Source organism: Triplophysa dalaica, chromosome 23 (assembly GCF_015846415.1).
Source record: "Triplophysa dalaica isolate WHDGS20190420 chromosome 23, ASM1584641v1, whole genome shotgun sequence".
Classification (NCBI taxonomy): domain Eukaryota; kingdom Metazoa; phylum Chordata; class Actinopteri; order Cypriniformes; family Nemacheilidae; genus Triplophysa; species Triplophysa dalaica.
The window spans coordinates 12936-84384 of record NC_079564.1 but is presented as its reverse complement, the minus strand read 5'-3'; the positions used below and the strand labels follow the sequence as shown (position 1 = coordinate 84384).

At 38.2% G+C, this 71449-nt stretch overlaps 5 protein-coding genes across 13 annotated transcripts in view; 4 read left to right on the top strand and 1 right to left on the bottom strand.

Annotated features, from left to right (window-relative positions):
* gnptg (N-acetylglucosamine-1-phosphate transferase subunit gamma) overlaps positions 1-446 on the top strand; it is a 3267-nt gene extending 2821 nt beyond the window's left edge. Inside the window, exon 10 of the mRNA XM_056739058.1 lies at positions 194-446. Coding sequence (XP_056595036.1) covers positions 194-285 — 92 coding nt within the window. The 3' untranslated portion in view covers positions 286-446. The remainder of the gene's footprint in view (positions 1-193) is intronic.
* A 1982-nt stretch (positions 447-2428) lies between these two features.
* On the top strand, positions 2429-7891 carry sbk1 (SH3 domain binding kinase 1). 4 transcript variants are annotated; one of them, XM_056738430.1, is made up of 7 exons: positions 2429-2548; positions 2869-3018; positions 4252-4326; positions 4743-4927; positions 5169-5371; positions 5452-6233; positions 6447-7891. In XM_056738430.1, the coding sequence occupies exons 2-6, from the start codon at positions 2978-2980 to the stop codon at positions 6223-6225; spliced, it is 1278 nt and encodes a 425-aa protein (XP_056594408.1). In that variant the 5' UTR covers positions 2429-2548; positions 2869-2977; the 3' UTR covers positions 6226-6233; positions 6447-7891. The 4 variants fall into 4 exon arrangements, with proteins under 4 accessions (XP_056594408.1, XP_056594409.1, XP_056594407.1 ...); XM_056738431.1 differs by lacking the exon at positions 2429-2548 and having other exon boundaries at positions 2717-3018; positions 6966-7891; XM_056738429.1 differs by lacking the exon at positions 2429-2548 and having other exon boundaries at positions 2717-3018.
* Positions 7892-8639: 748 nt separating this feature from the next.
* On the top strand, positions 8640-10067 carry LOC130413214 (uncharacterized). The gene is made up of 4 exons (XM_056738256.1): positions 8640-8725; positions 8788-8868; positions 9041-9323; positions 9408-10067. Exons 1-4 carry the CDS (start codon positions 8640-8642, stop codon positions 10065-10067), a joined length of 1110 nt encoding a protein of 369 aa, XP_056594234.1.
* A 7321-nt stretch (positions 10068-17388) lies between these two features.
* LOC130413708 (uncharacterized) lies at positions 17389-31431 on the bottom strand. 5 transcript variants are annotated; one of them, XM_056739108.1, is made up of 17 exons: positions 31210-31431; positions 30158-30265; positions 28829-28968; positions 28495-28709; positions 28359-28418; positions 27887-27946; positions 27514-27573; positions 27129-27188; positions 26757-26816; positions 26173-26232; positions 25802-25861; positions 25431-25490; positions 24914-24968; positions 24528-24593; positions 24264-24371; positions 19378-19452; positions 17389-17993 (listed from the first exon to the last, which is right to left on the bottom strand). In XM_056739108.1, the coding sequence occupies exons 4-17, from the start codon at positions 28621-28623 to the stop codon at positions 17752-17754; spliced, it is 1155 nt and encodes a 384-aa protein (XP_056595086.1). In that variant the 5' UTR covers positions 28624-28709; positions 28829-28968; positions 30158-30265; positions 31210-31431; the 3' UTR covers positions 17389-17751. The 5 variants fall into 5 exon arrangements, with proteins under 5 accessions (XP_056595086.1, XP_056595085.1, XP_056595089.1 ...); XM_056739107.1 differs by lacking the exon at positions 31210-31431 and having other exon boundaries at positions 30158-31188; XM_056739111.1 differs by lacking the exon at positions 31210-31431 and having other exon boundaries at positions 28495-28581; positions 30158-31188.
* A 12612-nt stretch (positions 31432-44043) lies between these two features.
* si:ch211-183d21.1 (uncharacterized) lies at positions 44044-54652 on the top strand. 2 transcript variants are annotated; one of them, XM_056738879.1, is made up of 13 exons: positions 44044-44223; positions 46063-46935; positions 47299-47479; positions 47552-47691; positions 49911-50161; positions 50335-50637; positions 50711-50990; positions 51253-51370; positions 51463-51626; positions 52776-52850; positions 52971-53117; positions 53202-53295; positions 53471-54652. In XM_056738879.1, exons 2-13 carry the CDS (start codon positions 46095-46097, stop codon positions 53532-53534), a joined length of 2658 nt encoding a protein of 885 aa, XP_056594857.1. In that variant the 5' UTR covers positions 44044-44223; positions 46063-46094; the 3' UTR covers positions 53535-54652. The 2 variants fall into 2 exon arrangements, with proteins under 2 accessions (XP_056594857.1, XP_056594856.1); XM_056738878.1 differs by having other exon boundaries at positions 44045-44223; positions 53199-53295.
* Positions 54653-71449: the final 16797 nt, after the last annotated feature.

The window sequence follows — 71449 nt, the reverse complement described above, 5'->3', positions numbered from 1 at the left end:
TAATGAAAGTCAGGTCTTAGTGGTATGGGTTAGGATTTTTTTACATGTTTTCTATTTTTCTTTGGAATAAATGTAGAACAAAAAAGGGGATTTTTAAAAACAAATCTAAAAGAACAGAGTTTGCCATCGGTGTAAACATTGTGTGACACTCACAACAGTCAAAGGATTGTTGTAAACTGTACTTCTCTTTCAGAAGGTGCACAGGACCAGGGTAATCCGGCCCTCTTACTGGTCCAGGACCAGCACCTCCGCGGTGACACCGGCTTCATCGCCGACCTGCTCTGAGATCCAGAATGTCATGCAGCATTCCTGGAAACCAAATTCCCAGAGATCACATCAGACTAAAGAAACAAATACTGTGAGATGATGAGATTTCTTTTGTTTTTAGGTTGATTCAGTCATATTGTTTTGTGGAAAATAAAGGTTTTAAAACTAGACAATTTACATTCATTTATTGTGAAGTCTATATTTTTGGAAACGTGTCTCCTATGGCAGTTAAATGAGACATAAGTTTCTGTGCTGGTCCTGGAAAAACGGCTCAGTGTCACCTTAGATCCAGTCAAGGGCGTCTCCAAGAATTAAATATACATCCTTAGAGATTTGTGCTACATTAAGGTGCTTGGAAACATTTTGTTACCACAATTACCAAACCTAGACCATATTTGAACAGAAACATGTGTTTTCAGAAACCAGTGCTGTTTTAAAAAAGTTCCTACAACTATGTTGGTTACATTCATAAACATCAAAGCGTTTGATGCACAAGCAGAACTAGGAAATATATTTGATTACATCAGTCATAAATGGAGTGTCTGAATACAGATCCAGTAACATCCAGCAGACATGATTTGAAAAAATCTTGGCGAACCAGCAGATGGTAGCATCTTAAACATTTTATTCCCCTTTTTTATTCAGCTATGAATAAGCAAACCAAATATCCCTGTTCTGCCCAGACCGAGCAGTCAGATTAGATTAGATCATCCAGTAAAGCATGTAGGCAGCAGTCAATAAGTCATAATAACTCACAATGTGCTCTGTGCAGAGACGCCTTGTTAGGAGCTGAAATAAGCGGAGGTGGATGAAAATGACCAGGCCATGAGAAACCAAATCCAATTATGCTAAAACAATCCAGACCATCGGGGTCTGTTTTCTGGAGAATGTATTTGCATGAAGTATGTGTTTTCATGTCATGTGTATCTCTGTGGGGCATTTGTGATCGCTGAGAGAGAAGGGGTGACCTCATTTCAAATCTCAACGGAAGACCATTTCTGCCTGCCGGGCGTCCGCTGTCAATGACGCACTGGAGATATTTATATCACACTTTTATACGTTAGATTATCAGTACCTTAGTAAATAGAAGACTACTTTGAATTAGTTTTCTACCGCAAAACCTGTTTATATGTCCCTGTTTAAGTTGAGTAAATGAGGAGAAACGTCCAAAGATGAGAGAGACAGAAAGGTCAATGTCAACGCTGTCATCACCTACAAAGAGTTTTGGCAGCTGTGATGAACTTCAGCATCTGTCACTCAAACCTAGGTAATGAAGCCTTTCCACTCATTAAATCAAAAGGAAAAACAACAATGACATTCAGCGTGGTATCTGTGAAGTTCACACAATATTCTTATATTCATTTGGGAACAGAAGGTGGTTTCTTCAGGAGGACATACACGAGATCGAAAGAGTTACAGTCAGAGCAATTATTGACAATTGATTTGTTCCAAAACCCAGCGAGCATCTACAGAGCAGCACTTGACAGCATCACGGGAGATGTCAAATAAAGAATTATTCCACAGTTCATGCTGATGTGTAGAGCATGTTGTGTTCTAATCAAATAAATATTTTTATGCCCAATAAAATTTGTATAAAAGTTTGCAGCAGTATTTCGCTCTAGTTTTTCCATAGTGTCTCTGGAAATAAGATGTTGACCTGGATGAAATAAAAAGAAAGGATCTTATAGAAACTGAAAGATGATATTTTGAAACTTTCAGTGCAGGATACAAAATAATTCCCCTGCTTTGTTCTTAAATTGAAGTGTTACACTAGAATTTAAATATATATATATATAAATTAAGCCAATTAAAAACGATTAAGTTTAGTTGTAAACTATAAGTATCAACGAATTATTTGATATTTTATAAAGTATTAAATGTGTAATTTTTCTAATTACCAGCAATGAGAAACTATTGAGAATCATCAAAATGATAAATCCCAATTCAAACTAAATCTTTATGATGCTACAACAAAATTAAATGTTGTTCGTTAAAAATATATAATTTAAATTTGTATTTTGGGGTTCTACGATTTAGCCAAACATCATGAGCCCAGGGTTACTCGAACACTGCGCGCGCACACATATTGTCATTCTCTGAACCCATTCAACCTAATATATTATTGGATGCTCTTGGCATTAGGTTTGTGCGATCACATGTACGAAGGAATGAGAAAATGGGTTTGGATAAGCGCATCCCATAAAGGAACATTAAAAGCTGCGCGACAGAGGCGACGGACGGGCACCAGCATCCGAACATCCAGGAGAGCAAACACAACGAAGTAGGTCACACACACACACACCTACACACACACACACACACACACAATCCCTCTCACTGACACACACACACACACACACACACACAATCACTCTCTCTCTCACTGACACACACACACACACACACACACCACCGTACATCACCGATGACTGAACATACACAACAGACTCTCAGCGCGCGCTTAGAGTGCAGCATCCTTCAGAAGACCAACGCAAACCACATAAACACCTTTTATTGACACGAATGCTGGATAGTACAGGAAAGCTGAATATGTATATGTTTTGTTTGAGAGAGCATTGATCCAGATATCTCTCATTCCAGAGTCTTCATGAAAGTCATTCTTTGTTATAAAGAACCACGCGTTTTTACGACCTCAATGGACGAGGAATGAATTCGTAGTCACTCCGGTGTGAATCAGAGGAGCGTTTGGATGCAGGAACATGAGGGCACGAGACCGCAGGACACCAGCAGGTGAGTTCAAGAGCATCCTTGAGTCTTTTTCTCTTTATTCATCCAGGTCATATCACTGTGAAACTGAAGCCGGAGAACGGCATTGATTCCTTTTGTTTAAAGATCTGAACAGAATTAACACCTGAACACCTTTTGTCTTTTCTTTTTCACTGTTGGCATCACTTCATATATATAATTTTACTGGTGTTTTTGCTGACGTTTTGACGTTGTAAATTAGATTAAAATCAAATTTCTTTCTACAGACCAGTAGTTTACAATAGTTTTGTATTTGTTACAAGGAGAAACGAAAAATTATGGATTAATAATCATACTGTATACCCAATAATACATTTACATTTAGGCATTTGGCAGACGCTTTTATCCAAAGCGACTTACATTGCATTATCCTATACATTTTACATAGGCATTTGCAATCCCCTGGGCTAGAACCCACTACCTTGTTAACGCAATGCTCTTACCACTGAGCTACAGGAAAGCTATATTAAATACTATAGCATACATACTATACTATTTACTATAGTGCACAAAATCTATTCTATATATTATTTTTAACCTTCATGAAATGCCTGTATTCTGCAGTATTAAAAAATACAAATTTGCCAAAATACTTCAGTATTCTACAGTATTTTACATTTATATCAAAACATGAAATGAAAACATTGGCAGCTCTCAAATGAAAACTATAAAGATCAGTGAAAAATTCATTTAATTGGATTATTATAAATACATTGCACTTCAAAATGATTTTACAGGTAGTGATTTTTTCCATATTGTTCAAAGTGCTTGTATGAGGAAATGTGGCGATTACATGGTTTTCAAGATTTAATTTAAATTCAATTTCACAATGTAAAGACTTAAGTCTGCATGTTTGTAAGTGTTACTAAGGACTGTTGTGTCAGAGGTCAGAGGTCACCTTGTCATCTTGACCTCAACCTGTGCTTACTTTGGGTCATTGAGGTAGAGATTGAACAAGGATAACCACAATGGTTATCACAGGAGGTTGCTCAAAAATGTAAGAAAAGAAGCCGATTTTTATATTAAGATTTTTTTAAACAATGTACTCTAACATTGGAGCTACTGTAACCAAGGACAGAAAGATTCAAGATTTTTTTTCCTAAATCAGAAAAAAACTGACCATGATGTACTTGGGTTTCTGTGAGGTCACTTTAACGCAGGCTAATGTGAGACAGCCACTGTTGTTGTTCTCAGTGTATCACGGCTGGTTGGTTACAGGAGGATCTTGTTGCTAGACGATGCGCTGCGTGCTATCTCCATGAATGAAGCTGATAACTTGACGTCTCGTTCTAGGTCAGTGGTTTCTTCCCATGAGCTTTTCTAGACATCCCAACTGTGACTTAGCAAGTGCCCTTTACTGTTGTTTACTGAAATATTTCTGAAGGTTTGACTGCTTCATCCGAGAACATCAACAATGTGAATCAGAGCAGAGAAATGCAAAAAAAAGAAAAACAATGCAAACATTTGGAACGCTTTTATCGCTTGTTACCAAGAAGTTGTAGCTTTATATCTCAGGAGATTTGATGGAGTTCTCAGCTGTTTCTCAGAAAATTAATGTAGACGTTAAAGGTAAAATAATCTGGATTTGGTTAAATTGAATGAGAAATGTCTTCATAGCGAAATATTGAAGGGTTGAGCAATATTTTCCCTTGCTCTCCATTTACTCTCATTGATATCGAGGAGAAATAATGCATTTGCATTTCTTTTAGTGCCCAGGTCGGGGTCCCCCCAGAGGGGCGGGGCAGCAGTACAGGCAGGGCCCCGGTCGAGGACATGCAGGCACTGTCAATCACTTCTCTCTCTGCCTTGGAGGTAGAGCAACAGTTCGAGCTGATTGGTCCTTTGGGGAAGGGCACATACGGCAAAGTTGACCTGGTTGTGCACAGAAAACAGGGTGAGTTCGCATGAATGTGATATGGCACCAAGTTTACACAAAGCTAACTTAGAATCTGTGTGCTGCTGCTGTATATTAAAGTCCTATGAAGTTGAACGATAGCTTTTGTAGTAAAGAACAGGCCAAAAACTGTGTAATTTACGCTTCAGCTAAATACAAATAATAAAGTAAATGATATGTTAGTACTATATTGGAAATGTTTACGCACACTTCTCATATCATTTGTTTTTATGGGTTTCAGGCACTAAACTGGCCCTGAAGTACGTGAATAAAAACAAAACAAAGTTGCGCAGTTTCCTGCGTGAATACAGTCTTATGGCTGCTCTGGGCTGCAGCCCATTTATCATCAAGGTTCTGAACGTTGTGTTCGAGACCGAGGAGAGCTACGTGTTTGGCCAGGAATATGCGCCTGCAGGAGACCTGTTTGACATCATCCCACCTCAGGTATGACAACATCACTATGACATCATCAACACATAATTCAACTCGTGATGTGAAAACAGTGATTCTCCATCCCATCTCAGGCCGGTTTGCCAGAAGATATGGTGAAGCGGTGTGTTCAACAGCTGGGTTTGGCTCTGGACTTCATGCACAGCAAGAGTCTGGTCCATCGTGATGTAAAGCCAGAAAACGTCCTCCTCTTCGATCGAGAGTGCCGACGTGTGAAATTGGCCGATTTGGGAATGACGCGCCGGACAGGCAGCCGAATCAAGCGAATCAGTGGCACGATCCCCTATACCGCCGCCGAGGTGTGCCAGGCCTCCGTATCAGAGGGAATTATAGTGGCAACCCCGCAGGACGTCTGGGCCTTCGGAGTTTTGTTGTTTTGCATGCTTACAGGAAACTTTCCTTGGGAAGCCGCGTTGCCTAGTGACGCATTTTTTTCCGAGTTCCAGCGCTGGCAGAGAGGGGCGTGTCCTCCCGGTGCTGTACCGTCACAATGGCGGCGTTTTTCTGATGATGCATTACGCATGTTCAACCGGCTGTTAGCGGTGGAGCCTGAGTGTCGCTGTGGCGTTAAAGAGGTGTTCTACTTTCTAAAATACCACCTGCTGAATCATCACTGCCGCAGATCTTCCTGTAGGGCGTCTAGGGGAGGTTCCAGCCGTTGCTCCGCCCACAGACACACAGAGCCTTCTCCTCCTTCGGGCAGTTTCTGTCTACGCCCCACCCCCCTCAAACGTAGCATCCTGTCCGAGCCTCATTCTTCCCGAGAGGAATCCTCCAAAAGCCCGTCTCCAAATCGCCAAGACAAGAATAAAGTGATGTTGACCACGCCTATTGAAATTTGCGTATGAAGCCACAGGTAAATACATCTCATAATATACATTTTCAAAGGAAGAAGGTCGCAATATTACATTTAAACTTGAAAGAGGATGAAAACATGATCCATATTTCACGATTAGAGTCCAGCCTGATCTCATTTATAACTATTATTTAAGGTGGCAAATTGGTATGTGTTTGTACGATTTAAATCATACAGATTATTAAATAAAATGCAATACTTTTAACCCAACAGGTGTGAAGCAGAACATACAAACGCAGTCATGAGACCATCCAAATTCCTACGAATGAGCCGCCTTGTAAAAGACTTATGAATTGCAACAGATCTATATCAAAAACATTACATGAGAACTTTGTTAAGGATGTGTTAAAATACAAACAGTACTCATGGAACTGTCGCTTTAAAAATGAACCTCAAAGTTTTCAAGGCAGAGTTCATTCAAATCATGAAAATCTGCCGACGTCGATGTGGTTTCAACCAAGTAGGGAAATATTGCAGAATGCTCTTGACCAGACTATCAAGGACAAGGCCTGTATTCCCGGTCCTCCAAAGCCATATGGTGTGAGAAATGCAAAGAGCTTTTAATGCCAATGTTTATTCTGGCATCCTAGGGTTTTGGTGTGGCTGTCAGATCATTCTGGAAATGTCTTATTTTCTTCAGCATTTCTTGCTTTGTGTTTCAGAGAAAAATCATTTGAGTTTGGACCATTGAATCTCCATCTTGGGATAAAATGTGTCGTTCTCCTTTTTCAGGTTTTTGAAGGATCTCACTTTTCTACAGAGCTCTGAACTGAAAATCTTTTCTGTAGGAGACAAAGAATCTTTGATTTGACTTTTAAACCAGCCTATTATCACATGTGTGCACCAAAAGGAAACAAGATATATTTTATACTGGATTTGTATGTTTTACTAAACCATGCAGAACTACATGCCTGATGACAGCCACTGACTAGTGGTCAAAGAGACGGAGGATTAGGTCTGTTTCCAAAGCTTCCTTTATTGTACATGTCCAGTTTTTGAAGAGCAAGAATGCAGCCTCCTTTAGATGACAGGGATTTTATTATGTGTTTGTACTTGTTGTGTGTGTATTTCAAAGAGATTTTTGAAGAAACGAGGTTCATTTTCGTGGGGTGTCTCGAGCGACACCAGTTTCTGTGTTCTCATTGAATGGGTCAGTTAGGTAAAAGAAGCCTCATGGGCTTTTCAAGAACATCTGCTCCACAGAACATTGTGACATTACTTTGTCAGCTAGTGCTTATTTGTAGCGAATTTTATATCAGAGAAAAAGAATGATGAACTAACTTCTAAAGAAACTCTGTTTAGTCTCACTTTAAAGTTGACATAGGATGTGTTTTAGATATTGAGTTAGATGCTGGAGAACACTTACAATGTTTGAGGATAGTTGTATTGCAAAAAAGCATAAGCACCTTTCTCATCATCAACACATTGAAAAGACTAAACGAAAACAAAAATGTACGAATGTAAACTGTGACTTGTAAGCTATAGGAGAAGTCATGTTTAATATAATAGTTTATAGTCCATCAGTATCCAATTCAAAAGGAACTAAAGGTGCTTTTAAAAATGAATAAATAAATATGAAACTGGATGTTGTGTAGCTGGTGTACAGGTTGTCATACAGTAGATTGTTCTGATTGATAAGCAGCTGATTAAACTGTTTAAACGAACAGCAAAATGTCTCTTCATGTTTTTAGTGACTACTTCTCTGTAAAGATGAAGAAATGATTTCTCCAGATTCATGTTGGTATTAAATCGTTGCTAGACATCATAATTGTTATGAACTCATAAGGGCTTCCCGATGGATCGAGCTCCCATGGTTCTGACTGGTCACATTCACATAGTTATTCTAGCCCAGTCATTTATAACATACCCTCCCAATGTCAGAACTGGATCAGATGTGATTTATCAAGTGTTCTTCTCGAGTGGTTTAAGAGGAAAATGTTACTGCATGTGGAGTGTTTCATTTGAGTAGTTTAGACTCATAAAGTTGTTAGACTACATTACAGTTTTTCTCATTTGCTAAGACACGCTCAGTGAAACTGGGATCCAATTGATCTTCATCATCACATTCTTAGCACAGCAGAAGTCTTCTCTTTCAAATGCCTTAACACTTTTTCATTTGTTTCACACATTTTTCACACCCTTTGTCAAAACAGTCACCACAGATCTCATTGAAAGATCCCAAACTCCACTTGATTCACTGTGTTGAACAAAAGGAAAACATCTATTCACAGCTGATAGAAGTTACTTGCATAATTATGAATCTCCAATGCACCTGTGTGAAACTTGTTTTCACAACTCTTCAATCATCAATCAATCCTCATCCCTCTACAAAAGATGCCACCTCTGTATTGTTATTTGCAAGCATGGATCAAAGAGGCCATAGGCACGGAAGGAGAGTAAGAGGCCATGGCAGAGGGGCCCGAGGAAGAGGAGCTTGTGTGCGTGGTGGAGGAGCTGCAGCAGCAGCAGCAAGAGGACAAAATCGAGCTCAAGTTTCAAATGAAATTCGGGCAACAATTATTGACCATGTCATCAATCATGGCTTGTCCTTTAGAGAGGCTGGACAAAGGGTCCAGCCCATTCTGAGTCGGAGCACTGTGGCATCTATTGTCAGGCTTTTTCGGAATGAGAACAGGTAATTCACAGTGTTACTGTAATGTATACCAGTGTGTATTTCAGCTGTACTGCATTGCCCTGTTAGCAGAACAAACCGTGTCTACAGTAATGCAGATGTTTTATCCATCCCATTTATGTGAATGTCATACAGTAAAGTCAATTTTGACATGCTTTTTGCTTTTACTTTATAGAATCCACACATTACCACACACTGGTGGCAGAGGAAGGATATTTGATATTGAACAGGAGTCTGCCATTGTAGATATGGTAGTGGCAAACAAAGCAATCAGACTGCGTGAAATCCAGGCAGCAGTAATTGCAGATCAGGGAGCGTTTAGAAATATAAACAGTGTGAGTTTGGCAACTATAGATCGAGTCCTTAAACGAAACCATGTCAGAATGAAGGAGCTGTACAGAGTTCCATTTGAAGGAAACTCTGACATCGTAAAGGAGGCACGATTCCAGTATGTGCAGGTACAGATTTTTTATTGTAATACCTTCTTACATAGTTACATGCGACTGGAATAATTTGCTTTATGAATTTGCTCTTTTTCTTAGAGAATAATGGAGTTTGAAGCTGAAGGGGCACATCACAAATACATTTTTGTGGATGAAGCCGGCTTCAACCTCTGTAAAGTGAGACGACGCGGGAGGAACATCATTGGGGAGAGGGCCACTGTCACAGTGCCAGGTCAGAGGGGTGCCAATATCACCATGTGTGCTGCCATCTCCAATGATGGGGTCCTTTGCCACATGCCAACTATTGGCCCATACAATACAGAACGCCTCATCACATTTCTTGATGCATTGAAAGACATATTGATTCCACCCGAAGAGAGAGGGCTGTTGAGGCCTGGCATGAGTCTGTATGTCATAATTTGGGACAATGTTGCTTTCCACCACTCTCGCCTTGTGAATGAATGGTTTGCAGCACAGCCTCGTATCATGATGCAATTCCTCCCTGCATACTCGCCTTTTCTGAACCCAATCGAGGAGTTCTTCTCTGCTTGGAGGTGGAAGGTGTATGATCACCGGCCATATGAGCAGATGCCCCTCCTGGAGGCAAAGAATGCTGGTTGCCTGGCAGTGGGTGCAGAGGACTGCCAGGGATGGATATGCCACGCAAGGAGGTATTTCCCTCGGTGCATTGCAAGGGAAAACATTCAATGCGATGTTGATGAGAACCTGTGGCATAATCGTCAAGAACGAATGGACTAAATGTGAAAGATAAAATTTATATATATATTTTTTTTTAAAAGATATTTCCACCCATAAGTTTCCTTTGGTAGCTTTTTTTTTTCCATTTGAGTTTGTGAAGTATCATATGTCATATTGATGGCTGTATTTTGTTGTCCATCGTGTAATGATTGATTGAAAGAATAAATACATTTGACCACAAGTTGTGGTGTTTGATGGAAATATTTGCTTCTGTTGCATGTTTTGTGAGTGTTCGAGCATTTTGCTAACAAAATGAGTCATTTTGGCCATTGAGCTTCAGTTTTATCTTGTGTGTTTACTGTTTTGAAAATGTGATGTCAGAGTGGGCAAATGTGTTTAAGCAATCGAGAAAAACTGTAAATAAATGTAGATGGTAGAGGTGAAACAAACTGGATTTGGATCAATTTGAGGAGAAATGTGAAAGTTCTGAACTCCGAGACATTATTGAGATCACTTCTGAAACTTTGGGTTATTTCTGACTCTTTACTCAAAAGAAATATCTGAGACACAGACACAAGTTTCCATTTAATCTCACTGATGTCCAAGAGAAATAATTGAGACAAAGAGATCTCATCTTCTCATTTTTCTTATGGTGTTTAGAAATTATTTAGGAAATGCAGATTTACCTCCATTATCTCTTACTTTTATCTGGTTCTGTTACTCCGAATCAACCATACTGATATTAATAAATATCTGTCAAAAACGTAAGTACAGATTTTTTCAATCTATTCAACATTTTGTGGTTTGTTGGTTACAGTGGGCTCATGTAAATATTTACAGTATTGTAGAGTCAATATTTAGTCAATATTTACTTTGTTCCATCCACTAAAGTCAGAATTCTCTAATCTATGTTTGTTTACAGTTTATATGCCATCTGGAATGAAGCAGTTGAGTAAAAACCAACAAAGCCATTTTGTTTAGTGTAGTCACAAGAAAATAAAGGTTCCTTCGTCAGCTTGTATTGTTCCGTAAAGAAGATCAACAGAAAGTTCCATGTTTTCTGAAAATCTTCACCATCACCAGGCTGCAAAACAGTATAAAATAAATATTTCTTGACTAGAGGTTCTTTGGGGACCCAAAAAATGGTTCTTCTATAAAATCACTGCAAAGAATCTTCTAAAGGATTTTTATTTAAGAATGTTCTGTTTTAGCTCGATCGATAGAATCATTCATCATTAACTTTTGTGTCTAGACGTGTGTGTGTCTTTATCCCTGTAGATATGGTTCTATCATGCATGCATGGTGAGATGAAATTCAAAAGGCGTTTTCATCTGTGATTTGTGATGATAGTCAGACATCATTACAGAAGTGAGATCTACTGATGTCTGCCGCAGACGCTCTTTCTTTGCCTTCTTGCCTTCTTACTTAACTCATCTTTTTATCCCACTTGTCTTCTGGTATGATACTGGTTATCTGAAGGTCATTAATCTGGGTCTCTCTCGCTCCCACATAAAACTCTAATGAGTTGTTTCAGAGAGCAAATGAATAAATGCACAATTAGGCTGCAGGGAGTTTTCCTGGATAACTGAGTAGACGCTAGCAGCCAAAGAGTGTTGTTTAATCCGTGTGTGTGCGCGTGTGTGTTTAATGTGGCTAATGCTCGTGAGCTCATTGAGTTGTGGTGATAAGAATTGCTCGGATTCAGTCACAAGGGAGTTCAAGAGAAGAAAGAATGAAAGAATGAACAGAAAGAGGACAAATGCAGATAAGGGCAAAAGGACCTCGCTCCGAATCCCACAAATATCCCAGAGTAATGAAACGCATACAAATGAGGACTCAGACTGCAGCAGGGACCTGTTTTATCTCTCTGGGGAATTTAGTGAGAACAATCACCATGTACTTTTGTCCTCTTAAAACACTTTGTCCTATACAAACGCTTTCATCTTTGTCAGATGTACAAGCTGGTCAGGAGACACTCTTAAAAATCAAATGCGCTTAAAAGATGTTTTTACAGTGATGCTATTAAGAACCATCCAGTCAAAGGTTCTTTAAGGAACAGTCTCTTTCAAACTTTTTGGCAAAAGAAAGGTTCTTCAGGTGTGAAAGGTTCTTTATGGAACCAAAAGATTCTTCTATGTCATCAAACCTTGATACCACCTTGTGAACCTTGTGAAGCACCTTTATTAGAGTCTAGATCAGCATATGTGGCTCATAAACATGTCCTATGTTATAAAATAACGCTGCATCTCCATGTTGCAAAATTTGACTGATTCTAAATGGGAGTAGTTATTTTTACGGCAGTCGATACACTGTTATAAACCGGTAAGAATTGTTTGTTTTTTCCCTAACCTTTTAGGAATTGAATGGCGGATAATTCACTTTTCATCCCGACACAGACAAACAAAGATTCATTATCCAGCTCAATTATCCAGCTCATGAGTTTCACTCGTGTTGTATTCTCTCCAGACCGAAGCTGATGCACGGACACACGGGACTGATTGTGAAAAGGTTGTCTGTTTATCTCAGTTTTGTTTCTCAAGACAACATTAAGTATCAGTTATAGGTTGTTTGATATTGGATCTCAAGATTAGAGTCAAACAAAAAACATTAGAGCTTCATACACATGGAATCCTGCAATGTTGTGCTTAGGCCTACTGTAATTCAGGCCTATTTTTATCTAAATTCTTAATTTTGCTTAGTAAAGAGATATAATGATGAAAAATAAAGAAGGTTTCATTTCAGTTTTTAAGGTTGATAAAACTTAACTGATGTTTTATAAGTGATCACATATTTTTTAATCCTAGAACATCTCTCTGACGTTGCTTTGTCATAACCCAAGAGGTCTTAAAGTCAAAGTTCACCCCCCCAAAAAAATGTGTCATCATTTACTCACCCTTTTGTCATTTCAAACATGTCTGACTTTCTTCTTCTGCAGAACACGAAAGAAGATTTTTTTGAATAATGATATTCACTGGACCTCCTTCACTTGCATTGGTTTTGTGACGGTACAATAGAAGTGAATGGGGTCCAATGCTGTTCAGTTACCGGCTTTCTTCAAAATATCTTCTTTTGTGTTCTGCAGAAGAAAGAAAGTCATAAAGGTTTGAAAGAGGGAGAGTACACAATGACAGAAATTTAATTTTTGGGTGAACTATTATGCAATAAGGGTAAACAGCTATGAAATTAAGATGGATAGCACTTCATTTGGTTTTGAGAAAAAGTGCATAAATGTGTGAAAAAAATTATTTCACTTGTGTGTGTTTTTTTTGTTGTTGACAAATCTGAGCATGAAATACTAGAGGAGGAAGTTGATTAATACCTGTTCTTTTCTTTTAAAAATATGAGCAAGTTAAGATAAACACTGTCTATGGGTAAAACTATTGTGATATTAAAGGATCTCATTTGGGATTTTATTTTTCTACTGAAAGTTAAATGACAAGATCTATCATATATCAGGGAATTCTTTGTAGATTATAATGTAAATAGCATAGTAAATATTATAAATATTGTAATCACAGTATAAGGAAGTGTTTCTTTTTAAGAGCGGGTTGTCTAATAAAATCACTGTATATCTTTGTGTCACTACAGTACTTTTTGACAGTTGGGTGTGAGAGCTTGATTTTCTAATGTTCACACAAAAGCACATGTGTGACTGTAACCACACACACGCGTGCACACGCACACACACACACACACACACACACACACACACACACACACACACACACACACACACACACACACACACACACACATACAGGCATATGTGGTTTATGAGGTCAATTGACTTTTTGGTGGTTTACAGGGACATACCTTTCCCTCCATCCAATCAAGGTAAAAAACATGTCAAAAAATTTTATTTGATCTACAGAAGACTAACACCATTTCAAAAACAATCATTTACTTTCAGAACATACTTATATTATGTATGTGACATTTCACAGGTTTATGGGAACGTGTCAAATTGTGGTTTACAGGGACAACAGGGTTTATGAGGTCTCTATTAAAGCAATAAGCACCAAGAAAGCAGTGTGTTACAGTGCATTTAAAAACAGCTAAGGGGGTTGTTAGGTTAATCTCTAAGTTGAAAAATTCACTCTATACACACTCCTTCAAGGAACTTATTGGTAATATAAAATTGTTAGTTCATATGTTTAGCAAGGCTTCATTAAATACAATCCGGCTCCATTCCACCAAAGAAACTCCCAGCGTTTTGCTGCTTTCATACAGCATGTTCCTAATTAAAAATTAACTTATGTCTCAACTGCTTCATTCAATGTGAATATGCAAGTACTTTGACTATGTAATACAGTCATCACTTATAAATTGTGTTTTTTACAACAGCTTCCTACGTGACTCAATCAAAATCAAGGACCAGAACTGACTGGTTTTTTAAACATACCAAAAATATTACTGTGCAAGTCTGGGACACATTAGTCTCCAAAAAGCTTAAATAACTTGGGGACCTAAGAAAGCTACCTGCAAAGCTGTAGTACTGCGAGACATTTTAAGCACATGTTTGGATGCTTTTAAAAACAATGCTATATATCACAGTTATTTATCAATTAAATAAATCAAATCCAATCAAATCAATATTTAATGAGTTAACCATTTTGTGTTTGAAGCTATATTTGTCCTAACATTGCCAGAATTCTTCAGGACTTGGCCCCTTTCAGTTTTACCCCTTTTCTTCATGTAATAAGACATATGACTCCCTGTACATGGAAACATCTCACTGGATTATTTTCAAGTAATGGCAAAAGGAATGTTGAGAAATGTACACTGATATTTCCGAGTGACACAATAGAAAATATGTAAACAACTGGATTAAAAACACTAAATTGATTTTGTACAACTGACTTCTTGCTTGACCACTTACTGGATAACATGGACAACAGGGTTTATGAGGTCTCTACATACAACACACAATACTAGCCATTAACTGGTTTACAGGGACACCAGGGTTTATGAGGTCTCTTCATACACAAAACACAGAACTAGCCACTAACTGGTTTACAGGGACACCAGGTTTTATGAGGTCTCTACATACACAAAACACAGAACTAGCCACTAACTGGTTTACAGGGACGTCAGGGTTTATGAGGTCTCTACATACACAAAACACAGAACTAGCCACTAACTGGTTTACAGGGACACCAGGGTTTATGAGGTCTCTACACACACAATACACAGAACTAGCCACTAACTGGTTTACAGGGACGTCAGGGTTTATGAGGTCTCTACACACACAATACACAGAACTGACCACTCGCTGGTTTACAGGGACATCAGGGTTTATGAGGTCTCTACATACAACACACAAAACTAGCCACTAACTGGTTTACAGGGACACCAGGGTTTATGAGGTCTCTTCATACACAAAACACAGAACTAGCCACTAACTGGTTTACAGGGACACCAGGGTTTATGAGGTCTCTACATACACAAAACACAGAACTAGCCACTAACTGGTTTACAGGAACGTCAGGGTTTATGAGGTCTCTACATACACAAAACACAGAACTAGCCACTAACTGGTTTACAGGGACACCAGGGTTTATGAGGTCTCTACATACACAAAACACAGAACTAGCCACTAACTGGTTTACAGGGACATCAGGGTTTATAAGGTCTCTACATACAACCAAATGTATAAAATGTAGACCTTTTTACATACATAAGTGTTTTAAGATACATTAGTACATGGAGTGGTTGATTTTGGAAAGGTGCTAAATTAAGTTTGCTAGCAGTTCAATTATAATCCCACCTTCTATGCGGTAAACCGTCTAAAGCCATGCCTCCTTCAAAAACATGAACACACACAGACTCTAATTGCCATCCATCAAAAAAGTCCAAAGTCCATTAAATTCTTATCGAAGGATGTACATACCTGTCCAAAAGAAAGAGATCAGAGCCGTGTTCCGGAGCCCTCTCAATCCTGTAAAAACTTTAAAGATTTTAATTCTAGATTTTCCTCTTTCATGATCCAGATCTTTTTGCACTGCTTTTTTAAAAACTGACATTTGTTTAGTACATTTACTTGTCGGTTCGCAAGGGAAGTTTGGTTGTTACAGCTTGTCCATCATTCTCCCTTCATTGAGACAGCTGACGTCAGCAAGCTGATCACGTATGTTGTCTACGTGAACAGGATGCGACGAGTGATGCAAAATAAGCAGGATGAAAATGTACACATGACCAGTGGGTGAACGTTATTTGGTCCTACGACTTTGACCGCTATACATCTTGATAGATATGATAGAGATTTTCAACCAGCACAACAACAACAAAATTCTGGACAGGATCACATATGCTGCCTTTAATAGCGAAGAACATTTTCTATATAATTAGCAATGATAGAATGTTTAGGAGTAGTCAGAATATAACTGGTACTCTGTGTTAAAGGACTCATCAGACGAGCACTTTCAACAAGTTGGTATGATCTATTAGGGTCTTCAACAACATCCATTTTGCTTAAAAACACTCAATGGCTGTGTAAACAAAACCATTCTTGCCTTGTCAAAGACAGCTTTGCTCACAGCAGCCCATTTTGGTGCATGTCTCTTTAAATCATAGTGAGTTACAGCGAACCCCACATTCTTCTGTCCGGCATGTCAACACAACACGTGTAGTACTGCCATGGCAATGATTTGGCTAAATGATATTTCGTGAATTCATCTGCGGTTAGTTTCGTCTTAAACGTCTCAAATAATTCGTCCAGAGACAAAAAAAATCTGTCACAGCAAACAGCGCATCCTAATGTACTGACGTTGTGCGTTTACGCTTACCTAAAATCCAAAGAATGTGCACCTGCAGATCTCACGTGGATTTTAAGAGCTTGTCATTTACAAGTAATAAGGTTACAGACAACGTGAGAGCATTACTAGTTTACTGTGACATATTTTTCAGCCCAAGCACAAATGATTTGAGAAGTTTAAAATTAAACTAACCTGCAGTGTTCGCCCCTGTTCATTAGCAAAACAAACAGCTTGCCGCAGCTAAACACAGACACACATAATGTATTAACATTCATACAGCTAAACTCCAAGTGTCCATCTGCACTTATATACAGTATATTTAACACTGGCTTTAAATGTTCTATTTAACCCATGACTGACTTAGATCCCTTCGCTATCATATGCATATGCTACTGTTATCCTCCAATATATACAGAACATTTAAGTAAATTCAGACTGTTAATAAATATTACTTTCAGCGGCAATTTTGTCTCAGTTCAGTCGTTAAAATGCATGTAGAGCAACAATGCAACTTATTTGCAACCATGACAATCATAAAATGCTCTATAAATAAAATAAAATTGAATATTTGATCAATTAAGTCTTTTGGAAGATGTAGATTAACAGGTTAAGGAAACATTCCATCATCAAATTAGTAGTAATTTATTATAATGTTGCAAGTGTTGAATCTTCAACAACATATTGTCAAATATTGTACATTGACAGGTACAAAACATTGCCTTTCAGGGACAGGAATGAAAAACATAACCCAACTTCATGAAACACCACAAATGTTAAAGTTAAAAAAACATCAACAGAGGTCTATAGTCCCTCAGATTAAACATATAAACTAAAATGATCAACACTACCAGCAGGAGAATAAAACATGTTTTCTTAAAATTTCTATTTTGAAACTAATAAATACATACATTTTTATCAAAAAAATTACAAGTTAAAAGAGTAGAACTAAAATGTGTCAAACAGATTATTAGCCCCTTGGACTACGAACATTAAAATTTCGACTTAATTTTCCACGTGTTTAAAATTTCGCCCTCGGTTCCGTACAAAATCACGTATATTTGGACGGACCGGTTTTGAAGGACCGGATGCTCGCACCTTTTGCAGACCTCACACTCCCTCATTGTTGCCAAGTGAGCTTTGCTGATGTGCATTTTGAAGTGTCTCATCACAGCGTTCACCTCAGGTTTCGTCCATGGTCTCCTTTTGGGCATCCGCCTTCCTCTGCTAGAGACTAGTAACAAACAAGATGATTAACTGCTAGCATTGCTGACTACAAACAGATCATATCTTTATTGATACGGTTTAAAAATCTTAGAAATAAAATGATCAGGTGTGCACGGTGTACACCATGATTATATAACATATGTGCTATAAAAAAAAACTTGAAACTACAGTTGAATTGCAATGTGAGTCACTTTGGATAAAAGTGTCTGCCAAATGCATAAATGTAAACAAGGTTCAAAGCAGGGAATAATACAGGATCAGGATTTTTGCAGCAGATACGAGTAACGATTTTCTGTCATCATGATCGGCCAATACTTACACAGACTCCGATGGTTTAAGCTTTATATAACTGATATAAGATTTCTGCTCACTGTTTGCAGAATAAGTTGTAATTTGATAAATATTTTGATATAATCATATAAGGGCAATTAAAAGTTAAATTCCCCTTTTAAAAACATCCCTTTTTAAATATTGAAGTTCTTATTTTGGCCACATACTTGAATATAGTATAGTACCACTTGATAAAGCATTCCAGGGCACAGCTTTATGGCTGACTAACTGCCCTGATGAAGTAAGGTCTGCTACTTGAGGACTGGATTTTGGTGGCCTAACAAACAAATGAGCAAAGTTTCATCAGATAAGGCTGCTAAATCAACTGCCATAAAGCCTTACATGGCAGGATGGAAGACCTCAGTCTCTTCAAACCCCCTCTAATCTAGCCTTAAATTCAGGCCAGGGTGTTGTCAGTCTATGGCGCTCAATATTGAGAGCATATGCATTCGATTTTTATGTAAATGTGGGGGCAGACACCAGTGTTCTGACTGGCAACCTGGAAGCGCAACTGTGTTTACAAGCAGACAAAAGCTGTATTTATGCAAGTGCTTCATGAACGTGCACCATAGACTGACAAAACAGAGGAGAATATATTGATTAAATTTAGTATTGTGTTTTGTTTTTCACTCAAAGTATTCTCATTACTTCAGAAAAATTCAGTTGAGCCTGAGTGGATGGACTAATTTAACAATGTCTTTAGTACTGTGCTGGACCTTGACAACAACTATAATCATTATGTCTATGAGGAGGCTAGGAAATCTATTTGATGTCACCTGCGAGGTCTTTAGACACGTTGAACGTCATGATAAAAGTCTTTGTTCAATGTTTCTTTCTGTCATGAGCCGGGTTTGATTTTCTTTCACATCATTTCTCTCTTCATTATTGATACTAAGCTCATCTGTTCGCTAGGGCTGTCAGCAATCTTGCGCTACACATCTTGCAGTTTAATTGTAAACTTAATTGTGTATAATTGTGAAGTATACTTTACTTGTATGAAGTAATATTTTGTGCTGTTATCACAAAAATACATTTGTTGCGTTGCAAACATTTTATCATACCATCGTTTTCAGAGATTTGTCTGTCAGCTTTTAGTCCTTCTGATGTGTTTGGACATGGCCTGCTTTCCAAAAGCCCTGTTGACATAGATATGGAAATAATTATTTTAAAATGTATTGCTTGCATATTATGCACTTTTATTCATAAACTATAGGGTAGGACAGTAATTGTAAGTTAAATTGCAACTACACTCCTAGATATATATATAGGTTGACCATCTGAGCCATTACTTCGGACGCGTCCTTGCCAGGATTCGAATGCGTCTTCCGTTAGTGGAATTGTCCATCACATACGTCATCGTGGTTTATTATTTCAGGTTTTATTTTATAAAGGCAGCTGTTTTATTTCAAGGTAAGAATGATTACAATGAACTACAATGATAACACGTCTTAAGTTATGTTAAAACCAGGTATCTCACTAGGTGAGTATAGCAAGTTTAGAGTCTATAATCTTAGATGAGATCAGATGCTGACAGAGTGTTTGGTGACTTTATACGGGTGCTGATGGGTGAGAAGATGAGTGACAGATGATTAAAACTAATGAGTGTTAGCTGGAGGAGGTGTGATAAGAGAGACTGATGTCTCCGTCACAGTGCCACGCCCACAGCCTGTTCCTAGGGGCAGTGCAGTCGCAGTGGTCTGTCGTTGTCAAATTGTGCGGGTTGACTGGGATGCTTGTAGTAGAAGGTGTTGAGAAGAGCGGGATCCTGTATGTTATCACTCAGGGCCCAAGAGCGTTTCACTAGTCTGTAGCCCTCCCAGTCGACCAAATTCTCCACTTTAGAGTACACACCATACCCGGGAAATGAACAGGAGTCCACGATCTGAGACGATGTCCTCGGGATACCAGAGCACTGGTATAGAGGGAGTAGGAGATGATTCCGTTGCTGTGGGAAGGCCTTTGAGACGGACTAGGTGGCATGACATGGAAACCATGACCCAGCCAGCTTGGCTTCTTTGAGGTATCACAAGCTATTGTGTTCTGTGTAGATGATAAACGAATGTTGAGCACCCTCCGGCAAATGCATCCATTCTTTCAATGATAGCTTCATGGCAAACAGTTTAGTTTCTTTTCCACCGGGGTGAATTTATGAGAGCAGAAGGCACATGGATGGAGTACTGGTTGATCTTACTGCCGCTACGATATCACCCCTCCTACCCACGAAGAGGAGGCGTCTACCTCGACGATGATGGTCTGAAATTGATCAGGGTGCCTGAGGAGAACTTTTTCTTCAGATGTTTGAAGGTATCAATGGCCAAGGGAGACCTGGGGCCTCGTTATCAACAGTGTGTAGAAAATGTTCTATATGTTCTTTGTGTCTAAGAACCAAAAAAAAAAGTATTTATCAAACGTGCGTTCACAGTTCTTATAGACGCGTAGCCACTATGGATAAATCCCACATGTTCATAAAGCCCATGGTCTATGTTCACGGTCATTTTCATTCGGAATACCTCCCATAATCAATATATGGTGATGAAACCTAGGTTTGTTTGGGAGGACTTATGTGAGGGGTATGATGACGGAGCTGTAGATCTTGATGAAGTGGCGATAAAAGTTGACGAAGCCCATGAAGCGTAGAAGATCTATGAATGGAGTGGATGTTTGCCAGTTGGGTACAGCTGCCACCTTCCCACCTTGTCCATGGAAATGTCATTTTGGAGATGTTTTAACAGAGTTTGGAGGATTTTTCTGCCTTGAGGTAGAGGTGGTGCTATCAAAGACGTTCAAGGACCTCTGCAACATGGTGCTGGTGATCGTCAGGGTTCAAAGAATAAATCATCTATAAACACAAGTACAGTTGAGTGCAAAAAGCCTCTACCGCTTGCATTAAGCACAGTTGCATAAACCAGTCCATAAGGCATTATAATGTATGCATCATGACCGGTAAGGGTCAAAAAAGCTAATTTCCACTCGTCACCTTTTCTTATCCACACCAGATTGTAGGTGCTGCAGAAGTCAAACTTGGTAAAGATGCACACACCTCTCAACTGTTCGACTCCTGCCAGGATGAGGGGAAGAGGATAGCAAAACGTTGCTGTTATCTTGTTGACTGCTCAATAATCTATACAGGGTCTTAAACCCTATCCTTCTTGGCCACGAAGAAGAAGCAGGTTGAGGCAGCATGTGACAGAGAGGGACAGGTGAATCCCTGAGGCCTTCGGCAAATCACTCCTCTGAGGTTTTCTTAATAGGGATGGAGAGAGCATAAATTTATCCATGGGACACCGGCAAACCCTCCTTGAGGTCTATCGTACAAGGTACCTGGGTGGCCCAAGCAGGATAGATGAAATAGGCTTTAAGATTTAGTATAGAAATAGGTTTTAAGATGGGCACTTCTATCGACTTGAAGTACAATTTGACACAAAAAGGTTGAGTTGGTGTGGATCCTTTTAGGTGTGGATCATGACGATAGATGGAAGTAATACTTTGTAAATGGTTATATGATGTATAAGACTCAACTTGATATGACTAGATTGTGAACGCAGGGCTGGTGAATCCAGGAGTGAAGAGGGTAACTGGCATAGACAAACACATTCAGAGGAAGTAGGAAGACAAGCAAACTGAAGACTTTCAACGAGAGATAATTCAGGTAGATTTAGATTAGATTAGATTCAACTTTATTGTCATTACATATATACAAGTACAGTGTAACGAAATGTAGTAAGTCACTAGGTGAGTATACCTGGTTTAGAGTATGTATTCGTAGACAAGATCAGACACGGTTCCCTTTCTGTCAGTCTCGATGTTGTGTGGAGACTGATGTTAAGAATTTGGAGTGTAGCATAAGGTGTCGGTGGCTGTGTTAGTCTCCAGGGAAGAAAAGATAAAGGGAAGAGAGGATTCGACAGCAGAAGAGAAGGTGCTCGTAGAGAAAGAGAAAAGATTACATCTGAAAGAAACTGGTTGTTGCTGTGATGCATGTGGGAAGGTGTATGTTGATGGAGATGAAAGAAAAGTGGTCAGAGAAGTGCAAAGTTTGATGTTTTCTATTGCAATTTTATCGACAATTACATGACATTTATGCAAAGAGTCAGTTTTTGCAGTGTTGGCCCTTCTTTTTCAGGACCTCTGCAATTCGACTGGGCATGCTCTCAATCAACTTCTGGGCCAAATCCTGACTGATAGCAGCCCATTCTTTCATAATAACTTCTTGGAGTTTGTCAGAATTAGTGGGTTTTTTTTGTCCACCTGCCTCTTGAGGATTGACCACAAGTTCTCAATGGGATTAAGATCTGGGGAGTTTCCAGGCCATGGACCCAAAATTGCAACATTCTGGTCCCCGAGCCACTTAGTTATCACTTTTGCCTTATGGCACGGTGCTCCATCGTGCTGGAAAAATGCATTGTTCTTTACCAAACTGTTGTTGGATGGTTTGAAGAAGTTGCTGTTGGAGGGTGTTTTGGTACCATTCTTTATTCATGGATGTGTTTTTGGGCAGAATTGTGAGAGAGCCCACTGCCTTGGATGAGAAGCAACCCCACACATGAATGGTGTTAGGATGCTTTACTGTTGGCATGACACAGGACTGATGGTAGCGCTCACCTTTTCTTCTCCGGACAAGCCTTTTTCCAGATGCCCCAAACAATCGGAAAGGGGCTTCATCTGAGAATATGACTTTGCCCCAGTCCTCAGCAGTCCATTCACTATACTTTCTGCAGAAGATCAATCTCTCCCCGATGTTTTATTTGGAGAGAAGTGGCTGCTTTGCTGCCCTTCTTGACACCAGGCCATCTTCCAAAAGTCTTCGCCTCACTGTGCGTGCAGATGCGCTCACACCAGCCTGCTGCCATTCCTGAGCAAGCTCTGCACTGGTGGCACTCCGATCCCACAGCTGAATCCTCTTTAGGAGACGATCCTGGCGCTTGCTGGACTTTCTTGGACGCCCTGAAGCCTTCTTTACAAGAATTGAACCTCTTTCCTTGAAGTTCTTGATGAACCTATAAATTGTTGATTTAGGTGCAATCTTAGTAGCCACAATATCCTTGCCTGTGAAGCCATTTTTATGCAACGCAATGATGGCTGCACGCGTTTCTTTGCAGGTCACCATGGTTAACAATGGAAGAACAATGATTACAAGCATCACCCTCCTTTTAACATGTCAAGTCTGCCATTCTAACCCAATCAGCCTGACATAATGATCTCCAGCCTTGTGCTTGTCAACATTCTCACCTGAGTTAACAAGATGATTACTGAAATGATCTCAGCAGGTCCTTTAATGACAGCAATGAAATGCAGTGGAAAGGTTTTTTGGGATTAAGTTAATTTTCATGGCAAAGAAGGACTATGCAATTCATCTGATCACTCTTCATAACATTCTGGAGTATATGCAAATTGCTATTATAGAAACTTAAGCAGCAACTTGTGTGTATGTGTATAAAAATGTGTATAAAGTCCTATGAAAAATGGACTTCTGCTAACGGTTCAGGTTCTTTTCATAAAAAAAATCGGTTTTGGATGGGAACCTGTTCTAGTTTTCAGGCCATTCAGAACATCTACTAGCCAAAACTAAAAAATTGTTGCAAGTCACAAGACATAATTCTCCATGAATTATCTTATAAACATGTACTTGGTTATAATTTCCAAATATAGCTTTCAATTTGAATGTTTTATGGAAAATATTATGAACATTAGCAGGTGCCAGTTTATAAAGTGCACATTTCCTACATTGACCTCCATTTAAAAAAGCATATTTTGTTCTGACATGCGTCAATGGGCTATTGATATTGTACCCTAGAGTGTAGAGAATGGGTTGAAAAGTGCCTTCTCTTCTACAAGAGCTTTGGTGGAGCATTAACCTGTCACAGAAAAGCGGTTTTGCACCACGCCATACCACGTATTGCACAGAAATAAATATATTCATTGAATCACAAGATAATTTTATACCAACCTTTACATTTCAGCCCCCACCACTTCAGTGGGGAAAACGGTCCAGAGCAAACAGAACATTTTTCAAGCGAATTCATCTCCTCTTTGACAAGTTGATGTGCTTTGCAAACTAAAGAAATAAATGCAAATAAAACGATTTTGAAAATTAATTTCATCCAGTTATTAAATTGAACAGAATCAACACTGAACTGAGCTAAGACTATTAGACTTTACAGGGCCGTTGAATGCTTGAATATGAATGGTAGATGGGTCAGTTGATTTTTACCTCTGGCTGTCTCTCTCCTTCTCACTCCAACGTTCTTCTCTTTTCTCTTTCTCTTTCTTCCTCTTTCTTTTAATCAAACATTGTAATTAAAGAGAAATAATTAGATTGTGTTAATAAGTGGTAGGTACACTTACATTAGTTTTATTGGTGTAACACATATAGACCTAGGATAGCATTAACATTTTTGAGTGAACTATTCCTTCAACTATTTGAAGTACTGGCCAATTGAAGGTGAAAGCTTTTGGTGTTCTTTGGCAGATTCATGTATCTGATTAAAAACTAAATAAATTAGGAGAATAGAAAATATGAAAATAAATGAGTCTAAATATGCAAACTATAATTTACTGTGAAAATACTAAATTTCTTACATTAAAAAATTGTCCTACCATCATCACCGCTGCCTGGTCTTGTGGATTCCTGCTGGGATCCAACGGTTATGTCCTGAGTACAAGAAAAAACATGAACAAACCGATGATTATTATTTTGTGTATTTCTTTCAGTTACATTTTAATGCATATTTTTGCTCCAAAGTAAAATAAAATGTAATAAAACAAAACAACTAATCAACAACTAATGACAATTAATCAGCCAGTAATAAAATAGACAAAAATCATCATGAACAATTGTAAATGTAATGAACCAAATCACTCTTCTGAAATCAAATTATGAGAAAACACACAAGTGTTGTAAAGCAACAGTCTACTGCTTAGTAACATACAAAGACATTTTGTGTCCTCATAAACCAAATCATGTCCTCATAACCCATGAGAAAACACAAACAAGTGTTATAAAGCAAAAGTCTACTGCTAAGTACTATTTAGTAGCAATAAGAGAACAATTTAAATAAGAGCAATTTAGTTTGACGCTCATTCGGTTAAAAAAATGACAAAACTATAAACAAACCTCTGTAGGAGACCTGATGTCACATGCAGTCATGGCTGGACCGACAGGCTCATGAAGATGCTGAAAGACAAAAAAAGAGAAAGAAGGAATAATAAGACATTCAGCTGTGGGCTCAAAGCCTTAATAACTCTTCTGAAACCAAATTATGGGAAAATATACAGAGGTGTTATAAAGCAAAAACCTACTGCTAAGTCAAATACAAAGACATTTTGTGTCCTCATAAACCAAATCATGTCCTCATAACCCATGAGAAAACACACACAAGTGTTATAAAGCAATAACCTAGTGCTAAGTCCCATTTAGTAGCAATAAGAGAACTCAATTTAGTTTGACGCTCATTCGGTTAAAAAATGACAAAGCTATAAACAAACCTTTGTAGGAGATGTGATGTCACATGCCCTCATGGCTGGAGCGACAGGCTCATGAAGGTGCTGAAAGAAAAAAAAAGAGAAAGAAGAAATAATGAGACATTCAGCTGTGTAGTCAAAGCCTTAATAACTCTTCTGAAACCAAATTATGAGAAAACAAACACAAGTGTTTAAAAGCAAAAGTCTACTGCTAAGTAACATTCACAGGCATTTGTGTCTTCATGAACCAAATCATATCCTCATAAATTATGAGAAAACACACACAAGTGTTATAAAGCAATAGTCTACTGCTAAGTCCCATTTACTAGCAATAAGATAACTCAATTAAGTTTGATGCTCATTTGGTGCAAAAAATGACAAAACTATAAACAAACCTTTGTAGGAGATGTGATGTCACATACCCTAATGGCTGGAGCGACAGGCTCATTAAGGTGCTGAAAGACAAACAAAGAGAATGAAGTAATAATGAGACATTCAGCTGTGTAGTCAAAGCCTTAATAACTCTTCTGAAACCAAATTATGGGAAAATATACACAGGTGTTATAAAGCAAAAACCTACTGCTAAGTCAAATACAAAGACATTTTGTGTCCTCATAAACCAAATCATGTCCTCATAACCCATGAGAAAACACACACAAGTGTTATAAAGCAATAGTCTACTGCCAACTCGGATGTTAAATAATTTTGTGTCCTCATGAACCAAATCAAATCCTCATAAATTATGGGAAAACACACAACTGTGAAAAAGCAATAGTCTACTGCGAAGTCACATACAAAGACATTTTGTGTTCTCATTAAGTAAATTGTGTCCTCTTAACCCATGAGAATACACACACAAGTGTTATAAAGCAAAAGTCTACTGCTAAGTACTATTTAGTAGCAATAAGAGAACAATTTAAATAAGAGCAATTTAGTTTGACGCTCATTCGGTTAAAAAATGACAAAACTATAAACAAACCTCTGTAGGAGACATGATGTCACATGCCGTCATGGCTGGACCGACAGGCTCATGAAGGTGCTGAAAGACAAACAAAGAGAAAGAAGAAATAATGAGACGTTCAGCTGTATAGTCAAAGCCTTAATAACTCTTCTGAAACCAAATTATGGGAAAATATACACAGGTGTTATAAAGCAAAAACCTACTGCTAAGTCAAATACAAAGACATTTTGTGTCCTCATAAACCAAATCATGTCCTCTTAACCCATGAGAAAACACACACAAGTGTTATAAAGCAATAGTCTACTGCTAAGTCCCATTTACTAGCAATAAGATAACTTAATTAAGTTTGATGCTCATTTGGTGCAAAAAATGACAAAACTATAAACAAACCTTTGTAGGAGATGTGATGTCACATGCCCTCATGGCTGGAGCGACAGGCTCATGAAGGTGCTGAAAGACAAACAAAGAGAATGAAGTAATGATGAGACATTCAGCTGTGTAGTCAAAGCCTTAATAACTCTTCTGAAACCAAATTATGGGAAAATATACACAGGTGTTATAAAGCAAAAACCTACTGCTAAGTCAAATACAAAGACATTTTGTGTCCTCATAAACCAAATCATGTCCTCATAACCCATGAGAAAACACACACAAGTGTTATAAAGCAAAAGTCTACTGCTAAGTACTATTTAGTAGCAATAAGAGAACAATTTAAATAAGAGCAATTTAGTTTGACGCTCATTCGGGTAAAAAAATGACAAAAATAAAAACAAACCTCTGTAGGAGACCTGATGTCACATGCCGTCATGGCTGGACCGACAGGCTCATGAAGGTGCTGAAAGACAAAAAAAAGAGAAAGAAGGAATAATAAGACATTCAGCTGTGTAGTCAAAGCCTTAATAACTCTTCTGAAACCAAATTATGGGAAAATATACACAGGTGTTATAAAGCAAAAACCTACTGCTAAGTCAAATACAAAGACATTTTGTGTCCTCATAAACCAAATCATGTCCTCATAACCCATGAGAAAACACACACAAGTGTTATAAAGCAATAACCTAGTGCTAAGTCCCATTTGATAGCAATAAAAGAACTCAATTTAGTTTGACGCTCATTCGGTTAAAAAAATGACAAAACTATAAACAAACCTCTGTAGGAGACCTGATGTCACATGCAGTCATGGCTGGACCGACAGGCTCATGAAGGTGCTGAAAGACAAACAAAGAGAATGAAGTAATAATAAGACATTCAGCTGTGTAGTCAAAGCCTTAATAACTCTTCTGAAACCAAATTATGAGAAAATATACACAAGTGTTATAAAGCAAAAACCTACTGCTAAGTCAAATACAAAGACATTTTGTGTCCTCATAAACCAAATCATGTCCTCATAACCCATGAGAAAACACACACATGTTAAAAAGCAATAGTCTACTGCCAAGTCACATTTAAAGACATTTTGTGTCCTCATAAACTAAATTGTGTCCTCTTAACCCATCAGAAAACACACACAAGTGTTATAAAGCAAAAGTCTACTGCTAAGTCCTATTTAGTAGCAATAAGAGAACTCAATTTAGTTTGACGCTCATTCGGTTAAAAAAAATGACAAAACTATAAACAAACCTCTGTAGGAGACCTGATGTCACATGCTGTCATGGTTGGAGCAACGGGCTCATGAAGGTGCTGAGAGACAGAAGCAAAGCTGAAGTAATAAGATTATATTAGTAAATTACTTTATTTAAATTAAAATATACTCTACCTTGTAATGTTCCTGTCCATGGCGAGAAAGCCATGGCAAGTTATGTCCTCCATAATCGTATAATATTTCTTCACCTGCATCGATGTCCTTGATTGCAAACAAAAAAAAGATGTGGCTTTCCATCAACATCTAGAATTTTCCTCATTTTTGCATTTGGCTTCTCATCATCGTTAACAAGTCGACCGAGTGAGCCATTATCATAAGAGGCATCAATGCTATAGGGAAAAAACATTGACAACCGAGTGTTAAATTGGTTTCAGAGTAAAGAAATACGTTTAAAAAAATGCATCATGATGCAGAAGTGTTAACATACAGTAAAATTCAGGCTACTTACCAGTAGTTATGCCCTAGGTGGTTAAAAAAGTATGCATATTCATTTAATGTCTTCAAAATCCCCTTTCTCAATTAAAGTTCCTCTGTATTCAAGAATGAAGGAACCTTTTACAATAAGGGTATTTGCAAATACTCCCCGACCTGAATGACAAAAAACAACAGGCAACAGTTAAACATTTTTATTAAAAATATATATTTATTAAAGTATTTTTTTATTTAAAAAAAAAATCTGAAATTATGTTTTAATAATAAATATTTTTATTAACTTATTTATTATTAATTCAAGTAATTTTTATGGTGTGAAATTGAGAATCTCTCTGTTTGATTGTTGTTCAATTATATTCATTCTTATTATTATAGGGCAATAGCACATGTGCCACGATGATTAGACTACGTATAGTCTGTCAGTTCAAATCAGATTTTTGTGCATAATCAGTTTCTAGCTACATTCACATGTGGTTTAAAATCCTTTTCAAATTGCATTTCTGGAAATCAGTTTCAGTCCGAAAAAGATAGATTGAGTTTGAGTTTCTTTTGGCTAACATTACGTTCTTGCTCCACGTGAAACAACACATTTAAACGTAAACATGTCAGATGTCAATGCATATATTGTTGTCGGTCTGCTGGATTACTGAAAAGAGCCCCGTATTCCAGCCTCATACGCTTCAGCAGCAGTTTCATTAGACATAGTAATCCAGCGCATCGGCTACACGTCATGATTTTGTTAGAAAAATGTACATTGTTCAACTCTATACAATGTTTTTCTGACTGATCACCATTCTACGAGAGCGACAAAGCAGTGTGCTGTGGAATCCTTCTCACGGTACTGCGATGTCATACACCGGTCGGTTTGCACAGCCGTGCATAAAGTTTAACTCTACCTTGTCAATATAATGCCATTGTCATAGAAACCAAATCAGATACTGCAAAAAAACGAGTCACTGGATCTGAACAATTGCTGTACACAGTTTGGACAATCAATCATTTAAATTAGATTCCAATCTTCTATGCCCAAAAATCTGATTTGCGGTGACAGTCTGAACTAAGCTTAAGTTCTACAGAAGAGTGCAAACTAACTATAAATGGGGTTGATTTCATTTGCTAACATGAAAAAACTATAATTGTACAATATTCCATAACAATTGTTAATAAATGCTTGTTGTTTCTAATTGTAATTTCATGTATACCTTGAAGTAGCATTTGACCCTGACAGTTAGTGTAACTACATTAAATCCCTGGTGAATGGTCAGGAATATGGACTGAAAAAAAATCTTTAAAAAATATAGTAGAATTTAACTAATCAAGATAAGGTTTACAAAAAAACACTCACCTTTGGTGTATCGCTCTGATATTATGTTTTTGTCTTTCCCCATTTTCACATGGTGTATGGCATCTTTGAGAGGATTTAATCCTCTGCCACGTCTCATCATTCGACTCACTACAAAATACAATGCAAAGTCAATCTTTATAAACAGTATTATATTAATAACATGCTTAAGTTGTTTGTTGTTTGAAATACACTCCCTTTTAAACTCGTAGTTATTGAATGTTGAACTATTTTATCATTACAATTACATAAACCGCTCTACGAAATGTCCTACGTTATAAATCCCATATCAACCAGTTTAATTATAGATGAATAGACACGAAATAGCTTTTCATTATATCACATAAGCGATATATAATTACATAAATCACATTAAACATTTTTCACTCTTGAACTGACCAACGTGTGTGAATCAAGGTCGCTATGGGAGCGAGCAGCATCACGTGTTACAGAACGCATTAACCAGCAGTAACCAGCTAAACCTTCAAGCCGTCCCGTTACGATTATTTTAAATCACGCGACCAAGAGACATTTTGTGGACTTTATGCTTATTCTCTACAGTGTTTTATATTTGAACTTCGATAAATAATTAAATAAAAGTATATCGTATGAGTGTTTAGACGATCTGACATATTAGCAGTTTGCTCCGCACAAGGGGACGACACCACTTTTCCTTACATTTCTGAATAATTACCTTCATCTTTCTTAATAATTACATTCGATATCAACTTACTTTTCTACATCACATTTATGTAACATTAGAAGTTGATTCTAGAAGCTGCGGCATCTGAAGCTGCAGCTTCTCATAGGGCATCAATACACTTTTATATTACATTAAAACAAATCACATTAAATAAATATTTGACATCTGAAATTAACATCGACAAATGGCGCCAGTTGTACATAACTAACTCGAAATACCAACAAGGACAGGAGAAGGTCGATTTAAGTCGATTAAAATAAGAATAAAAATATGACGACACTCTTTTACATCCATTAAGGGGATAAGCCACGAATTTCTAACATGTAAAAATATAAAGATATTAAGGACTTACTTCTCTTCGAAGACTCCGTTGTTCACTCCGGTGCGGCGACTCTTCATTTGGGCAGCCAACGCGCGAACTGCGTAGCTGGTAACTTCCGCCAAACGCTTATGGCGCGAATGTGTGTGTAATTTGGCGCCAGGTGTATAACTTTGCAATACCAAATCCCTCCTACAGGGGCACTGTTTTAAGTTTACGCAGACACATCATGGTTTAAAAGACCATATTTATAAAGCTACTAAAAAGGGTAGGTAATGTAATAGAAGTAAAATAGTAACACTAATCAATAAACTACTGCATTTAGTAATCATAAACACATTAATAACAATTTTATTAATTATTTGTTAATAATTATGACAATTTAAATTTCCAGAATTAAGAGACCACTAAAAATGGCCTCATAAACCGATTGGTCTCATAATGCTGGTATGTAAACCTGAAAATTGGTTTCATAAACCACATATGCCAACACACACACACACACACACACACACACACATAATCAGGGAGTGAGTCTAAGGCATTTCCATGGCAACAACTGCAGGCAACTTCCAGTTTTGGTTCACTGATGTATTTAATAATAATTTAGCCTCCTATACTTCTCTCATATTCTCCTGTTCTCTCCTGGTGGACTTCAATCGGGTTTTCTCTTCACAGAAAAACAATGAACGTTAATTAACCACCAGCCGTGAACATCAATACATCCCAGCACACACACGTCCACCTAAAATATATTCTGCCTTCTTTCAATTTTCTATGTTGCTTATAACTACCCTTACATATGGGATGTTTGAACATGAACGATACCTCAAAACTGTGCGTTTTCTACATCCCGATTTTCACTTTCTGGATGAGAGTCCAAAACATCACAGAGGCAAGAGAGCGAGGTTCTTTTGACTTCTTAAGCAACCACTCTTAAATCTCAAAAAACAAAGAAACATATAAATATGGCAGGGAGTTTATCTTCAGCTGGCAGTAAAATGTTTATGTGACTGAAAAGTGTTTGTGTGATTAAAAAGGCGGAGCTCCTCCCGAGCGATAAACCGTGAGGTTCCGCTAACCTTCTTAATTTCCTCTCATCTCTCGCTCACTTCGTCTCGGCATTGCTGTTTAGCATCCTTAGAGAGAAAGACTTTTGATATTGATATTTCATTTGTTTACTTACATATACTTTATTTTATATTTCATTCTATATTTATGCCTTACTCAGCACCTTAGTTTAATTTGACTCTAATGTTTGTACTATTGTATGTCTTTTGTCATATGTTCAACGCTTTGGCAATATTGTAAGAACACGCAATCATGCCAATAAAGTACTTTAAAATTGAAAATTAAGAGAGAGACAGAGAGATAGCGAGAGAGATAGTGAGAGAGAGAGAGATAGTGAGAAAGATAGTGAGAGAGAAAGAGACAGAGAGAGAGAGAGAGAGGGAGAGAGAGAGAGAGAGAGAGAGAGAGAGCGAGAGAGTGAGACAGAGAGGGTGAGACAGAGCGATAGAGAGATAGAGAGTGAGAGTCGCACACTGGGTCTGTACATGGTCAATGGTAGACTACGAGGAGATTCATACGGTAGGTACACCTATAGTTCTAAACTGGTTAACAGTACGGTAGACTATTTCATCACGGATCTGAATCCTAACAACCTCAGAGCATAAAAGTGGAGACAAATTCGACCCTAATAATTACCGCGGAATATGTGTAAACAGCAACCTAGTTAAACTCCTCTGTAACATTCTTAACAGCAGACTTCTCCAATATCTAGACAACCAAAACATCCTGAGAAAATGCCAAATTGGTTTCCAACCCAAATACCGCACATCCGATCATATATACACTCTTCGTACCTTAATTGACAAAGAAACAAACCAAAAGAAAAGAAAGCTCTACTCATGCTTAGTTGACTTCAAAAAAGCTTTTGACTCAATCTGGCATGAGGGACTTTTTCTTCAGTTGATTCAATGTGGCATTGGAGGAAAAACCTACGACATCATCAAATCAATGTACACCAATAACACATTTGCAGTTAAAATTGGCAACAAGCACACAGACTTTCTCTCCCAGAGTTGTGGAGTGAGACAGGGCTGTAGTCTAAGTTCTACACTATTTAACATTTACATGAATGAATTAGCTGGAGGGGGGGCACGGTGGCTTAGTGGTTAGCACGTTCGCCTCAAACCTCCAGGGATCCAACTGATCTCACAACTAACTCTACAACCCCAAACATGCCCAAGTCAACCCCAAACCCCAGCCAGACTAAACCAAATGATGAAAAGACAAAAAGAGAAATATCTCAAACACTGGACAGAAGCAACAGCTCAGCAAAGTAAAGTGGAATGCTATCTGTCACTAAAGAGAGAATATAAAGTGTCAGAATACCTCACAAGCGTATCAGACCCTAAACTAAGAAAAGTGTTGAGCATGTACAGACTCAGTGATCACCAGCTCACTGTAGAGACGGGCAGACACAGACACACATGGACACCGAGAGAAGAGCGACTGTGTCCACACTGCACACACAATCAAGTGGAAACAGAGCTGCACTTTCTCCTCTCCTGTCCCAACCAGTGTTGGGTGTAACTAGTTACTAAGTAATTAGTTACTGTAACTTAATTACTTTTCCCTTGAAAAATTTAAGTAAGGGATTACTCTTATTTTTCCTGTAATTTAATTACAGTTACTTTTGATGCAATTAACTAAATACTTTGTGTAATTTATGCGTGTGCAATAGTGGAATTGACATCAAAATTCAAAGTTTAACTTTAAAATCCATGCTTTAATGTATAATTCTGACATTTGTAATACTTTATGTAGTTTTATATAATTTATTTGAATGAATTAAATAAGCCGTTTCATGTCTATGCTTGAATCACTTAGCTAATCAAGGTTGATGTAGGATAGAGAAAGTAATTAGTAATAAGTAACTAAATACTTTTTGGACAGAGTAAGTTTTACAGTAATCTAATTACGCTATTGAATATGTAATAAGTAACTAGTAATTAATTACTTTTTCAGAGTAACTTACCCAACACTGGTCCAAACTACACACACATCACATTTACATTTACATTACATTAATCAAGAGAAAACATACATCAGAGAAACATTCTTCCCCCAGTTTACAAACTTACACAAAGACTTTGACCAGTTTCAACAAAAGGACAAGATCTCATACATACTGGGAGAAAAGTCAAGAAGCTCAAACCTGCTGCAAGACATGTCAAGTCCTGCCACGACCAAAGAACAAGCAGCACAACACAACACAACACTGACAGGACAACACACACAAACTGACACTATCACCCTCATTGATAACTGTTTTTCTGTTTATATTGAGATGTATATATATAGATTTTTACTTATAGACTTTCTTTTTATTCTATCTTATTTTTATCTAAATCTGTATTTGTGCATGTTTATATTTAATCTTGTGCTTTGGCAATGTAAATTTTCTTTTATCATGCCAATAAAGCTCCTTTAAATCTTGAATCTTGAGTGAGACAGAGCGATAGAGAGAGAGAGACAGATAGAGAGAGACAGATAGAGCAATAGAGAGCGAGAGAGAGAGAGAGAGAGAGAGAGAGAGAGAGTGAGACAGAGCGATAGAGAGAGAGTGAGACAGAACGATAGAGAGAGAGAGTGAGACAGAGCGATAGAGAGAGAGAGTGAGACAGAGCGATAGAGAGAGAGAGTGAGACAGAGCGATAGAGAGAGAGACAGAGCGATAGAGAGAGAGAGTGAGACAGAGCGATAGAGAGAGAGAGAGAGAGAGAGAGCGATAGAGAGAGAGAGCAATAGAGAGAGAGAGAGAGAGAGAGTGAGTGAGTGAGACAGAGCGATAGAGAGAGAGAGAGAGAGAGAGAGAGAGAGAGAGAGAGAGAGAGATAAAGAGAGAGAGAGAGAGAGAGAGAGAGAGAGAGAGAGTGAGAGAGTGAGAGAGAGAGTGAGACAGAGAGTGAGACAGAGCGATAGAGAGAGAGAGTGATAGAGAGAGAGACAGAGCGATAGAGAAAGAGAGTGAGACAGAGCGATAGAGAGAGAGAGTGAGACGGAGCGATAGAGAGTGAGACAGAGCGATAGAGAGAGAGAGAGAGAGACAGAGACAGAGACAGAGAGAGAGAGAGAGAGAGAGAGAGAGAGAGAGAGACAGAGCGCTAGAGAGTGAGACAGAGCGCTAGAGAGTGAGACAGGGCGATAGAGAGAGAGAGAGTGAGACAGAGCCATAGAGAGTGAGACAGGGCGATAGAGAGAGAGAGAGTAGGGCGTGAGGTGGCGAGTAATTCTGCCTTCTCACAGGCAGATTGTCATTCTTCAAAATTCGACTAAAATAATCTGAAATTGCTTACTTAAAAATAATTTTTACTATGTCTTGAAAGAACATTTCAAACATTTCATATTGGCATTGTCCTATTATTCTAGGTGTTGTAAAAAGGGATGGGGCTCTTCATTATTTTTCAAGGTCAAAGTCTCTCTTGTGCTGTATCATTAGCCGAAGTCTGGTAGATTTCAGATAAACACACAAGAACAAATTGTCCAGTTATCCCCAAAGTGGGTTACCGCAGATATCTGTGCTGTTTTTAGATTCCCCAACCCATCCGTGCATTCTTCTTCAAAACACATGCGTATTGTCAGATCTCAATGTTAAAATGCAATCCATTAAGCTCCTTGGCTTGACTATATAATTCTTATTTTTATAAATGATATCCACTGGACAATTGTTAATATGCTTCTCCTTCTTCTCAACTTCCTTGCATTTGCATTCGTTTATTTCATGGAGAGAATTTATCTGAACAGTCTACAAGGTCATTTTGTTTTCTCATCATGACAGTTTCTGTAGAATTGTTTCTGAAATGACAAAGTTGAAAACCAGCGCTCTGCCCACACCTGACATTTCCTCATTTCCTCTGCTCCACTTTTTATTTCTCTCCCTCTCAGAAGGAAAATAGAACAGCGTTCTCCCATGAGCCTTCTGGGCCAGACAGAAGATTTATTACCTGAGTCGCTACCTGAATGATGGATGGAGCACTATGGTTTGGTTATTTTAGATGGTAGGATGCCCAGAAGAGAACACGCAGGTAAAAAGGAAACAGGGTTTTAGTGCGCTGGATGCATCGCGATAAATCTGTGTTATCTGTCCCAAAATCATATAAGCAACTGATCAAAAGTTAAGGGTATTTACTCATTTTTTTATGTTTCTTCCACATTTTAGAATTTAACAAAACTATAGAACAGATGGAACTAAGAGAATTTTTCAGAATAAAAAAATTTGAATCTATTTTTAACATCTTCTGTCTTGTCAGTTTTGTGTAAAATGTTATTTTTTATTGTAGTCAATTAAAAATGTGCTAGTTGATTTGGAAAGGTGCTAACTTTAGCCTGCTAGCACTGAAATTATAATCCGACCCTCAGTGTGGTTTGCGTCTAAAACCACGCCTCCTCCAAAATCCACGTAACGTTTTACAAACTAAATCCATTAGATTCTTCTGGAAGCATGTACATTCCTTTCCAAAAGAAAGAGAGCAACCATGGTATCGCCCTGCCGCCGCAGTCTCCTTCGTGTAAAAGCTGAACCAATGTTAATTCAAGTTTTCATCTTTCATGATCCAGACGTTTTTCCTCACAGTTTTTCAAAAACTGACAGTTAAATTACCGTTCTTTACGTATATTAAAAATATATATTTAAAATACACTTAAACCTAAGAGAAACATAAACTAAAGCATCTTTAAAAATATAGCTTTTTTTAGGGAATTTGAAAATGATATCAAAGTAAGGTCAAAGGTCAAACTTTTTAAAAGTTTCTTGGTTCCATTTTTGATATATGTGTGTAAAAGACCACCCACTGGCCCAACAACGGAATCCAATATCGTGGTTGAAGGGATCTCGTGTTCTACTTCTCCTCAGTGATTTCTACATAAAGTTATTCAAGAACTGTTTGAAAATTAATTTCAATTTGTATGACTCTGTGGTGAAGACCGATCTGACTCCAATTTCAATATAATATAAAACAACTTATATGTCATTTCAAATGTATCTGTTGATAAGTGTTAATTTATCTATAAATCTTCATATTTTAATATTTATTATATATATAGTTATTCCTTCGATTGGGACCTGCAGTCGCTCAGAGTCTCACGCCGGCTGGGCTCATGGATCTCACGGACACAAAACGGTCAGTACCAATCTCTAGTCAGAGGTTGTCAGGTAAACTAATATCATTAAGTTTGGCCACGATATGCTTGCTCAGAAACATAACAATAGTTATTTTAATCACGATCATGCAACTTGCTAGGCCAGATGATAGGTGGAAATCTTGTGAGCTTTAGCAATGCTCCTTTTAAAAAATCTAGTATAAACTAGCCCTACCTATCCTGACACATCGATTTTGCGGCAACAGAACAGGTTCCTTTCAATCTACTTGTAATAACAAACTTTGAAGAATTCAGATAATATCAACAATAACAATTTATTATACCAGGCAGGCACAACATTAATCAAAATCATAGAATGCATATACAAAGAAATTCCTGATGTACTAAGCAAAGATTATTAACTTAGTATAAGAATAAAATAAAACCACAAAGTTTATCATACCTGGCAAAATCGAGACACACAGTTGCAGTGTGGGAAGTTCTGCTTACAGATGCTTCAAAATCGAGATGCACAGCTGCAATGTGGGAAGTTCTGGTTACAGAAGCTTCCTTGAGTCTTTTGCCAATTCACCTTATATACCCAGATGTAACAAACATTTACATTTACATTTACATTTAGTCATTTAGCAGACGCTTTTATCCAAAGCGACTTACAAGTGGGGTAGATAATGGAAGCAATTAGGACAGCATAAGTACAACAAAAGCATAAGTGCAATCAAAAAGAAGACTAGTCTCATACAGCCTAACACAGTATACGGACACATTCATACATTTTTTTTTTCTTTTTTAAAGTAGAGAAGAAAAGTAGAGAAGAAAAGAGTAGAGAAGAAAAGAGTCAGAACAGATCAGTCAGATATTGGCGGAAGAGATGTGTTTTCAGGCGTTTCTTAAAGATGGCTACAGAATCTGCAGATCTTGTAGCAGTGGGCAGATCATTCCACATAGGTGGAACAGATCCGGAGAAGGTGCGCGAGAGAGATTTTCTACCTTTATGGGATGGCACCACAAGACGTCGTTCGTTTGCAGAGCGTAGGGATCTGGCAGGTACATATGTCTGCATTAACGATTTAAGATAAGGTGGTGCCGAAACAGTAGTAGTCTTGTAGGCCAGGAGCAGAGTCTTGAATTTGATGCGAGCGACTACGGGAAGCCAATGTAGCTTAATGAGTAGAGGAGTGACGTGTGCTCTCTTTGGTTCATTAAAGATAACTCTTGCCGCAGCATTCTGGATCATCTGTAGAGGTTTGGTTGTGCAAGCTGGAAGTCCTCCCAGTAGTGCATTGCAGTAGTCCAGTCTGGCCAGGACAAGAGCCTGGACAAGGATTTGTGTAGCATGCTCTGATAGGAAGGGTCTAATTTTCCTGATATTGTAGAGGATGAATCTACAGGACCGGGCGGTGGTGGCAACTTGATCCGTGAAGTTGAGCTGATCATCGATCACCACTCCCAGGTTTCTTGCTTTTCTGGAAGGTGTGATGGTTGATGAGCCCAGTTGAATGGAAAGGTTGTGATGAGTCTTCGTGTCAGCCGGGATTACAAGCAGTTCTGTTTTTGGAAGGTTCAGCTGCAGGTGATGGGCGTTCATCCAGAGCGAGATGTCGGCTAGGCAAGCTGAGATGCGTGCAGAGACAGTCGGATCGTCAGGGCGAAAAGACATGTAGAGTTGAGTATCATCCGCATAGCAGTGATAGGAAAAGCCATGTTTCCTAATGACAGAGCCAAGGGATGTCATGTATACAGAGAATAGCAACGGACCAAGCACTGAGCCCTGAGGCACACCTGTGTCGAGATGATGGGACTCCGACACCTCACCTCTCCAACAAAGCCAATGGTCAGCGAGAAACTTGGTTTGTTTGTTTTCTCGTCAGTGAAGAGAACATCAAATGAGATCTCAATCTACATATAAACAGGATTCCATGAGAAAGTCACACCTCTTTGAGGAGTGCAGGTGATGGATTAGAGTTAAACAGTTATGATATACTCTCTGTTAGATTTGAAACAACTAGACCTTTTTACCCATCGCACCATGACCTTTAAAACCATACCAAACATGATGTTCAAATCTTCATAACATGACAAAACATTATAAACACAATATGGAATGTGTAAGCACTTTTCCAATGATCAAGGCCTGAATAGATGAAGGGGATGAGAGAGGTGTGATAAGAAGAGTTCAGTTCATGGACATCAACCCCTGATGGGAGGAAAGGATATCATTCGTCACGATATAGCAACAAATGGTGTTTGATTATTTTGTGTCCCAGCTTTACAAACAACCTTAATTATTTGCACTTTTCCAGCTGCCTTACATGTGAAATATATTATATTGGCTGCTTTTCTTCATTATTTGGTTATCATTACAATATGTGCGTTTCATAACTAAATGGGGTTTTCTCACATAATTAATGTCATTCATTTTTAAATAAATGTGTGATGAGCCAACTATTTATTTTGCCATTTGCTCTCAACACACTGAACTTCTATGTATATGTATATCCTTTCTGCATTTGACAGAATTTCTTTCTTACTCTAGCCATATTTGTAACATCCTTTTCATCGACCACGCCCCCAGCACCAGAGCCATCTACCTGCTACATCTTTTCTCAATCACCGAACTTTTAACCCCAGAACATTACCCATCATGCACTACACCCCTCTGCCATCATTGTTCTCCCTGCACCTGACTTCCATTACACTCCACCTGAACCCCATCCCATGGACACTATATATATTATACCTTTGGTCATGTTATTGGTCCAGTCTAGTTGTATTCTGTCTAGTCTATATTCCTTGGATTGTCTTTGATTTTTTTGCACCAAGCTATTCCGTGGATGTTTTTTGTTGGATTATGGTTTGCCTGTGAAAACCCGTAGATTATTATTTGGATTTTTACTCTGTTCCCTTGGATGTTTACTTTAAGTGCTCTGCATAGTACTTTATTTGCCAGGGCTCATTAAAATCCACCCTTTCCACTCCAGCTCTCTGTGTGGCATCCTTACTAATCCTAACCTAACCTTGACATAGTGTTAAAATTGTTGAATGTATAAAAGTAAAATTCCTCCGTTTTCACTACATTCAGTCACTGATGTAAACATTAGACGTGTCAACGTTCGGATGAACATTTGTAACTGTTTATGTATCTAATGATGTTCACCTGTAACATACTTTGTAATAATCCAACGTAATGGGTATGATCAATAGGCTTTAAACTTGTCTTGTTTAAGTTTCCCAGATACACACAGCCCATGCTGCACCTAACCTACATATGTTCCGTATGAACACAAACACACAAGACCATCTGTTCACAGAACTTCACACATATATAGACACAAATGTGTATTCAAGAGTCTTGCACTCTTTCCCGCTTCCCACTAAAAACAGACAAACACATTATATTCAGTGGTTTATTCAGACATGTGTTAAAGCTATCACTCAGCCTCCTTCATGTTCTTCAGACAAAGGCGACAGCTGTTCTGTTCCACATCATCATGTTCACATTTTTAAAAAACATTTTTGAAAAATTTTGATCACCAACAACATCGACTTCCATTGTCTGAACACAAAACCACTGAAACATTTCTCAAAATATCTTCTTTTATGTTACAGATTTTGAACTATCAGGAAAGATTCACTTTCATTTTCTGTGTGTGTGTGGGTGTGTGTGTGAACATCACATAAATAGTCTATAATGTGTTACGAGTTGGGCTGATGATTCAGACATCCCGTCTGCAAATGTGAGTCAACATCTCATTCACACATAAATCAACAGATGCTTGCATACGCACTCAACCTCAAACATCACTTTCTTATAACCAGCCTGTCAAACACGCTGCATGTGTCCTGAGCTCGCCAAGAAGCCATGTGGAGAAATTCACTGAATATTAAAAGAGGACGAGAAACCTTCCAATCAGATTCCCCATACGTCATTTAGATCGACAGCTCGGGAGAATCTCCAGGCGTCCCCCCAGTCACGCTGAGACCCCTGAACAAGTGTTAAAGATAAAAAGAGAGACGCTGGAGATGATTAGAGCTGTGAGGATGATGGGTCAATTACACGACAAAACAAAGCTAGAGATTTGTGACAAACACTCCAACTGTATGTAGTGTATCAGTCTGAGGACACGTCGACATTCTTCTTATTCACATACTGTACTTTATTCTCCCACCACATTAACATTCAGTGTTTATTAAAGAGATGAATGAGGAGTTGGATGAGGGGATTTCTCAAGCCCTGGGGCGGACATATTAAACACTGCCTTAATAAATATTTTATTGAACCCATTCATGCGCTCGGGCTAGTCTGGTATGTATTATATTCACAACACTTTTGTGTATCATCATCCCTCAATGTGATTTTGACTGTGCCCATGTTCCACAATACTTCAAAATCTGTTTTTGGCAGCCACATCACACCATAACCAGCCCACACTAGTAAACATGCTTCAACATTTTGGTGGTGTTGTTTTCGGCATTTTAATTTTGAGTGTAATTGGTTTGAAAAAGATCCCATTTATGGGTTAACATAATGCTTGCCCTACATGCCATGCTAATCATGAAGATCGGAAATGCATAAGGTCACTCTACTTATATATATATATATATAAATATATTGCAACGTTTTGAGTAGTATACACTACTATACAGTATATACAGTGTATATATATATATATATATATATATATATATATTATACTGTATGGTGTGCTGTTGTAAACACAGATCAAGACAACGCATAATCTATATTGTGGAGACAGCGACCTCTGGTGGGCATAAAGATTTATGGATGCGAGAAGCATGTGCCTCATTCTTTTAATAAATGTGTAGCTCAGTCATGAGTGCCAGTTCATGAAAAACATCACTAATGAGGGGCTGGAGGGATATGGGTTGCAATATAAGGGATAATAACAACAATAAAAAATCCGTTTTATTTTTTCCAAAATTCCGTAATCTCTGTTTAATTTTTTTTAGTTCTGTGTTTTCCGTCCTTCACTATTTAATAGTACCAGATTTGCCCACATAAAAAAATTTGTTCAGTATACTACAGTATTCACTTGTAAACTATATTAACAATCCTGCAGTAGATACGTTGAACCATACAGGGAAAAATAAAACATCTTTTGTTTTTTAAATCTATCTAAATGTAAGAAAAAAAGTTCTAACTTGACTAGCACATTAACTGTTGTTTACTAAAGTAAATAATTTACTCAGTAAAAAAATCAAGAGGGATGGTGTGGTAAACCGAACTTTTATTTTGACGTGTCGCCGCAAATGGTGTTTGACAGTTGCTTTTTTCAATTCTGACATGACACAGGAACAGTTCATGTGCAAGCGTTCTCTGAAAGCTCCACGAGCACACGCAAAACAATTGCAGATTTTTATATTTAAACACGATTTAAATATTTGTAAAGTAAATGCACAATTTGAATTTGAAGTTTGTTCCTACTTTTTGGTTAAGAAATAATATATTGGCCAGATTCTGTGCCATTCCGCGTTTTACATCAAACATGCATGGATTCCGCGATTCAATCATAGGCCCCTAAACATGGTTGCCAGTATGTTGTATTTTAACATTTTTCCCCCTTAAGACACCCAAAGTTCTTTCCTACATTTAAACATGCTGAGTTTGTATTTTAAACTGCACAACAACAACATCGGTGCATTGTAAGGTGTCGCAGCAGGCTTTTCTACATTCAAACATGTTCATTGCTTGTATTTTGAAACTGCACAACAAAATAGGGAAATTCTGTGAAACAACATTTACCTACATCGGCGCTGTACTCCGCCCTGGCCTGTGTACTTTTTAAATAGTGGTCATATTCGTGCTAGCGAAATGTCAGAAATGAAACTAATAAACGTTATCATTCGTCATCGTTCTGTTCACCGCGCCTCACATGAGAGATCGCTTGCGAGTCGCGCAACTCGCCTGTGTTCACACCAAACGCGAGTAATATCTTCATTATTTTCGCGTGGGTGATGCGAAAACTCTTCGCGAGAATTCATAGCTTGAGTTTAAAATGTTCAACTTGTGCTGAAGAACGCCTCATCCCTAAGAATGACACAGACACAGAAGTGCAGTTCGATCAGAGTCCAACGTTATTGTATTGAGGACCAATATTTATATGCATAAAACAGGAAGAAACTTTAGTCATGGAAAAGTACCAGACCTCTGTTTTATGTTATTTAGTCAAGACAGCATGTATTTAGTTCCATGTTCTTCATCATCTAGAACATTCAAGACATTATTTTAGCAGGGTCAGCACTTGACAGAATTAACGACGAGGGTAGACGTATATCGTGGGTATTACCCATCTCGAGCATGATATATTGTCTAGAAAGATTAGTATATACTTTCCCATAGTATGTAGACATTCCAGATAATGTGTGGGACAGTGGCAAAACCCAAATTCTCAAATATCACCCTCATGAAAGAAATACAGTAGAATATTTACTGTAGTATAATATAGACATTAATTATAGATTTTGTACATTCTGTATTATTTAATATAATGAACTAGAAATGTAATTAAATGCCTTTTTAAACGGTAAGGTTTTATTTAGTAGGCCTAAAGATTTTCACTTTACCAAGTCTACTATGCTATGCTTCATACAGTATTTTGTAATATTAACTGAATGCCATTAATAAATGTGACCTAACGTGCTATTTTAGGACCAGTAAACACAGAGGCATCTTTCGGGAATACGGGATGTGTCTCCGGGAATGCGCGTGAACTCATCCAGATTCACCCCCACCCGCCTCGAGACCGCCTACGCACGCGTGGAGGAAACCGACCGGACGAAATCGATTCCACGAGACACCGAAAGTTACCAAAACTCGAAAAAACAGGTTTGGACGAGATTTGTCGTGCATCGGCATTCACGGTAAGCGATATGTCTGCCATTAAAGCGCGCATAAGCGAAGCGAGGTTATTATCTTATATGTGGTTGTTATGTCGGGATAACGAAGATGACAAAAACAGAGATCGAGTTCGTGGGGGTTAAACTCGGCACTGTTGCGAAACATTCAAGTCTTTATGGGAACCCTTTTGGTTTTAGTGCATTCAGTACATCGAGTTAGTTGTTACCCTAATGCGACAGTGTGTGAGACTGCAGCCTGATAGATTTGATATGTTTTGTTGTGTTGTGTTGTGTTGTGTGGTGTGGTGTATGTATATATACGCGCTGATGGGTTCACAAATGCCTTCTGTGTTCATCATACATCTGAAGACTTGCGTTAGATACGTGCTGTGACGTCACATCCATAGTTAACGCTACAGACTCACGTTTCTTCTGTAAAACATGTGTGATTCAAACTGTAGAGCCCTAAATTTGTTATTTGTGTAAAAATGATTATAACGTGTTGCAATTTATATAACATACTCTTCATTTGATATATTCAGCCACATCGTAAATGAAAAGTCAAACATTTCAGAAAATTTATTTTTAGGCGATTTGGATATAGTTTATTTATTTCTTTAGTTGACAGGGACATTGTACATTAATAAAACATTCCCCTAAATGTACCAGAAGTACCCAAAGGCTATTTTTCATCCATAGTCCCTGGACAAGGTGTAACAAGTCACCCTTAAGAACATTTAATTAAAAATACATACTAGAAATTTTAATAATTACACAATACAAATCATACAGTACTTCATATATATATATATATAGTAAGTGTCTTTGATTCTGGTTGTAATATAAAATCTCTCTAGTTCACTCTTTTATTTGCACTTGTTTAGGGGGTCTGTTCTTTATAGTCTTCAGAGACCAATGCATGTAATCTAGAAAGCAGTTAACAATCTTTGAAACTGCCTTGTGTTGTTGTTTTGACATGTTAGTGATGTCTTTCAACGCTGTGGACTCAATATGATGATGTGTGTCACAACTAGAGGTGTGACAATGTATCTTGACCTTATACAAATTGACTATATGTATCTATATGTTTTACATTATAACATCTGTTTAATCCTGTCGGTTGAGCTGCTAACACATGACCTTCGTCAACATATCATGTTTTGTGTTTGTTTCATTTTGTGTTTTTACTGCTCCACCAAGCCCTCTCTTAACTTTTATAATTCCTTTCTTGATCTTCTATTCAAACTTCAATTTTAACACCTATTCAGTTTTTATAACTATACATACAAAAGGTTTCATTAAACCATGAATGTTGTCAATTCTTTAACGGAATAACAAGGCTTTGTGATCGTGTACCCAGCTTTGTGTATCGAATCGAGAGCTTAATGTATCATCACACCCATAATCGAATAGCAAAATGTAAATAGTGTAGATTTAGGACGATATTTTTTTAATATGACGAGTGTTTTATTGTTGAGCTGCTTACACCTAACACGTGGAATAAATGTGAAGAAGTTTGTAAGTTAACTTTCTTAATACTAATTTCATGAAAACATTTTTTTTTGTATTTTTCAGATTTACCCAGTTTGCAATAACAAGGGTCAGTTAAACTTTGAATGTTGTCAATTCTGTAAAAAGGGTTATGCACAACAACAACAACAACAAAACATCATTGAAAAATGTTTATTGTTTGAAAATGAATCTTATTTGAGTTTCAGATTTTTCTTTTTTCAATGTCTTAAACATAGGAGGAAACGTCCGTATTGTGGACCCAGAATGGTATATTAGATTGACTCATGATGTTATGGTAACAGAAGATTGGAAAGGATGTGGAGTAATTCTTTAGTTTTTGTCCCCCCACAGGAGCCTTTTGGTCCCTTAGTGTTTATTATGGTATGCTGAGAGACAGGGCAGTAGCCATGCGTGGGAGTTTGCCGTTTTTGGTGTGTGTGCTGTTCATGTGTGTTTTGGATGAGACGTCGGCGTGTCTCATCATCAGCGAGGTGAACTGTGATAACCCCAGCCATGACACTCAGGAGTTCGTGGAGTTGTACTCCGAGGGCACGGATTCCACTTCTCTGGATGGGTACACGCTGGTATTCTACAACGGCAACGGAGACTTCGCTTACCGCATCATCAACCTCACCGGGCATCACACAGACAAGCAAGGCTACTTTTTAGTTGGATCCTCGGAACTGACGCCCCGTCCTGCCATCTCTCTCCCGACCAACTCGATTCAAAACGGACCGGATGCCATCGCACTCTACGGGCCCAACTGGGCACCGGTCCTTGTGAACGCACAGGTTTCAGGAGTGGGTTTGTTGGATGCAGTAGTGTACACTTCCCGTAAATCCACAGAGGGTGCCGATGGGCTCGCGTCGGTTCTGACTCCAGGCTCGGTCCCATACGTGGAGGATGAAAAGGCTCTGGAGGGCGATGAATCTATTCAGCGCTGCTGGCAGTCCAACAACCTCTGGACGTTTCACACCGGACCGCCGACTCCTGGAGGGGTCAATCATTGCCCTGCGCCAACCCCCGGCCTCGTGTGGATCAATGAGGTCGACCTCGGTGGAACAGACAAACGGGGAATGGTAGAACTTCATGTTGGCGTGGCAGCAGGATCCTTTTCTGTGGTACTTTATGACATCAGCACTGATCTTATTAGCACAAGTGTGGAGTTGAGCGTGAAACAGGCCGGGATCTTTACTGTGTCTGTGGATACTAGCCGTTTCACAGGTGAGGCTTGTGAAACCCATTTTTATTCACCCGACCTGTATTTGACTCTTTCTTGAGTGAAACACAAAAGAAGATATTTTGAGAAATGGTTTTGTATTCATACAATGGAGGTCAATGGAGCTCAGTGTTGTTTGGGAATCAAGATTCTTCAAAATATCTTCTTTTGTGTTCTGTAGAAGAAAGAAAGTCATATAGGTTTGGAATGATTGACATGACGTTGATCAAAGGGTGAAAGATTTTATACTTTCTAATAAACTGTCCCTTTACACCCATTTAAAGGAGCATGTCCAGACAATCACAATATACAGCATTTACAGTTATCAGCTGTGACCATTTTAATGTCAAATCTATTTAATCTTTCAGTGCAACAAAGTGTAGGTCTGGCCGTTTATAAAGGCCTGGCATCAAACTTTCCAAAGGACGGCCCACTCAGCCCCCAGCAACCAATCGATGCCTTTGTTCTTAGCGACACAACCAACATGCCCAGTGACAACCTCATGGAGATGCTGATTCCTGGGAGGAAACCAGTTATAGTCACAGAAAGGTAGTATGTGTGTTTATGCACTGCTGATGTAGTTTTTGTTTATTTATTAACACGTGTGTTTTCACCCTGCAGTCTTCAGACATCAGGTTTCTCCGGCAGCCGCTGCGGCATTGCAGAATGGACGAGAGATCCAGGTCTGTTTGTGAAGAGACCCCCGAGTCACGGAAAACCCAACGACTGCTCTTGGTTTCAGTCTTGTCCTCGTAACATCAGTAGGTATCTTTTAAGTTCTTTCAAAGCAAAACAGCATTTTTTATTACACAGATCATTTGGGTCTGATACATGTTTACAATATTTACATTAGGGTTGAACAATATCGACAAGTGAATTGCTAACTGAATCCACAACTTAACGTTTGTAAAACCATTTCAAATATATTAATTGAAGGACTAAATATTATCAAAGATATATTTTTCATCCTTTTTAAACAACAAAAACATTGGTCTTTCCTTCTGGCCAGCTTCTATGGCTATCAGTCCAAATCTGAATTCTGTGCTATGAATGATTTCAAGAAGTACTTTAGATGATCATAGAGTTCAGACTGAAACGCTTTTCCATAAATGTGATTCCAATAAGATTTCAAACCACGTATTAATGTAGCTTTTTTCTTTGGTATTCACACTTTCTAAACATGATCAGATTTCAATCGGATATGCAGAAAAATCTGATTTCAACAGACAGTCTGAAAATGGCCTAAGCTGTCTGCACTCAGCTTTTTGTTTCAATTTTTTAGTGTTAAATTTATTATTATTGCAAGATAGATAAAAAAATAGTTAGCAAACCATAGATATTTGCATATTGCGATATTCATATTTGCAATATTCCAGTAATTGTATTATTATTATGTTGTAGCCATAATCTACAGTACATGTTGGAATTTCAACATTTTTTTTAATGTAAAAAAGAATGTTGATGTAATAATGATTTGATCCCCTGCTGATTTTTGTCTATAATATTTATGATAGAGACAGAATATACCAAAAATCAGGTGGAAAATTTTTCTATAAAGGTTACAAATTGATTTGCATTTCAGTCAGTGAAAGTATTTGATCCCCGAACAAAACCTAAGCCTGTACTTGGTGGAGAAACCCTTGTAGGTAAGCACAGAGGTAAAACATTTCTGATAGTTGGTCATTAGGTTTGCGCATGTTTGAGACATTAAGTCCACTCCTCTGTCAATCTTTAAGGTTTCTTGGCTGTTGTTTTCGCCTCCTTCACAGATGTTCTATAGGGCTAGGGTCTAGAGGCTGGCGAGGACATTTCATGTGCTTGTACTCAAGCCACTCTTTGGTTATCTTGGCGATATGTTTTGGGTCTTTGTACTGTTAAAGGCACATGCACGACCCATCTTCACTGATTTAGTTAGGGTTAGGAGGTTTTCATCCAAGATTTTAGGGTACACTGGGCTGTCCCTCAGCCCCTCAATGCGGTGAAGTAATCCTGTACCCGTAGCAGAAAAAAAAACCTAAAGCAGAATGTTTCCACACGGTTCTTCTCTGTAGGGATGGTGTTCTTGGGCTCATGGTCAACATTTCTCCTCCAAACAAAGGAGTCAGTTTTGGTCTCACATCACTTTCTCCAAAACCTTCTCTGAATCATCTTGAATGTTCATTGTCAAAGTTCAGATGAGCCAGACTGGTCTTCTTAGGCAGGAGGATCTTGTGGGTGCTTCAGGATTTCAATCTAATGCGTCGTTGTGTGTTACCAATGGTTTGCTTGCTAACTGTGGTCTCAACTGTCTTGAACTCATGAACAACATTCTTCCATGTAGTTCTGGGCTGATCTTTAACCTTTCTCATGATCATCTTTACTCCATTGGGGAAATCTTGCAGGGCGCTCCAGAACAAGGGCAATTAATAGTTATTTTGTATTTCTTCTATTTCCAAATAATGGCTCTTCTCGCCAAGCTTCTGTCTGAAGCCTATTCTAGGTTTGTGCAGGTCTACAATCTTGTCATTGACATCCTTTCAAACCTATTTGGTCTTGACCATGGTGGTGGAGAGGTTGAAAAGATACAGATTCTGTTGTTTTATACATAACAAGCTGATTTAGGAGTACTTCCTTAAAGTGACAGGACTAATCTGTGGTCTATATAGGCACTTAACCAATCTGTGGAGCCAGAATTCTTGCTGGATCAAATACTTATTTCAGTGACTGAAATCCAGATCAATTTATAAGCTTTATATATATATATTTTTCCCAGATTTTCTGGTTGATATTTGGTTTCTATCAGTTAAAATAAACCCACCATATAAACGATAGACCTTAATTTCTTTGTAAGCAGGCAAACTTTCAAAATCAGCAGGGGATCAAATCATTATTTCCATGGCTTTATAGATCAACCCCAAAATTCCAAAAAGTTTTCAAAAATGCATTTGAAAGAATTTAGTCCCATTATGAATTTTTTCCCCCATCTGTCTCTTTATTTCAGCCTCTTACACATCAGGCTCAAGGCGGAGTCAGCCTCCCTTTCACAGCTCGGAAGATTTTCTGATCAGTGAGATCAACACGGATTCGCCGGGTTCAGGAGAGGACGAGGAGTTCATCGAGCTGTGGCATCCGTACGGCTCACGTATGTTCCTGGACTTCATCTGGCTGGTGATGATCAACGGACAGACGGGAACAATTTATTACGAGTTAGAGCTGAATGAATACTACACTGATGAGGACGGATTCTTCCTGGTGAGAAAGAACTAGATGCTGGCACCTCAAAGTAGAGAATCGCTGGAAAGATTTTGTTGTTAAAGGAGTAAAAAGTTGCAATGTTTTCTGTGTATTGTACATGTTGTTAATCTAATCATCGCAGAATGAACATATAAAACATCATTGTTGCGATTTTCAATGTGCTATCTCAGATTGGCAGCGCTAAGGTCGGCGCAGACATCACAATCCCAGCGAACACCATTCAGAACGGACCAGACGCCATAGCGTTGTACCGCAGCGAGTCTCCGCCCTCCAAGCAGAATCAGGCTATTCCACGGGACGGTTTGTTGGACGCAATCGTTTACCGCGCTCGCGGGTCTGATAAAAACATAGCAGAGCTCACAAAAGCTTTAACACCGGGACAGCGCCCCCTGCTGGAGGACATCAATGCCTCACCTGGAGATGAGAGCCTATCTCGCTGTGGAACTGACAGATTCAATCTTAGCGCTTACAGGGTGAGGTCATCTTTCAGATTGCAGAGTTGGTGGTGTCATAAAGCATGTGAACATTCACCTTCTAAATCCACAGGTTTCTGCTCCCACGCCGAGGAAACAGAACGGCTGTCCCCCCAAAGCCATGATAACCCCAGGCCTAGAGAGTGTCTTCATCAATGAAGTGGGCCGGATGTGTGCAGCTAACCAATCCGCTGGAAGATTTTTTGTCGAGTTGATGGGTCCGCCGTTGGTTAATCTGCAAGGATTTGTTTTGGTTTTTGTTAAAAAAGGAAATGAAGAGCTTTCTGTCTCATTGAAATCGGCCAGCATGGGAAAAGATGGAATGTATCTAGTGGACAATGTCTTTGGAGCAGGTGAGCGTGTACATTAAGGAATGAAAAGATTGAACATGAGAGTGAGTTAAAAAGTAATAACCCCACAGATAAATCTGGTATAATATTCCTTACCAAAAATGGGTGTCACAGGTTGACTTTGTCAGCTCAAGTTGACTCAGACTGGAAGAAAGTGAAGATCATTACTGTAAAAAAAGAACATAAATATATCACAACCGGAAAGCCTGTGACATATAGATCCGAGTACAAATGTTTGCGTGTTTCTCTTTTTGTCCCTGGGCAGATCTCAGTTCAGTGGTGTTGTGTTTTGAAGCGTCGGGATCGGGTGTTTGTGACAGTGACTCGTTAGAAACATATCGCTACGACTTCAAAGACGAAGAGAAGTTATGTGAAACAAACAGGTACGCAAGTTTCACAATTCTTTGAACCTTTTTTGTAAAGATCTCCTGCTGTTTTCACACACATACCTGTGTGTTTGTTTTTGCATGATTAGATTTGATTCTGCCTCTCGCTGTGCGTCAGTCACACAGAACGTTTCCTGGATTTATTCTCAAGCGACTCCACATCTGCCAAACCTGTGCCCGAGTCCTTCCTTCTCCACCTCACTGGATCTGTGCATACCATCAGAAGAGAAAGATTGGAAGGGAAATTCAGGAAGTATGTTCAAGTACAGTGTAGTACTGCCAATCCTGTCGGTGTTCTCATAAATCTAAACACCCTAACCACAAAAATCCATTCTTAATCTTTGACCTTTTCACCGCACAACATGAACTTCTCCAGTTGATCTACTGTGTGCGAACTCCTCTCGTGTCACACGCGTGCACGCTTATACATGAACACACACATTCACATGCAGTATGCTCACACAAAGTTGTTTAGATCAGGGGTTCCAAAACTTTTCAGCCCGCGATCCCCAAGTCATCAGTGCCAGGGACTCGAGACCCCCACTATCCTCGGAGGGGGATAAAGTACATGCACTTATTAGGTCATTTGAATATTTCTTGCACTTATTGATAAAATACGCTATTCCTAATAGTAATAAAAAAAAAATCTGGAAACCATCTTGCGACTCCACCCTCACTGCCATGTGATACTTTTGGAACCACTGGTTTAGAAAATATTGTGGTCATTTGCAATAAGTTATGTATTTTAATATGGTTATGTGTTATGTCTAGTAGTTTTGGTCGATGCAGAGAGACTGTTGAGAAAGAGATGCTTTCTGTTCTTAGAAAGAATGTTAACCCTGTGTGTTTCATAATTTCATTTGACAAAAGTATTATTGTAATGCATATTATTAAGTTCTCACTTGTCACATTTGGGTTTAATATCGTGCTAGTTCACACACTGTTTGTGTTCAAAGGGAACCGGGATTGTTGTTAGTTGAGCTGTTGGTATCCATGGGTTTCTTTTTTAAGATTTAATCCGGTAATTTGGGGAGAGGTTGTTGTGTAACCGTTGTGGCGCATGCACTAACTTGTGCCTGACACACACCCAAAGAAATGATACCGCATAAGATACATTCCATCACTCAGACTGTTTCACTGGCAGTCGTGTCCTGCACTTTTATCTCTTGTTTTACGTCCGATGAAACCGTCTAGATGGAGGCACAGAGAGAGTTTGTTTACAATATTACAATATATGTATTACTAGCACAATATCAATAATCATGGTTTTTAATATCATAGTCATTGTCAAATTCAATATATCGTGACAACCCTAACATCTACACAGTTGGGTTTTATAATAGATGTCTATATGTGTCATGAGAGGTTCTGCTCATCTTACATCTACTTTGATTTCTCCAAGATTGCACCAGGGATGACGTTGCTGTTGTATTAGAGAAGTTATGTAACTGTGGAATCTCAGCTTTACATCTTCAAGGTGAGACACATCCAACGCCCACTATGATGTTAGGGGAATATCAACAAATACATTTGCACAAAAATGACACTCCAGTCACACGTATACATTTATGAATCTTATCTTATTTTGGTGTTTCAGGTGTTAATGTATCCTGTGAGTCGGGCATTATACATGCCCACGGGCCTGCTGCTTCTATTTCTGACCATCAGAGGGAGCAAGTCAATGAAATACTCAAAACCAAAGATCTGTCATGTTCTGCTGCACGGGAGCAACAGGTTCATGGAGGTACACACCACACTCACACACAACCAACTTACACGACCCCAACAGAAGTCAAAACTAACAACACGCTCTGTGTATATCCAGCAGGGTCGTCTGTCGGCCTGCAGGTGGGGCTCGTGCTCATAGCAGTTCTGCTGTTTGGACTTGGTACAGCTGTGTTTGTCTACCTGTACAAGAGAAGGTGAGGGGATGTGTGTGTGTTTTAGGACATGAGGGTCAATATTTTATTTTAATACTTTGTGCAACACAAAATTAGATTTTTCAAGCTTTAAGAGGGATGCTTATATTTTTCTGTGTTCCATTAAAGCACATAAAAACATGTGATGATGACCAGGATTTTCTTTTTCTTTTGGCAGACGACCTGCTGATTATCTCTCAATGCAGATGAGTGAACAACCTGAGATGACACAAGAGCTCTAGTTCATTTGCTTCTGTGTGTGTTTGTTTGTTTGTTTGTAAAGATGATGCAATATTGACATTCCAATAATTTTCTTAATGTATTTAAGAACAATGTTGTATTTTATAAATGTGTAAATTGTTGTTTATCATGTTTTTAATTCAGTTTATGCATACTTTTGCTGAAGGACTTCGTAGGGACATGCTCGGTCGACCGGCGTAACACACACACAATGTTATAGATCAGTGGTTCTCAAACTGGGACCCGTGGCCCCCTAGATGGATCCAGGGGGCAACAGATTTAGTGGCATTTTATGAAATGTATTAAGTTATCAAAAACTAGGGCCACCAACCAAAACAATTGATGTTCCAGGATTGTAAAACTGAATTTGTTTTTGTTTAATTAAAATTCTAAGTTTAAGATTATTTGTCTTTATTTTAGGGGGCAGCAGAGCAATGCAATCCACACAAAGGGACTATTACAACGAAAAAGTTTGAGGACCACTGTTATAGATAACACAATTCAAGCTGCTTAAATCTTTTCCAAACTTAAACCTTTGCAAATGCTTGCCTTCAGAAATCAACAAATTAATAAGCTATGCAATAATATTTAAAGATATATAAAATGTTGAGCTTTATTAATACGTATAAACTTTCACTTTGAGCATCGGAATCAACCTTTCACTGTAACACATTGCTATTGCGTGTTTCCAGATCGACTTTTATGTATCCTCTGTACTTTGAAGTTGTTGTCATGTGTTCTCAGGTTTATCAGATCGATGTTTTGGAAGAGAGTCCACAGAATGGTTTGTCAGCCACATGAGTTTCCAGTCTCAGTAGTTTTTCTCATGGACTGGTTCTCTTCGTGACTTTGAACTGTAGGGTTTAGCCACAGCTTGCATGCTTGACCGGCAGTGAGAAGTCTAAACAAAACAGAAAAAGTCCAGGAAATAAAGGGTCAGACTGAAAGGCTGTTCTGTGTTTTTGCCAGAACAGAAATATGTTTGGTGTGTGTTCTATCATTTGGAATGAGTTTTATCTAGAAGAGAAATTAAATTTTGATTGTCAGTTGTTTGTTGCTCTTTGTCGATTTGTACATTCTGTAAAATACAATCAAAATAAAAGACTGTTTGTTAATTTTAGTTGTGCATTACCATCATGAAAGTGGATATCTTTACATAATTTATGTTTAATAATATCAAATATATATATACATAGTGTATGAAAGCATCCGATTGTCTTTCAGATGAACTCGGAAGCAAATTTTCTCTATTTATGGCTTTTCTAAAGAAACCTGTCGCTTTATCTCTCACTCTCTTTGTTTCTGTTCCCTCGTGTGCACTTCCTGTCCTGTTTCTATCAGACACCCCCTTTTAAAGACACGAACAGCTCCACAGGTGTCCTGTTAATCTTTCTTTGTATTTCTATCAGATATGCATTTAGTTCATTTCATTTGATCATTTGTATTTATCAAATACAACTCTATATTGTTTTTATGACCATTTTATCCATCCAATGCCTGATGTAAACTGAACCCGTTTTGTGCACACATTGACAGCACGTCTGAGATGATGTTCAATTTGTGATGGAGGTGTGACGGGAAGAAATGAAAGAGAGGGAAAGACACAAGAAGAAAGAGAGCGTGACAGACGGACTCAAACAAGTTGACTTTGGACACCTTGCTAATTATCGCCCCATGTCTCACATTTCTTTCAAAGATTTTGGAGCGGGTTGTCGCCTCCCAGTTAATTTCTCATTTAACTGGGAAGTGAGTGAAGGGAGATCATCTCTCTACATTCCATTTGGTCGTAAAATACTGTTATCTTGAAGGTTTGGTGTGGGTTGCTATGGTCCCCAGAGATCTGGTCCTGAGCCTAAGTGTTAGTTGCAGATTGGGGTAGACCGCCTGGCGACTAGCTTGCTGGTTGGGTGTAGGGTGACCACCTGCTAAAAAGCCCAAGGGGGGACAAGGGGTGTGTTTCTGAGGGACAATGTGGGACACTGCCTGGCGCGGCGGTGCCCCCACTCCCCAGACAGACTCACTGATAGTGGTTTACCCATTTCTAGCACATACCACCTAATATGGTATATTAATAATGCCCTATTCCCCTAAACATGTGTAATTGCTGATGTATGCTCATGAATAGGCCAGCCAATGTATATTTTTTAAAAATAAAGATTCACAATATTTTGAACATTCAATGAATTGACAAATGCACTTCCACTTACGATTTACTTTAGCTATTTAATTTTCCCAGTCTTTCTTGAACCCACACCTTCTCTTTTTAATTAATGGCTCAGACCAGTGGCGTTGCTAGGCCCTTTTTAGGGGAGCTAAAGCCCTCCTAAAGTTCTAGCTCAGCCCCCCCCCTAAAATATTGTGTGTAATGTAATCTGTACAAGAACTCGAGATCGCTTTATAGCCCCCTTTAAAACTCATATTATGAAAACGGCGTTAGGCTGCGTAATTTAGCGCATTCTTCAGTTCACACAGTAGCACATTGGAGTTAGCATAATTAGCAGAGTAACTTTACATGGTGTGTTCATTAACATGACATCTGCATTTTTGCCATTCTTTGTCATAAATGCATCTTAATATGATGTGGAAGCGATACAAGACCCTTTCCCTTCAACTGTTTAAAAGTGTTATGTGCGTTCACCCCTCGTTAACTATTTGTTAACGTTACCTCAAGCCAAATGAAAGCACTAAACAGCAATGACGGCATACTTCGACGATCAAGATGATATTGTAGCACACAGAAAGTGTCATTAATGATGATGTGCTATAGTTATAGAGAGTCGACGGTAGTTTTGACAGCTCTGTAAAGAGGACGGGCAGATAAGAGTTACTGTAGTTCAGCCCGGTGCGGCAGTGTTATTCAATGTTCTGAGTTCTGAGGAAATAAAAGTGTACAGAAGCTCTATGTCGTTTTCAGACGCTTCAGTATTTTTATCATTAATTGAAAACATATTGTGGAGGTCATAGATGAACACACAGTCATGCAGAGAGAGTGACAGCGCTAGTGCTAAACAGAATTAATGGCAGAGATATTAAGTTATTCTTACTAAATAATGATTCAGCAGTTGATTGTGACATTTATTTCATGGACGGTGGCTGTTGTTGTCACTTTGAAATATAAATGTTGCAGATTGACCGATTAGGCTAATGTGATATTCATTTGAATAACAATAACTTGTATTTATGCTTTTCTGCATATTCTTTATTAATTATTTATTTTAGTAATGTATACAATATATGGTTATTAGAGTGTGGCTCTCTCTCTATATATATATCCTCATTGGATGCTGAGCCCCCCTAATATTGAAAACCTAGAATCGGCCCTGGCTGAGACTCAGTCTCTTTCTCCATTTTTCAAAATTGGAGCGCGCATCTAAAAGTTCCTTCCCAGTGTGTGAATGTTCGTGCGCTGTCATGACAACATCGGAACAACCTAGTCAGCAGTTCAATTGAGGGGTGGTTGTGGCAACAGTAGCGTGCTGAACTGTCAAGTAATGTTCGTTTGACTGCCTGGGTCTCGAGGATATAGAGCGACAAACTTTTTTTTGAGCAAGCATTGATTATGCGTGACACGGTCTCAATTTGCGGGACACATGAATTGGGCTTCAAACGCTGTGCGCGCACGCGCTACGCGGGACGGGTGGTCACCCTAGTTGGGTGAGAGGTGTTGCTGTTATATTTGAGAAATATATCTAGTTCATTAGTGTCTGATCTGTCTCAGGCACTACATTATTATTATTATTATTAATAAACAGAAAGTGTAAACTGAAGTATGACAGCAGGTTAAAGATGAGCTGAAGCCTTTCAATGACAGAGTGTAAGTGTAAGAGTGTAAGATCCTGTACTCCAAACACACCTGTGTGATCGAGTCCCTGTGATCAGAGAATCCACATCTGAAGACCAGCGACCTGCTGAAAAAAGACACCTGGGACCCGTTTCAATAAGGAGGTTAAACCCTCACATGGCGGCAGAAAGTGCTTGAGAGCGAGGCACACTTTCATCTCTACGTATACAGTGGATTAATTAATGTGGTTTAATGTGTAAATGACTTATGTTTAAATTGATAAAAAGATAAATGTACCAATAAATAAACAACAGAAAAAAATCCTAAAAAAAAGTATGGGACACTTGTTAGTGTGTCAGACTGGTGTCAAAGTCAGACTGTTATTGGTTTGAACCCTGCTCGGGCAGTTTTGGGTAGAAATGGCTGGATGTCTAAACTATTTTTTTATTAGCATTGCATTTGTCTGTATTTCTTCATTTTCTTTATTCATGCACTTTAGTTACACACTTTATTAAGTAATTTCTCGTCCTCCATTGAAAACTACCATTTGTGAGAACATGTAGGGAAAGAATCTGCTCTGATGTAACACACAGCCACGATGGCTGATGTTATTGATGCAAGGATGGATGAGATATATTTTATATATCTAATTCACTGTGGAGAAAAATGGTACAGTTTTAATATAAATGCACAGGGAAATGACATAATTCCACTCGGGTTCTAAATTGCTCTCCTGAAATTAAAGAACATCCATATGAATGAATGCAGCCTCTTCACATACAGGATCCTCTAAAAAAGCATATATGGGACCCTGGACGACAAAAACAGTCTTAAGGGTCAATTTTTTTTCAAGTTTTTACATCATCTCAAAGCTGAAGAAATAAGCTTTCTATTGATATATGGTTTGTTATGATAGGACAATATCTGGCGGAACAACAACTGTTTACAAAGCTGTAATCTGAGGGTGCAAAAAAGGCATAATATGAGATGGTCTCGGTGTGATCAAAATGTGTGCCATGAATAACTGTATTAATGAATGAATGAGGAACACCACTTTTGCTTAAAAAAGGGGGATGAGATGGAAAGAAACTCTGGGTTTATCAATAATACAATAGGTTACTAGTTACAAATTTACTAGTTTTAGCAAGAGCCAGAACAATCCATGTTGAGAGAAAGTTAGTGTTTTTGTCCGTTGTCTGTCAAGTATTGACAGAAGAGATGAGTTTGAAGTACTTTTTTGAATGTTGTGAGAGATGTGGTTGACTGCAACGAGTTATGAAGAATGTTCCACCAGGAAGAGTTGTGAAGGAGAATGAGCGGGAAAGAGATTTACTGCCCTTAAAGAAAACCTACTCCCGACCAGTTAGGTTCACAGAGTAATTTACTTTGGTTACTGACTCCGAGTATAAGTACCTCTCTTTTACCTCAGCTTTCTCGAGTTTGACATACCTTACATTCTGAAATGGAAAACCCATTTTTTTCCCTCAATTCAGGGTTAATATACTCCTAATATAAACCTCCTTTCTGAACGGACCCCAGATCAACTGTGAGTAACCAGATGTGTGTGTGTTCTCTGTCAGAGAAGTTGTTTGTCTGAACATAAGTTAAAATTTCAATGTGACTTATTGTAAATCACAAAGTGCGGTCTAAACTGCTGAATTAGTTTAGTTCTACCATTTTGCTTTACTTTTATTTATTTCAATGTTTATAGTCAGCATCACCGTTTGACTGAAAGTAATGAAGATTTAGTATTTGGTGTGGCCTACAGTAGCAAGAGCATGCATTTAATTTGGTATGGACTCTGGATTTTTGCTTAATTTGCCGGGCAGGGTTTGATAATGTATGAAAAACTGCAATCCATTTGATGAGTGACTTTAATTGTTCAGTTCTTCGTTTTACATCATTCCTTTTTTTAATATTTATCTAAATTCTAAAAAAAATTGTAAAACTTCTGGGCTCAACTTTATAATTGTCAGGTGTGTGCCAAAATAGTTATACGACTGCTTAAATGGGATAGTTTATGCAAAAATTTAAAATGTATTTTCATAAATTAATGTTGACCTGTATAAGATTCTTTCATCAGTGGTACACAGGGGCGTAGTGTATGGGGGGGGATGGGGGGAGGTAACCCCCCCAATATTCAAATCCATCAGTTACAACCCGCCCAATATTTCAACATGAAAATCACAGTAGATCAAATGAAAAATAGGAAGAATTACTTTATTTTTTTATTTTGACAATAATTTTGTTCCTAATCAAATATGAGTGTGTCAATAAATTAGACAAAAAATACTCCCCCTCCATTGAACCGATTGGTAACGCCCAACCAATGAGTCGCACTTTCACCAAAACAACGTGAGTGGTGTTTGAATGGGAGAGCACACGGGTAACGCCAAAAATGAAGAGAAGCGCTGCACAACGGACTATATTTAACTGCTGGTCAGAGAGGGATGCAAAAAAAATAAAGCATGTACTGAGAATGAGGTATGAGAATATTGTGTAATAATAGCTAAATACACACCATATATGTTACCTAGCTAATCCATTAAAATGTATTTAGCTGTCACTATCAGTATAACAAGTTACCAAAGCAGCCATCTGTTGTGCTAGTCATTTTATAATATTGTCTGTAATTATCAATGACAAAAGCATTCACATTGATGTTTGTTTTCTTCCTAAAATAATCTAACTTTTGAACGAATTGGATGAATGAATAATTTAAGTAGCTCACTCATTAAAACAGTGAATCGCTGCCGCCTACTGGGGCTTTCAATACTTAATTTCTTGCTTTTTATAATCTCTTCTATGTTAGAATTTATGTCAGTTTAACATACATTCTAAATCATTACATCTTAAAGACATCTTCTAACAGGAAACGTCCTATAGACGTATTGCAGATGAGCAAACACTCTAAAAAATATGTCTTCCAGATGTAAACACACACATCAAATAGACGTCTCCGTGGTGTTCGTGTGCTATCTGGGACGTTCAACCCCCCCAATGTTCAAACCAAATCTACGCCCTTGGTGGTACACAAAAGAAGATATTTTGAGAAATGGTTTCGTGTCATACAATGGAAGTCGATGTGGTTCAATTTTTATTGGTTACCAACATTCTTCAAAATATCCTCTTTTGTGTTCTACAGAAGAAAGAAAATAAATATTGTATTTCTACCTTTATAGGCTGTTTGGTGAATAGCATGTTTGTTTCATTGGTTTTATTTAATGTTAAGTAGGCTACAGTACAACCGACTTTTTCCAAGTCACTGGCTCAACTGTCATTAAAATTGTCCAAAATAATCTTTGTCTTGACTGAAACGACTGTCCTAATCTTTTCAGTAAAAATACAGAAGCGAATCTAGATGACTTAGTTGAAGAAGTGGATTTCTATTCGAGTAGATTCAGCCGCTTTGTGTCTCAGAGTTCATTCGAATGAATGTGGGGGACAGTGGCGTTACTAGGCCCTTTTTAGGGGAGCTAAAGCCCCCCTAAAGTTCTAGCTTATCCTCCCGAAAATACTGTGTGTAATAATGTAATCTGTACAAGAATTCGAGATCGCTTTATAGTCCCCTTTAAAACTCATGAAAACTTATGAAAACGGCGTTAGGCTGCGTTATTTAGCGCATTCTTCAGTTCACACACGTCAGCACATTGGAGTTAACATCAATAGCAGAGTAACGTTACAAGGTGTGTTCATTAACATGACATCTGCATTTTTGCCATTCTTAGTTATAAATGCATCTTAATATGATGTGGAAGCCATACAAGACCCTTTCCCTTCAACTGTTTAAAAGTTTTATGTGCGTTCACCCCTCGTTAACTATTTGTTGACGTTACCTCAAGCCAAATGAAAGCACTAAACAGCAATGACGGCATACTTCCACGATCAAGATGATATTGTAGCACACAGAAAGTGTCATTAATGATGATGTGCTATAGTTATAGAGAGTTGACGGTAGTTTTGACATCTCCGGAAAGAGGACGGGCAGATAAGAGTTACTGTAGTTCAGCCCGGTGCGGCAGTGTTATTCATTGTTCTGAGTTCCGAGGAAATAAAAGTGTACAGAAGCTCTATGTCGTTTTTCAAACGCTTCAGTATTTTTATCATTAATTGAAAACATATTGTGGAGGTAATAGATGAACACACAGTCATGCAGAGAGTGACAGCGCTAGTGCTAAACAGAATGAATGGCAGGAAAACATATTAAGATATTCTTACTAAATAATGATTCAGCAGTTGATTGTGACATTTATTTTATGGATTTGTGGCTGTTGTTGTCACTTTGAAACATAAATGTTGCAGATTGACCGATTAATGGGATATTCATTTGAATAACAATAATTTGTATTTATGCTTTTCTGCATATTCTTTCTTAATTTTTTTTTAGTAATGTATACAATATGTGGTGATTAGAGTGTCTCTCTCTCTCTATGTATCCTCATTGGAGGCTGAGCCCCCCTACTATTGAAAACCTACAATCGCCCCTGGTGGGGGGAAATCGTGAACACAGCGTGAGAAAGGACAAGAGATTGTAGAAAAATAGAACAGAATAGAAAAGGGATAAATACAAAGACATTACATGGTAGACGTTTTTCATTGGTACAACAATTAGGAAAACGAAATACGACAGCCACTCCTCCCCAAGCATCTCGGTGCAGTTTGGTGTAGGAGTCTGGAGGAAAAGCACGTGTCGCAGCACCCCTGACTGAACCGTGGTGTGGCTTGCACTGTCATTCATTACCGGGTTGTAATAGATAGGGCTGTCGTATATGGGGTCAGATTTGTTTCATTATTCTGAATAAATAAACTATGATTCGCAAATAAATATAGATAATTTTAAATCCACATATGCACAAAAAGTGAACCATAAATACATGTTAGATGTTCCACAAAAATAAATTAAATTCACAAATAAATACAATGAGATTTGCAAATAAAAATTATTTACAAATGTATTTAAAAAAATTTTTTATATCGCGATTTCTTCACATTTGTGGATCGCTTTCTGCACATTTGTCGATCAGTGCACACATTTGTGGATCGCTCTCAGTGCATTTGTGAATCGCTGCACGCATTTGTGGTCAGTGCACACATTTGTGGATTGCTCTCTGTGCATTTGTGAATCGCTGCACGCATTTGTGGTCAGTGCACACATTTGTGGATTGCTCTCTGTGCATTTGTCGATCAGTGCACACATTTGTGGATCGCTTTCTGCACATTTGTCGATCAGTGCACACATTTGTGGATCGCTTTCTGTACATTTGTCGATCAGTGCACACATTTGTGGATCGCTCTCTGTGCATTGGTGAATCACTGCACGCATTTGTGGATCAGTGCACACATTTGTAGATTGCTCTCTGTGCATTTGTGGATTTTTAAACATTTCTAACGTCAAATCGTGCGCACAATCCACAAATAGGTGGACTCCGCCAACTATCTACGCAAGCCAATCGGTTAACTTCCGCTTTTGTTGTCCAATAGGCCACGTTATAATTCAGCCAATCACGTTTTGCTCTGCACTAAGATTCAGGGAGCTAACATGGCGACTAGTGGCGGTCCAAAATGTGTGTTATACTAAGAAATGATAATGGCATCTTCTTTATACTATGTAATGATTGCTTGTGTCTATATACATTGTCTGTGTCGTTACATATATGCTGTATTTAAACGTGTATGACTTGATAACAGCGTGCACGGACTGGAGTGGAAAATCCCGGTGACTAGGCAGTCGGGACTGATTTGGTCTGCCAGCCAGCCGTTTTATTGTGTTTATGTACCAAAGGGCTAAATTTCCGATTTTTTACTGCAATCGGTGTACTACCATTATAACGATGGCAGAATTAACGTGAGGGGAATCATCAGCATTGTGATTTTCTATGTCATTCATAATTCAAAATAAAACGTAATTTCTACAGTCCTCTCGGTTTATCCCATTCCTGAATGGTCTCTGCTGCTATGGCTAAACTGTTCTGTTTACTGTCTAACTCTTTGCCACGACAAAAATAAATGATACCTGTAATATACATTTACAATAGTAAGCTTAGTCTATAGTGGCAGCAGCGTAAGTAGGCTATATGCAAGATGATCATGTGGGACAAGTCTGTCCACAATTCCCCACATAGATATACTGTAGTAGTATAATACATTTACTAAACAGCTCACATAATGTGACAAGACACAGGTAACAAAATAATAAAAAAATTGATATCTAACAGACAATACACATATGAAAAAAAAAAAAATATGTCAAAAGAGAACCGCGGATACTATATTTTATGCATGTGCCATATATACAAGTTATAAGGTGCTATAAAAAATTGTGTAAGGTAATGGGATAGCTATATGATATATTAAATCAGTAACATATGTATAATAAATAAATATGAGTATAAGTGAGTAGTTTAGTATCGCACATATTTATTGCACAGTGGGGAGAACATTTAACTGTTCAACTGTTCTGTTCTTGTCCTATGTTTGGCTGTTTTGGTGCTCATTGCTCTGTAGCGTTGACCAGACGGCAGCAGTTCAAAGAGATAGTGTGCTGGGTGTGAGGGGTCCAGCGAGATCTTACGAGCCATTTTACTCGCTCACTCTGGATGCAGTGATAACGGTAGTAGTCTACCAATTCGCTCAGAAGTCCGAAATACCCGCTGTAGTATTCGGAGTTTGTATGTGTCCCGAGCATGTTTACTGAAACTGAGAGAGAATAGGCTATGTCGCCTCTAAATTCAACAAGTTTTAAATGACTTCATCGATCAACACAAAATTACAATGAATTTAAGAATATATTGTGTGCACAAAATCATAGTAAAAGAATGGACATCCTTTGTCATGGCAGAGAGTTAGACAGTAAACAGAACAGTTTAGCCATAGAAGCAGAGACCATTCAGGAATGGGATAAACCGAGAGGACTGTAGAAATTACGATTGATTTTGAATTATGAATGACATAGAAATTCACAATGCTGATGATTCCCCCCACGTTAATTCAGCCATCGTTATAATGGTAGTACACCGACTGCAGCAAAAAATCGGAAATTTAGCCCTTTGGTACATAAACACAATAAAACGGCTGGCAGCAGACCAAATCAGTCCCGACTCCCTAGTCACCGGGATTTTCCACTCCAGTCCGTGCACGCTGTTATCAAGTCATACACGTTTAAATACAGCATATATGTAACAATACAGACAATGTATATAAACGAAAGCAATCATTACATAGTATAAAGAAGAGGCCATTATCATTTCTTAGTATAACACACATTTTGGACCACCACTAGTCGCCATGTTAGCTCCCTGAATGTTAGTGCGGAGCAAAACGTGATTGGCTGAATTACAACGTGGCCTATTGGACAACAAAAGCGGAAGTTAACTGATTGTCTTGCGTAGATAGTGGGTGGAGTCCACCTGTTTGTGGATTTTGCGTGTCTTTTTTTTTTTTTTTGAAATTATCAAGATTTACAAACAAACATGGATGCATAACATACGTTACTTCATAATATAATACATAGAAGATATAGCCTGAGGGAGCAGCTCTTAATACAAACAGGAATTATATATGCAGTCTTCGAAAAAAAAAAAAATGTATATTAAATAAATTAAAATTTAAGAGAATTACAACATGACATAAGGGGATAATTCGGTTATTGTTCAGCTATTAACCTCAGTTAGGAAGTATTTTAGGGTATCATATATTTTTTGTGCTTTAGGACCTTTCAACATTTTTAAAGACTTCAAATACAGTTTAAATTCATTTAAAAAAACAACAAATTTGGGAGATGATTTCACAACTCTACATTTGTGGATGAAGAATTTAGCTAGGTGGATTGTGCGTGTCGCTACCCGATCCGTCCCGGAAACACGATTTGTTCCGTGCATGCGCGAAAGTGCGTCTACTTCCGACCGAAATAATTTACGGCAAACACGATTTGTTCCGCGCATGCGTGAAACTCCGTCTACTTCTGTTCGAAACAATTTACGGCAGTTTTATAAAAAAATATAAAAGTATAAAAAGTATAAAAAAAGAGCAATTAACATCAAAAGACATTAAACACATCACAAATCATAATGGTTTGGTGAAACGTACGGAGGGATACAAAAAGAATCCTGTAAAGAGTGGAAAGTAGTTTTTCTCTAATAATCTTTATGTTGCTTTTTATTATATTTTTTGATTCCAAGAAAATACAATATGACAAAATATTATATGTCAGGAGTGAGAAACTGATTTTTATAGATACAAATACTTCTTTATTTATAGAAAAACTATAAAACTTAAAATTAATATGTTTATTAGTGATTCTCTTAAAACCTTTTTTTATATGTCAAGGTTAATATGTGGCACAAATTGATAACCTAATTAAATAATTGAAATCCTAACATGGTTGCCCTTGACAAGCAGGATTTTCAGAATTCATCCAATTTATTTTTACTTTTGTTCCTTATTTTCTTTAGTGATTCACTAAACCTCAACCTCCCCCCCAGCCTCTCTCAGTTACAAAATCAAACATCTATTCATCTACTTAAATTGCTGATTGAGGAACAGGGCATGGACCTAACTTTTCTAAAATTTTAAAAAATGTCTGCATTTAAGAAACACACAGAAAAAGTTATTTATGTATTTATTACATTTATTTACACATTTGGTTATTCCAAACAACCACCCAAACCCCACCCACCCACTCAGTCAACCTAACGACGCTCTGAAGGACAGTCAGGAATCTCTCCTTTTAAGAGAAATTTCTGAAGTCGTTCATAAAACACAAACGAATCCATAGCGATGTCAACCATTTTTGTACTCTCCAATATCACCACTAACAGACTGTCGTAAAACATCTGCGATAACAGGAAGTGGCGCCAATTAGAACGCATCGAGTCGACTGTCGTAAAAACGGGAATTACCGGAAGAAGACGCACTTTCGCGGAACAAATCGTGTTTCCGGGACGGATCGGGTAGCGACAGTGCGCACGATTTGACGTTAGAAATGTTTCAAAATCCACAAATGCACAGAGAGCCATCCACAAATGTGTACACTGATCCACAAATGCGTGCAGCGATCCACAAATGTGTGCACTGATCGACAAATGTGCAGAAAGCGATCCACAAATGTGAAGAAATCGCGATCTACAAATAAATATCATTAAAATACATTTGTAAATAATTTTTATTTGCAAATCTCATTGTATTTATTTGTGAATTTCATTTATGTTTGTAAAAATTGTCCGTAGGGTGTGAGTGCGTGAGTGAATGAGTGAGTGTGTGTGCCCTGCGATGGGTTGGCACTCCTTCCAGGGTGTATCCTGCCTTGATGCCCGATGACTCCTGAGATAGGCACAGGCTCCCCGTGACCCGAGGTAGTTCGGATAAGCGGTAGAAAATGCAATGGAATTGAATTTATGTTTGTGGAACGTCTAACATGTATTTATGGTTCGCTTTTTGTGCATATGTGGATTTAAAAAATGTTTGTGAAATTCTCTATATTTATTTGCGAATCATAGTTTATTTATTCAGAATAATGAAACAAATTTGACCCCATAGTCGTAGTTTTATTTTTAAACCAACAGGTACTCCGCCACGGATGACTTTTTAAAAACAATGAAATTATGTTTGTGTATGTGTAGAAAACTAATGGGCTCACACGGTAATATTGAATGAAATTGAGAAATAAAAAATGAAAATGTTGTCCTTTTCTGTATTTTTTCATTAATTGTCAATTTAAACTCATAGCTTTAAAGCAGGGTTGTCCAATGTCTGTCCTGGAGGGCCACAGTCCTGCAGAGTTTAGCTCCACCTTGGCTCAACACAGCTGTTAGGAAGTTTCCAGTCTGCTTTGTGAGACCTTGATTAGCTGTTCAGGTGTGTTTGATTAGGGTTGAAGCTAAACTTTGCCGGACACAGGCCCTCCAGGACTGACTTTGGACACCCCTGCTATAAAGGATCCAAAATAATAATCCTATCATTCAAATCTCACCTTTGAGTTGATTAACTGAGCATTATGTTAACATTAACAATCTGGACGAGAGTCAAGCAGAAAAAGTGAAAAATTGTAAAATATCTTTCCAGATGAGAGTGTGCTATTATGTATAGAGCGAGGGAGAGAGATTAGGCCATGTTACTGCCAGACCATTATATGCAATATGTTTTCTGAAGAGTGTAAAATCCTAGTTCCGCTTGCGGTCATTGGTCCTGAAATCACCATATGTTTGGCATTTACTGCAAATATAGAGATTTAGAACTGCTATGTTTATGTTCACCAAAATTACATCCTTTTGTGACTGATTGAATTACATTTATAATCTGAATTTGAGATGAACGGGGTTCTACCAATTAGGTTTTATTGCCTTCAGTCAATCCTATATAAAAAGCATATAATTTTTTTACAAAAAAACGTTGATCTATTTATGTGGGTTGTGTATGTGTAGGATGTAAGGGCTAGGATTTTATGATTTTATGTTATGATGAGAGTAATCATGATTTATTTTCAAAAATTGTATACTACCAAAAAAGGCAAACACTGAAACGTGTAGCTTTAGATCAAAAGATTTGTAAGATCCTGTTAATGCAAAAGATTACCAATAACTGATCATAAACTTCTGAACATTTCAGCTGTTTATATAAAAAATGTAAATTATTCATAATTATTGGTTATGAATGCAAAAGGTGGGGTTTTGGACGGATTTAATAGGAGTCTGACTAAAGCTTGGTTCATCTGGTGCAATGGCGTTAGTGAACTATACCTTTTACAGATGTTGATCACAAGTTTTTATTAAAGCTGTTCGTACTGACTACTTTATGACTGCACTCTTGTTTGTCTACTTGTGATGACCTCAATTGTTTTCTCCAGAATATGAGGTGCAATATTCCTCACAGTTGTAAGGGTTTTGTGTTCTGTTTGATGTCTTTTATTATGAAGTTGCTTTTGTAGTCCTGGTTGCATGGTCTCTGTAGTCTTTTGTGTGTTCCGCCCTGATTGTTTCCAGGTGGTTCTTGTTATCCCTGATAGTCTAGTGTGTATATATACCCCTGTGTTTGCCATAGTCAGTTGTTGGTTGTTAAGTGTATGTATCATGCAGTTTATTTTTAGCTTGTTATTTGTTTTGGCTTTATTAAATGTCTATTAACTGCATTTAGATCCAATCCCTGCCTTCTGTTATCGGAATTCATGTCAAGACAGTAAAACACTTCATGCATAAAGAGGTAAGTTAGGAAAAGATGAATATGAAAAGATGTCTGGAAAAGACTTCAATAAAACATTTTAGACAGATGACATCAGAATGGGACATTATTCATTGTTTGTCTTCTCCGGGTGTCACACTCTGTACATGTATAATGGTTCAATTGAAAACCTGTTGATTTTAAACTTCAGAAATGTGGTTGCAGCTGCAATCTGGTGGTGTGCACACACAATTAATATTCCATAGACCAGTTTGGAAGATTTAAGCACCAGTCCAGAGGCACTTCTTGTATCCTATTTTTATATTAAATCTTTTATATACTTTAGTTAAATATGTATTTATAATGTTAAATATCATTATAAATGTTTTTGTTGCATTTGCCTTAAACGTTGTGCAGTGATCAACAAAGTTCTTCTGGACCACAGTTGACCCTGCATTTGTTCTCAAAAGTGGTCTACAGTGTCTAATTTTCTTTATTTTTAAGGATTACAGGACGTTGTTCCTGGATGCGATTTGTTTAAATGTGAACAGATCTGCATTTAATGTTACCCTTGTTTGTGGTTGAATTTTCTGGTGCCCCATTTTCTAATCTGCTTTTGGTTTACTGCTCTACTTGCTTATGTACAATTGTTAATGGCTACAGGTTAATATCTACAGGTTGTTCCATTGGATATTCTGATAAGAATTTAAATGGCTGTATCACATGTCTGTCGTCTGTCTTTCTACTGGTCTGATAAGAGTGGGTTGGTTTTAAACCGTCTAGTGAGTGGGCAATGTTTCTTCAGGTAAGGTGAGTTAATAGGTTTTTCTACAGGTCAGGTGAGTGGGGGTGGTTCTACTTCTCTTCTGAGCAAATCTGATGTCTCAACAGGTCTGGTAAGTATTGTTCCTACTGGTCTGCTGCGTGAATCTGATGTCTCAATGGCTGATGTTTCTACAGGTCTGGTAAGCCAGTGGTGATGTTCAACAGGTTTCTACTGGTCTGCAGAGCAATTCTGAGGTATCAACAGGTCTGGGAAGTATTAATTATCTGCAGGTCTGATGAGCGATTGGGGATGTTTCTACAGGTCTGGTGAGTTAATGGGGTTCTCTACAGGTCTGTTGAGCGAAGGAGATTTTTCTACTGCTCTGCTGAGTGAATCTGATGTCTCAATGGATGATGTTTCATGTCTGGTAAGCCAGTGGGAAGGTTCAACAGGTTTGTACTGGTCTGCTGAACAATTCTGATGTCTCAACAGGTCTGTTAATTGTTTTGTGAATCCGATTGCTCAATGGGTGATATCTCTGCTCGCACACCAGACCTGTAGTATTTACGAGCATAATGGCGTATATTATAAAGGTTTTTACTTTTATCATGTTATAAAATGAATGGTATACCTTTTCTTGCCTTATGTGGGAAGTGACATTTAGCTTGAATTAAACATCTCCTTATTTTTCAGGCTGTAAACCCACCAGTCCGTTTTAGAGATTGATTCGCACCTCTATAGTTCTGTCATTGCAGAGCAGCTCATCATATCTCATGGTTCAGTTTCTAACTTCCACTCTGTGCTCATCACGTACACTTCCTAGAACTTGACTGAACATTCCACATAAATGCTTTCTGGATATTTGTTCTAAAGGAGTGAAGATCCAACCACACCTGCCTGTAATTCGAGTGAACGAAGGCTGTGATTGGCAGCTTAAGTTGTTTTATTAGTGTTGGATCTTTGCTCTGCAGGAATGTAGATCTAAAGCAAAGCTTCTCTGCAGCTTTGTTCTGTTTAGGTTTGTCTCTGTCTCCTTTAGTGTAACTATGGAACTGCCACTTGTCTATCAAGGAAGCTGTCTTCACTGCATTGATGTGTGGAGGAAATGCAGCAGCTACACATTTCATATCGCAAATAGATTTTGAACTTGAAAAACACCCTCTTATCGTCATAACTGTCAGTTTTTAATGTCAGCCTTGTTGTGTGGTACTACAAAGTAGGTTTTGTGTATTGAACTGTAATGCTCTTATTTTGCAGATGGTTAAATCTGGAGGATTGACTGAAAACCAAAGGACTGTTATCCCCATACATTTTTTTTAATTGCTTCTCCACTGAATTGAACACTTAGGAGCAGTCTGGAGCTGTTACAGTAAGTTTCCATGCAAATCTGCTTTGACACTGTGCAGACTGTCCAGATTTTGTTGCAGGAGTAGGGAGTTGAGTGTTTGAGTGTAATACAGTGGAAGAAATCCACATCACTGATTAACAGCAAAATAATTTTAATTGGTAACAGTTTCAAAGTTCTTTGTCCATAGTTGCAGTTTCAGTGATAAGACTCATTTTACATTAACATTTTCACAAGGTTAATGCAGAACCATGAAACAAAAATGCTAATGGCCATGATTTTCTCTTGCTATACTTATCAGATAATTTGTGCATGTTGTCTTCCCCACCAAGAGCATTTGAAGTTTGTGAGGAATGATGCTTTTTTTAATGTTTTTGTAAAGTTTTTTCTAGTTCTGTACTGATTCAGCATTGGGGTGGACAAAGCTTTCAATGAAGTCAAGTTGAGCAGGAACGATGTCATAGTGTGCATTTTTGGACTAATTTTGTAATCTCCAAGAATACATGGCAGTCATTTACGATCATTCAGGGAGAAGTTTTTCATAAAAATCCTTTTTACAACGGTTGGCAAACTGGTTAAAGATCTGGGCCTGTATTCTTTAAGCTTCCAAGAAAGCTCTTAATTTGTCTTAGCTTCTACGTAGGAGTCTTGGCTTAAAAGTGATTCAAGACCAATCTGAGAAACTTTGAGCTAGGAAAAGACAAACTTTTATCTTGGGGCGGAGCTGACCCCGTTGCCATGTGACAGTCTTTTAAAGACTGTGATTGGTTTGTTGGCCAAGGAAGAAAGTGCACTTTTTTACCATACTTGTGCGCAGACATGTACATATATTTTCCATTCTGATAATATCAACGTATTTGATAATAAAAAAGAA

What these genes read in the sequence shown, in the direction of transcription:
- sbk1 (XM_056738430.1), top strand. Translation starts at nt 2,978, where the DNA reads ATGCAGGAACATGAGGGCACGAGACCGCAGGACACCAGCAG. An exon ending in AACTTGACGTCTCGTTCTAG is followed by an intron (nt 4,327 to 4,742) that starts GTCAGTGGTTTC and finishes CATTTCTTTTAG; the next exon opens with TGCCCAGGTCGGGGTCCCCC. An exon ending in GGTTGTGCACAGAAAACAGG is followed by an intron (nt 4,928 to 5,168) that starts GTGAGTTCGCAT and finishes TATGGGTTTCAG; the next exon opens with GCACTAAACTGGCCCTGAAG.
- LOC130413214 (XM_056738256.1), top strand. Translation starts at nt 8,640, where the DNA reads ATGGCAGAGGGGCCCGAGGAAGAGGAGCTTGTGTGCGTGGTGGAGGAG. An exon ending in CTTTTTCGGAATGAGAACAG is followed by an intron (nt 8,869 to 9,040) that starts GTAATTCACAGT and finishes TTTACTTTATAG; the next exon opens with AATCCACACATTACCACACA. An exon ending in CACGATTCCAGTATGTGCAG is followed by an intron (nt 9,324 to 9,407) that starts GTACAGATTTTT and finishes TCTTTTTCTTAG; the next exon opens with AGAATAATGGAGTTTGAAGC.
- LOC130413708 (XM_056739108.1), bottom strand. Translation starts at nt 28,623, where the DNA reads ATGTTGATGGAAAGCCACATCTTTTTTTTGTTTGCAATCAAGGACATC. An exon ending in ACATCACATCTCCTACAAAG is followed by an intron (nt 26,817 to 27,128) that starts GTTTGTTTATAG and finishes TTTGTCTTTCAG; the next exon opens with CACCTTCATGAGCCTGTCGG. An exon ending in GTGGGGGCTGAAATGTAAAG is followed by an intron (nt 19,453 to 24,263) that starts GTTGGTATAAAA and finishes CTATGTCAACAG; the next exon opens with GGCTTTTGGAAAGCAGGCCA.
- si:ch211-183d21.1 (XM_056738878.1), top strand. Translation starts at nt 46,095, where the DNA reads ATGCTGAGAGACAGGGCAGTAGCCATGCGTGGGAGTTTGCCGTTTTTG. An exon ending in GTCTTGTCCTCGTAACATCA is followed by an intron (nt 47,692 to 49,910) that starts GTAGGTATCTTT and finishes TCTTTATTTCAG; the next exon opens with CCTCTTACACATCAGGCTCA. An exon ending in AAGTTATGTGAAACAAACAG is followed by an intron (nt 51,371 to 51,462) that starts GTACGCAAGTTT and finishes TTGCATGATTAG; the next exon opens with ATTTGATTCTGCCTCTCGCT.